General features: G+C 34.1%; 4 protein-coding genes across 11 annotated transcripts; 2 read left to right on the top strand and 2 right to left on the bottom strand.

Annotated features, from left to right (window-relative positions):
* The first annotated feature begins 17730 nt into the window (after nucleotides 1-17730).
* Nucleotides 17731-19582, top strand: LOC112287191 (peroxiredoxin Q, chloroplastic). Its single transcript, XM_024529953.3, has 3 exons — nucleotides 17731-18051; nucleotides 18718-18945; nucleotides 19060-19582. The coding sequence occupies exons 1-3, from the start codon at nucleotides 17836-17838 to the stop codon at nucleotides 19273-19275; spliced, it is 660 nt and encodes a 219-aa protein (XP_024385721.1). The 5' UTR covers nucleotides 17731-17835; the 3' UTR covers nucleotides 19276-19582.
* A 725-nt stretch (nucleotides 19583-20307) lies between these two features.
* LOC112287786 (mannose-P-dolichol utilization defect 1 protein homolog 1) lies at nucleotides 20308-23962 on the bottom strand. The gene is made up of 2 exons (XM_024531188.1): nucleotides 23836-23962; nucleotides 20308-20564 (listed from the first exon to the last, which is right to left on the bottom strand). Exons 1-2 carry the CDS (start codon nucleotides 23960-23962, stop codon nucleotides 20308-20310), a joined length of 384 nt encoding a protein of 127 aa, XP_024386956.1.
* Nucleotides 23741-27560, bottom strand: LOC112288102 (uncharacterized). Of its 4 annotated transcripts, none has more exons than XM_024531959.3 (8): nucleotides 27249-27560; nucleotides 26238-26707; nucleotides 25941-26117; nucleotides 25615-25695; nucleotides 25251-25414; nucleotides 25007-25143; nucleotides 24798-24913; nucleotides 23741-24244 (listed from the first exon to the last, which is right to left on the bottom strand). In XM_024531959.3, exons 2-8 carry the CDS (start codon nucleotides 26448-26450, stop codon nucleotides 23999-24001), a joined length of 1134 nt encoding a protein of 377 aa, XP_024387727.1. In that variant the 5' UTR covers nucleotides 26451-26707; nucleotides 27249-27560; the 3' UTR covers nucleotides 23741-23998. The 4 variants fall into 4 exon arrangements, with proteins under 4 accessions (XP_024387727.1, XP_024387728.1, XP_024387726.1 ...); XM_024531960.3 differs by having other exon boundaries at nucleotides 25941-26057; nucleotides 26238-26419; nucleotides 27249-27466; XM_024531958.3 differs by having other exon boundaries at nucleotides 26238-26419; nucleotides 27249-27465.
* A 1234-nt stretch (nucleotides 27561-28794) lies between these two features.
* Nucleotides 28795-42670, top strand: LOC112287512 (transcription initiation factor TFIID subunit 1). Of its 5 annotated transcripts, none has more exons than XM_024530556.3 (22): nucleotides 28795-29657; nucleotides 29968-30030; nucleotides 30324-30381; nucleotides 30829-31098; nucleotides 31694-31842; nucleotides 31966-32140; nucleotides 32536-33353; nucleotides 33667-33983; nucleotides 34470-34675; nucleotides 34779-35016; nucleotides 35454-35793; nucleotides 36077-36289; nucleotides 36500-36589; nucleotides 36721-36927; nucleotides 37185-37391; nucleotides 37577-38048; nucleotides 38212-38307; nucleotides 38514-38629; nucleotides 38877-39020; nucleotides 39504-39578; nucleotides 40268-41617; nucleotides 41877-42670. In XM_024530556.3, exons 1-22 carry the CDS (start codon nucleotides 29460-29462, stop codon nucleotides 42288-42290), a joined length of 6216 nt encoding a protein of 2071 aa, XP_024386324.1. In that variant the 5' UTR covers nucleotides 28795-29459; the 3' UTR covers nucleotides 42291-42670. The 5 variants fall into 5 exon arrangements, with proteins under 5 accessions (XP_024386324.1, XP_024386326.1, XP_024386327.1 ...); XM_024530558.3 differs by having other exon boundaries at nucleotides 29325-29657; nucleotides 30327-30381; XM_024530559.3 differs by having other exon boundaries at nucleotides 29325-29657; nucleotides 31700-31842.
* Nucleotides 42671-72089: the final 29419 nt, after the last annotated feature.

Raw genomic sequence — 72089 nt, 5'->3', positions numbered from 1 at the left:
AATTTTATCTTTATTTATGGTTTATTTGTTGCTATTTTTAGATTTATAATTACTTTTCATGATTTGAAGAAATTCAAGTTCTTCATCAATTTTTACTATTATAATAGATTGTTTTATTATTACTACAATCTTATTTATAATTTCAGCAATTCTTTTCTAGATTGAAACATTCATCTATTCTTATAATTTTATAAGAATCATATATATATATATATACATATATATATATATATAGCTCTGATATCATGTTGGAAGCATTATTATCTATTAATATAATCAATATTACACAATATATTGTGTATACAAAAATAACACCAAGAGTGACACCAAGAGTGACAACTCTAAGTAAAAGGCCAATATTTAGTAGATAGTATTTTATATAAGAGACTAGTGTACTATATGGAATAATTATTCCAATAAAAATAACCTACTTTTTTCAAGTGCTTCACATATTATTATGAGCAAAATTCAATGAGTTATCTATCATTATCAAAAGCGCCTTAAGCATTTTAACCATCCGACAATTTTTTTTTGATTTGGGAAAATTTTAAAACTCTAGCCACCTTTTAATTTTTTGGTTTATAGAATAAGCATAGAAATCAGACTTTTGGATTTAACAATCCATTAACAATGTCAAAAAAAGATCATTGTGGCTTCTTTTTTTTCTTTTTTCTTTTTTTTTTTTTTTTTTTAAAGAAGATTTTTTGCAACTAATTCCAAGATAAGCTTCTACTGCAACTTTGTAATTGCTAATCAAAATATGAAAAACTTCAAATTTGTTCTAACAATATGTCCTTGAAACAAGTTTTCAATAATTCAATCACAAGAGATTCCATCTACTGTCATATTATAAATATTTATAATATGTAAAAATTAATTAGAACATATAATATATTCATAAGTCTTGGTGTATGTTAGAATGGTTAATTTATTAATTTAAAGAGAGAGGATATAAGAAACTTTATTTTAAATTTTATCTTTATTGATTATGACATTTAAAACAAATATAGGACCAAAATATTTAGTTTGAAGCCTTGAGAGGAGATTAGAGTCTAAAGATGAAAATCTTAACTAGTAAGAGGCTTATTGGGAGGGATGAAAGCAAGACATAGTTGGATAAAGGCAAGGAATGGAGATCTTCATTCCTATTGGTCAAAGGCCATGCCTAATGGGTTTCAAGGAGGCTGCCTGAGGCCTTATTAGGGATTAGGATTTTTCTTTTGAGGTCATTTGAGCTTTGGAGGCTATGGTCAACAAGTTTAGGTTTTTGGATATGGATTGGGTGCAAAGTTTTTGTGATTTGGAGTTTTTATTAGGGAGTTATTGGCACTCAAAGTTAAGGTATCAATTCGTATCTACTATCACTCTTTGGGGCATAATATACATTTACAAAGAGCAACAAAAGATCAGCAACTAAGATTAGAGAGAGTACTTTCTTGACTATATTTTCCATATATTCTTTGATGAATTTGGAATTTGAATAAAGAAGTTATAGAGAGTTGAAGTCAGCACATTCAAATCAAAGGTATTAAGTAAGTGATTTTATTCATAGTAATAGTTGGAGCCATATCTTCAGTTTTTGGATGAATTTTTGGCTCAAATCTTTTGGAGAAGGTAGATTATTATGTTAAAAAGCTATAAATATAAATTTTGTAGTATTTAAGTGCCTAATTTGTGAGATATGAAGAAAATTGCATACAAGTGTATAAAAACTAGGATTTGAAGCTACTATTAGGATTTTGGTAATATCTTAAGATCTGAAACAAATTTGTGATTGAAATTTTTTGTGGTAGTTAAAAATACATCAGTTTTTGATATAAAATTTGAGTGTGTTTGAACGGTCCGATTGGAAGATATGAATTGTTGAAGTTTGGGAATAATACCCCATAAGGATACATAAGAATTTAGAGTTTTATTATCATATTTTTGGTATTTTTGGGAACTTAAGACTTATATATTTGATTTAATTTTTCCTAAAAATGTTAGAATATATATATATATATATATATATATACAAACTTGGTCTTTCTTATTTCAAGACTTGATTAAGTAATTAGTGGCAATTAAGAGTCCAATGCTTTCTTGAGGCAAATTCTCTCTACCCTGATACTACCTCAAATGGTAACTATTCTTTACATACTTCCTAGCTCTATAAATCTAGCAAGCTAATTTACTCTTTGAAATGATCTAAGATTATCTCCGCAAATCTAATCAGCTAAATCCAACCTATATAATATAACAAGGAATATAAGTCTATAGATTGACAATAACACTCTAAAATACCTAATTAATAAATCCAATTTGAATAATTAAATAGAAAAATGAATATTATTATTTCAAAAATATTTAATTTTTAATATTTTTTTAATAAATTTTCCAATAAATTTTATTTTCAATTAAAAATAAATATAAATAAAAATAAAAATATTAATAACTTCCAATAGTAAATTTTTATAAAAATTTATTTTAGATAATTCATTACATGTAAATTGATTTGTCTATTGAAAATATGTGAATATCCTCTAATACCTTTTTATTAATATCTATCATTTTTATTTTAATCCTAAAAAAAATGTATTTAATTTGATGGATTATAAATATGTTCCTTATTAAATTATATACAAAATTATATTATTTATTTCAATATTTATTCTATTTCTAGGAAATTCAAATTAAAAAATAAAATTTATAATTTTGAATGTTTGATTGATCATAAAGAAGAAGAGATATTATATATTTATTTATGATAGAATATCTAAAAATAAAATATAATAATATATTAAGAATATTTAGATTTTTTAATGTAAACATTGTTTTAAAATTTTATGACTCAAAATAATTAGTTAGTGATTGAGACTTTTATTTTTGAATAAAAATATTAAGCAATTAATTGCTAAATTCTTATTAATAAATACAAAAATCTTTGCCTATATTATCCAAAAATATAGGATATTGAATGATATTTACCAATAATTTTATATAAAATAATATATAAAAATATTAGATGATATAGAATAAACTTAGCTTATTATTTTATATAAAATAATATATAAAAATATTGGATGATATATGCCAAGTTTAGTCATTGATTGTATGTAATAATTTTTTTTATTAGTTTATATAAAATATAGGCCAATTATGAAAAATTATTCTTAAAATTATTTTAGATTATAATATCATTTAATATAATAAAAATTATTTTATATTTTGAACCTATTAAAGAGTATTTAAAATAATTACTATCTTTATAAGTACTTTTACATTAGCCAAATTTTAATTTTAATAGCCACAATTCATATTTATAAAAGGCTAAAAATCTAATTAACATCTAAAAAAATTAATTCAAAAAAATATCAAAGACATCTAACTCTTTAATTATATTTTCTAATCAATTGAGCTTATATTAAAGAATTTACTTGAATTATAGTATTTATTACTTACTTCATTAAATAAGACATTATTTTTAAATGGACTTTTGACACTATCAAATAATAGTATACAAATACTTTACTTATCATCCATGTTCTTATGGACTTCAAGATCTATGTCCAAAAAATTGCATTAGTCATTTGTTTTGGTGCCAAAATAGTTGGAAACCTTATCAACAATTACAATCAATATATTTTTCATGCTTCTTATCTTTTATTATTAATAAAAAAAATTATATAACCACCAAAATAATAGCCTTAGCTATGGTTTATGCAATCCAATAATTTTAATATTACTTATTCAAAAATTATTTTATCTACTAAATTTATCACATGGTATTAATATATTTATTTAATAAAATATAATCACTTAAAAAAATAATCTAATAGATACTATTATTCTTGGAGTTTGATTAAGAATCGTTTATAAACTTAATAAATATCACAATACTATTTTATATACTTAAGAAATCTACATCTATCCAATTTAGATAATAACTTGCATAATAAAAATTTATTTTCTTTAAAATCAAACTACCTAATTTTTATTTTAGATTATCTTTATGAGGAAATATTTCTACCTAATATGCCATAGAAAAACCAAAAATATATTGCATATTATGTAATCTTGTCTTTCTTACAAAATAATTCTTTATCTAAAAAAAATAAAATATTTTCAAAAAAAATCTTTAATTTTAAGTAATGAGTTAAAAATATTTTTTTTTAAATTAATTAATGATGTAGCCACTTTTAGAAATAAATTACTTTATACAAGAATCTTACTACTAGATAATGGTGGCTTATGATATATATATATATATATATATATATATATATATATATATATATATATATATTTGTATATTGTAAATATCTTGCAATAACTATCAATATTTGGAAAACCTTTCTATAATTTTTTTTATTGAACTTCTCACTTTTTTCTCTATTGAATTATTTTTTATTTAAAAATTAAATTTTATTGGATTCTTACCAAAAACTAATCTAAAATTACTAAAAATACCTCTCGGTTGTAATAGATCATATAACAAAATCAACAAAAGCCAAAAGTCCTTTCAAATAATATGGTCTAATAAACTACTCAAATTTTACACACATTCTTATCGATTTGGTGATTTAGACTATTGTGGACATTTGTTTTTTTTTTTTTTCTATATAAATTGAAGTCTATATTATCCATAGAAAAATATTCAAGCTAAATCAATAAAAAACAATTATCATTTATATTCTTCAAATAATGGTAACTAAAAAGTCTACTAGATAGATATTAATATCTTTGCAATTATTTCTTTATATATAAAATAACTTTCCAAATCTTACTAAGCTATATTCTATTCAAACTTATATATAAATTTATTTCATTAATTTTTATTAAAATTTTACTTCTAAGAATACAATCAACTACTTCTCTTTTAGACTCATTTACTTGTATTTTTGCAATATAACTTAAAGATTTAGAGCTCTTAGACAAAAAAATAGCTTTGCATCTAAGAAAATTTAAGTATCTAATAACAAAAAAATTATACTTCAAAGTCTCAATCTAATTCTATGTTATACTTAATTATATATTATTGTTATTGAAAAATATAAATTTTTATACTAAAAAAATTAATTTAAATTATTTGATTATTTTTAATTTAATATATGCTATTTAATAATAGCAACTTATTGATAACCATTTAATATTTTAACTTAAATCCTACTACTATCAATAGTAATAAAATCAAACCATTTTGCTTCTTAAATAAGTTCTTTGTGACATTAGAAAGTCATAATGCTACCATTAATGACAAGCTTTAGTTCAAATTGAAAATAATGATTTCAATCATTTTTATTCATCTAAAGACAGTTTCTACTTTGATGTTTGTTGCTTTTCAATAGCCATAATTACTTTCTACTTTGAAGTTCATGAACACATCATTTTTATTCATTATAGCAATCAACATTAAAAATTTGTCTTTTTATTTCCATCAACCTTAGCCTAATATATGAGACACCATTTTGCAATCTAAAACACATCTAAATTTTTTGTGTTTTAATTCTTTTTATGTTATTGTTTCTTCTTTTTTATCTTTTTTTGCATATTTTCTATTTTCTACCATTACCACCATTGCATTATAAAAATTACATTGATAATATCCAATCACAAGTCTAATACTATAGTATTTTGTTTAAAATATGTTAAAGATCTTTAACTTAGATGCATATTATAGACTTTTCTACTCAATTATCTATTATCTTTGGCAAAGCAAGCAAAGTATTGCATAACAAAGGCCATTTACATCATTAAATTAGATCTTACTAGCTTTATTGAGTTTTAAAAAAATAATAAAATGTATCTAGAATTATTCTTAATTAAGAAATTTTCCAATATCATAGTTATTTTAAAAAGTTATTTTTTTAGAAGTATCAAAAAAAAATCTATACTATCTAATCTAATTTTAATTATGTTCTTTATCTCAAATAGTACGATATATTAATTTAATGGATAAATTTAAAAATTATGTTAAATTCTAACACATATTTAAAAATGGCTAAAATGTTATACAAAACTTATTAAAAGATCAAATCTTCAAATAAGCCTATGTCTAGATATTCAACTTTAAATAAAATTTTAACTATAAGAATAAAAAAATTTAATATCTTATCTATATTAAATTATTCCAATCATATTTTTTTAATTAGGCATATTTTTCTATTTATATATATAAATATATATATTGTAACAATTAAAAAGTTATTAGTGGCTTATAAATTTTTTGAGTTAGTTTTTTTCTTCTAATTAGATTTAGCTAATATTTCTATAGGTTTGAGCATACAAAAGTAGATTGCCAAATAAAAAAGTTAATACAAACAAAAGTATTTAATAATTGGTTTAGACTAACAGATAATATTAAGGCTTGAGACTTGTAATTAAGTCAAATTAATATCAATTATAAGTTATAACTTTTAAGCCTTATAAAACTTAACACTTCTACAAATTATTATCCTAAATTAGATTTAAGTCAATTGGTATTAATGACTAATTTAGATAACACAATTTTCTTCTTCTTATTTTTGTATGAATTAGAAGTAATAATTAATTCAATTAGAAGAATCATTCCTATTAATTTCTTGTGATAAATTTTTATTTTTTTAATTTTTTAATCATATACTATTTATTTTAAAATAATATAGAAATTAAATATCAAATAAAAAATCCAATATTTGTTGTAAATATAATTTTTTAAAATATAACAAACTTATAAAATTATAAGGTATTGTCAAGGACATGAATCTTGAAGAAAGGAAATCTTCAATACACTTTTATGTCACTAAAGAAAACTAGAAATTCACTTAAAAGGTGATGTAATATTAAACTAGAATAGCTATTGTCAAAAACAAGAAGACTAGAAAGTCTTGAAACAAGACTAAGGACTAGAAAGGAATTGACAAGAGTGAAGAAGGTTTCAATCTTGCCTCCATATATACTCTTAACTAGGAGCTACATGGCAATGTCCTATAACACCTCCAAAATGTGTTGACTTTACAAAACATGTATCTTAACTTGCAAGGCAAGTTTTCTATATATATGCAAGCTCAACATGTGATTAACTTATTGACTAAGTTTCTAACCTACCAATCAACTACAAATATATGTAAAGTCAAACAATGTCTATGAAGCTTTTAAAAAGCTTTTCTAAAAGGTCTTATGAAATTAACCTATTTTTATCTACTTTTACCTATTTCTATCTAATTATATAATTATTTACTAGAATACATACGTATGTCCATGATATTACCACCTCTTCTAGAGACGAGTTCTATGAGGAGTGGTCTTCACATGTTGAGGAAATCCAAGATGCGGCGAATAGTATTTGCCACATACTCCAATCGTTGTTCTCTTTGAAGATAGTTGATAGGTCCTCTCAGCCATCGATAGTGTTCCATACCAGGGTGAAAAGACCACCTTATTATTTGGTCATTGTTGAGGCCTTTGTAACTTCCTTCAAATAAAACATTTGAAACACTATCAAGAATTGTTCCTACCTCTAATAAAATCACCAAACTTTGGAAGTCTCTTCTAAGGTTGTGATACCAAATATATTCTTTCTTATCATTTATTTAAGAAAGGACATGTCATTTGTGAGGATCTTCATCTCAATTTTGTTGTCTTATAAATTGTGACAATCACAATATCTTGTCTAATAAGTCCGCAAATGAAAGCTCTTGAGTTGAATCTACTAGTTGTTGATTCTCCATCTCTTTAACTACATACAAGCTATAAAGAAGAATAAAAAATAGAATGTTATCTTTTTTTGGTCTTATTTCTTTTATAGTAAAGACTTGTTATTCTTCATCTTAGTTTTGATGGAAGTTGTTGATGAAAGGCTTCAACTTTCTTTAATGTATTCGTAAGATTCTTTGATGGCTCCCATGTGTATTCACTAATATCATATCCATGCCAATGAACAAGATATTCCAACCTATTTTGGTGTTGCCTTAAGTCTAAGACTTCTTCCACCTCAAACTCTTGATTATTATCTACTTCTATAAGAGGAGGTGGCATTTGTCTTCTTCTCGAGATATTCACTATCTTATACGCCTCAAGAAAGGATATGCTTTTGTATTGCATGGTTTTTTGTTCGGGAATACACTAGGTACCTAGTTGTAGGGAGTTTAATTTTAACTTATTAGCCAAGCTTCAATAAGTTATTTAACCTTAAAAGTAGAAGACAAATAAATACTACAATATCGAAAAGATATTGTACTAATAAATCCTTTTATATTTAAGAAGGTTTCATATCTCTTGATCCAACTGTTCAGATTTTGGCAAATTCATGGATATTGTAGAATTAATCCTTAAGCTTTATGTTACAAAAATTCAACTATAAATTTGCTACCGATCGTCTGGCATCTTAAAAATCCTAGTAGGTGTTCTAAAACCCTAATTCACAAGCACCTAAATACTATTTTCTTCATATCTCACAAACTCAAAATCCAAATGCCACAAAACTTATATATAGAGTTTGATTACATGAAAACACATATTCTTAGAAAGTTTTAGCCAAAATCTTATCAAATTACACAAGATATAGCTCAAAACAAAACCACTAGCAATTTGGATCACTTACTACCTTTAGATTTACAAGCACAGACTTCTGTCACGGACCAAAAATACAAACAAGAAATCTAAACAAGAAGTTCAAGAAGAAATGACAAGAACTAGATTATCAGATGAGTACAAGAGTAACGCCAGGAGAATTGAGCTAGAGCTTCAAGAGATGCGTTGTCGAGACTGAAGAACTCTTCAGCCTCGACTCCTATATATACTACTGGCCTATGGTTCTAAGGAAGCGCATCAAGAAGCTTCCCAAGAACTATGAAGCTTCTCGAGCAACTACCCAAGAGCTAGGAAGCTTCTCAAGTAACTTCCTAGAATCTACTAGAATATTCTAAGAATCTTTTAGAGCCTTCTAAGGGAATCTTTAGGGAATCTTCAAAGAATCTTTAGGGAATCTTTAAAGAATATTCTAAGAGAATATTCAATGAATCTTCTGGAAGTTTCTAGAGACTTCTTTCTAGAAGGTTCTAGAAACTTGTCTCTAGAAAGGTCTAAGGACTATGTCCCTAACATCACCTCCTCCTTTAGCTTCGAGGTCTCCGAGAAGCAATGTTATCGTCAGTCAATACCAACGCAAGAAAATGAAGATCTGTCGCATAACCTCTGCTATGAACTCCAATTGTTGTTCACGAGGCAAGTGATTCAATGGTCCTTGAAGCCAACGGTAGTGGCCCACGCCTTCAACTTCTGACCAAGCATGAACCTCCGTGTCTTCATTGTGAAATTGTCCTGCAAACACTCCTTCTGGCTAACCATTGTAGGCAGGCTCGACCTCAAATACAATCACCAGCGATCTGTTGCTCGGAATCCTTCGACGTCGTCGTGGTGCAGGCGGTTCTTCATCTCGCGGTCGTCTTCGTGAGCTAGTTGCTTGAGATGACATGACAAGTGTAGTATCTTGGCTATCCATATTCAAAGGCTAAAACAATAAGAACAAACTTGGACTACTAACAAAGTTCTACGCTATCTTGGAGAGGATGACTACATCAACTATGGATTTTGGTGGTGCTCTCTCCTCTTTTCTGTTTTTTGGATGAGCAAGCTTCAGTAAGAAGCTATCGTCGAACCGGCTTGGGTTTCTCAGGATATCGTCGATGAAACTCCTGTACCTTTTACGGCACATTCACAAGATTTTCGACTGGCTCCCATGTTCGTTCATTAATATCGTAACCGCTCCAATGCACAAAGTATTCTAATTTATCCCGTCTTTGCCGTGAATCCAGGACCTTTTCCACCTCGTATTCTTCGTGGTTCTCTATTTCTATGCTAGGTGGTGGACATTGTACTCTTCCAGGAAAAGACGATTCTCGATAAGGCTCCAACAAAGAAACATGAAAGACAGGATGTACCTTCATAGTAGCTGGTAACTCCAGACGATACGCTACAAGATTGATCTACTTCTGGATAACAAATGGTCCCAATCTCCAATAGTCCAATTTGTCACATGGCCGCTTGGTCTTAATATTTCGTCGAAGCAGCCAAACTTTGTCTCCAATCGTGAATTTAGGTGCCTGATTTCGAAATTTGTCCGCGGACGCCTTGTAAGATTCTTGGGCAGTTTGCAATTGAAGCTTCAATGTAGTTTGAAGCTGCGAAAGCTCCTTCACCAATCCTTCAGCTGCCGGATTATTAATCGTTGACGAACTCCATAAGTCAAGCTTCGGATGGTATCCATAATTGGAAAAGAATGGCGTTTGTTGAGTTGACGCATGAAGGGTGTTGTTATATGCGAACTCGGCTAGCGGTAGATATGCGGCCCAATCATCTTGTTGATAGTTGATGGTGCAACGTAAATATTGCTCTAAAACTTGATTCACCCGTTCTGTTTGGCCGTCCGTTTGAGGATGAAATGTCGAAGAAAGCTTGATATCCACCTTCAATATTTCAAAAAGAGATTTCCAAAACTTTGACACAAACTGGGTTCCTCGATCCGATACGATATCAACTCGTAGACCATGATATCGATACACACTATTAAGAAAGAGTCTTGCTGTGTCTTCGCTTGATGATGTCTTCTTGCAAGGGACAAAATGCGCCATCTTTGTAAGCCAGTCTACGACAACAAAAATACTGTCAAATGAATTCGATGGTGGTAGATCCGTAATAAAGTCCATGGAAACCGAAGACCATGGTCGGCGCGGAATAGGCAATGGCTGTAGAAGTCCATAAGGCCGATGTCGAGGGCTTTTGGATCTTGAACAAATGTCACAAGATACAACAAAATCTTTCACATCCTTCCACATTTGAGGCCACCAGAAATCGCGGGAAATAAGTTCCAAGGTCTTATTGAATCCAAAATGTCCCGCAGCTGAAAAGTCATGACGAGATTGAAGAACTCGGAGTCGTGTTGGCCTTTTTGGGATATACAACCACTCTTCGAAATATACTAGATCTCCTTCCATCTTGAATTCATCATCACTAGCATGTTGCTTGATATCAAGGGCTAGAGAATCTTCAATGGTTGGGGCCCGTACCTGGTCGAGGAAGTCAACATCAATTGGTACAACAGCTGCGTTGAGCCAAAATTTCTCTGGCTTCAACAATATCGTGCACTGTTGATCAAATGCTGTATCTCCAGCCTTTGGCGTGAGATATGATCTCCTTGATAATGCATCGGACAACCCTTGTTGCTTCCCAGGCCGATAAGTAATAACAAAGTCGAACCTGGATAGCAACATACTCCACCGAGCTTGACGCCGATTCAAACCCGAGCCGACATAAAATACTCCAAATTCTTGTGATCTGTATATACGGTCACTGGATGTATAGTTCCTTCGAGAAAGTGGCGCCACTCTTGGAAAGAATCTACTATAGCAAGGAGTTCCTTATCGTGGATCTCATAGTTGATCTCAGCAGCAGAGAATTTTCGAGAATAGAACGCAACTGGATGGAGCTTCTCATCTACGCCCATCTGTGAAAGTACAGCTCCCAAAGCAAAATCCGAAGCATCTGTCTCCAAATAAAAGGCCTTTGTAAAGTCCGGATGTACCAAGATTGGAGCTGTAGTAAATACCATCTTCAAATCTTGAAATGCTTTTTCTGCGATAGGTCCCCATTCGAGCTTGTCTTTGCACGTTAACCGAGTGAGGGGGGCAGCAACTTGAGAATAATTCTTGATGAAGATCCGATAGTAGTTAGTAAATCCAAGAAAATATTGTACGTCCCTAACCGTCTTCGGAACTTCCCAAGACATGATTGCTTCCACCTTCTTTGGATCCATCTTCAAGCCTTCCGTAGTCGCGATGAATCCCAAAAACTCCATCTCAGTTTGGTGAAATAAGCACTTCTCCAATTTGGCATAGAGTCCTCGCTCCCGTAATTTTTTGAGTACCAGACGAACGTGCTTCTCATGTTCTTCCTCATTTTTAGAAAATATCAAAATATCATCTAGATAGATGACAACAAAATCGTCTAGATGCTCTGGAAAGATGTCATTCATCATGTGTTGAAAGACCGTTGGAGCATTAGTAAGACCAAATGGCATGACATTGTATTCAAAATGGCCATACCTTGTTCGGAAAGCTGTCTTCCATTCATCTCCTTCCTTGATTCGTACAAGGTTGTAAACTCCCCTTAGGTCAATCTTTGTAAAGATCCTTGCACGCCCAAGTTGTTCTAGAAGACCAGAGATCAAAGGCAGTGGGTAGCGATTCTTTTTTGTCACCTTATTGAGACCTCGATAGTCCATGCACATCCGTAGTGAGCCATCCTTCTTCTTCACAAATAAGATTGGTGCCCCAGCTGGCGACTTCGAATGACGGATGAAGTTCTTGGCTAGATTCTTGTCAATGTACTTCCGCAACTCAGTCAACTCCATCTGCGACAAATTGTAGATTGGTCCAAAAGGTGGTTGTGCTCCTTCTTACAATTCAATGGCATAGTCATAGGGTCGATGCTCTGGCAGCATATCAGCATTCTTCTTTTCAAAGACATCTTTGAATTCTTCATACTGCTTTGGAATAACCAAAGTCGGAGTTGCATCTTCTCGAGTCGGAGTTGCGAAGATGACAAGAGGTGTATTTTGCTTGGCTTCCTTCATGAAAGCCCTTGCACCTATAAACAAGGATTTGTTTCTAGATATTGTCTTGGCAGATTCCACCTTCAAGGAGTTTGTTGGAAATGTCACTTTCCGCAACTTTCAATCTATCAATGGATTATATCTATCAAGCCAAGATAGTCCCAAAATGATAGGACATGAAGGGGTCTTGATAACATTAAACACAATATTGCTCTCATGGTTTTCAAGACGTAGCTTCAATGGTTTAGTTTCATGGATAACATTGCCCAAAGACAATGGTCGTCCGTCTATGACTTCTACATGGACAGGCTTAAGTTTCTTTACAAGAGAAATATTGTGAAGCTTGGCAAACTCTTCATCTATAAAGCAAGCGGATGCACCTGAGTCTAATAAAGCATCGACTTGTAGTTCTTGAATACTCAGATGTAAAGGTACCATAAAACAATCTGAAGGTTGAGCTGAGAGAAAGGGACCTTGATTAATTTTGGATGTTGAGATGTCCAGTCGCACGGTCCCTATTGTGGCTGGGCGTCCTTGTTTTCCTGCATGCTTGTACTCCTGAGTCTTGTTGTTTGAGGCTTCTGTTTCTTCCGACAATCTACAGCTTTATGGCCCACTTCTCCGCAATATAAACACAAGTTTTGTTCAAACCGTCGCTTCCTTTCCTCAGTTGTGAGGGGTTTGAAACGTACTGCATCAATTTGCATGGGTTCAGGATCTGTGGAGTGATTCTCTGGACCTTTTGAAAATGTAACAAATGCTCCATCGTTTCTCCAGCCTGATCGTCTTTCTTGTCGTAACTCAAAGAGGCGGTTGTCACAAATAATTGCTTGAGATATAAGTTCTTCTAAAGTATCCGCGTTAGGCATGGTGATCAATAAGTTCTTGACATCATCTCTCAGTCCATATCGAAATCGTGTCATGAATGCCTTATCATTCTAATCAAGATCACATGTAAGCTGTTGAAATTCTGCAGCATAGATTGCAGCAGAACGTGATCCTTGTCGCAGATTTTGTATCTTTCTTTCAGCCACTCTTTCTCGATCGCTATCTCCAAACTCAGCAGTAAGTCTCTCTATGAAAGCCTCTAGGTCGTACAATATTGGAGAATCCTTCTCCAATAGTGGAGCAAGCCAAGAGCGAGCATTTCTTGATAGAAGAGTACCTATGAAAGCAACCTGGGTAAATCCATTCGGATAACGAGAAGGGTATAGGCGTAGGTAAAGCCGTACTTGTTGCACAAAACTTCAGAAGTTGGCTCTTGTTCCATCAAACTTATCTGGCATACTCGCTTTTGGTTCTTTCGTACTAATCCTTGAAGTATCTATAGGGGTCGTATGTGACACATGTCTTGCTTCTCTCAGTCGAATAATTTCTTGTTGTAGGCTATGAATTTCGCGTCTAGCTTCTTCGGTCACTAGATCAATTTGAGGTTCTTTACTTAGATTGCAAAGAAATGCAATCTCCTTTCGTACACTATTCATAAGAGCTTGAAGATTTGTAAGAGTTGCCACTCTATTGTCTACTTGTGGAGATGCACTGTCTATGACCTGGTCTACTTCCATATTTAGAAAATAGATGGATTAAAATTTTGAGAGAAGAAGAAATTGCTAAGTCTCTTGGAAAAAATTGTAGCACTACTTGTCACTAAAATCTACTCGGAGAAGATAAAAGAAAAAAAACACTAAACAATTTCAGTTTTAGAGGAGGGTAATCCGCAACCTCTAAAAATGCCTCAATGCTTTCGAGAAGAGGGGTAATCCGCACTCTATCAAGAAGGCAAAGCTCTAAAATCGATGTTAACAGTCTTTTCTACTAGCTATGCTAAACAAAAAGAAGGAATTGATATCAGTCCAAGAGAGGGTAATCCGCAACCCTTAGAACGCTCAAGTATCTCCAAGGAAAGGGGTAGTCCACTCTCTGCCTCAAAGAACTAAGCTCTCATATTGTGATTGAGAAAATATCAGTTTAGAGGAAGGTAATCCGCAACCCCTAAAGCGCTAGAATACCTTCAAAAAGAGGGGTAATCCGCTCTCAAACAAGAAGGATTCAGCTCTGATATTAAGATAAAGGCAGTCTCGATAAACTGTTACGGACCAAAAATACAAACAAGAAATCTAAACAAGAAGTTCAAGAAGAAATGACAAGAACTAGATTATCAGATGAGTACAAGAGTAACGCCAGGAGAATTGAGCTAGAGCTTCAAGAAATGCGTTGTCGAGACTGAAGAACTCTTCAGCCTCGACTCCTATATATACTACTGGCCTATGGTTCTAAGGAAGCGCACCAAGAAGCTTCCCAAGAACTATGAAGCTTCTCGAGCAACTACCCAAGAGCTAGGAAGCTTCTCAAGTAACTTCCTAGAATCTACTAGAATATTCTAAGAATCTTCTAGAGCCTTCTAAGGAAATCTTTAGAGAATCTTCAAAGAATCTTTAGGGAATCTTTAAAGAATATTCTAAGAGAATATTCAAGGAATCTTCTGGAAGTTTCTAGAGACTTCTTTCTAGAAGGTTCTAGAAACTTGTCTCTAGAAAGGTCTAAGGACTATGTCCGTAACAACTTCAACCTCCAATATCTTCTTCACCCAAATTTTTAATTCTAATGATTTAAAAATTAATATTTAGTTTTTAAAATAAATATATATATTAGCTTTCTATTCATATGTATTATTTAAAATAAAAAAATAAAAAAATAAAAATATTAATCAATAGATAGAAGAAGTATAAAAAAAATCTTGTATCTTTTTAATTATTTATATAGAAAATAAGATTTTTAGTTGAATAAAGTGGATTTTAATATTTTAAAAAATCATAAAGATAGAAAAAAAAGTAGCTTTAAATTGATATCAGTATTATAAAAATATTTATTATATTTTTAGAATATATTTAAAATTAATTTAGAATATTTTAGAAGAAATTTAGAATAATTTTTAAGACTTTGGTAAAAATAAATTTTACCACTTTAGAAAGCCATTATGAATAATTATAGCAAGATTTGAAGATCATATATGATTTTTAGGCTAATTGGATGTTTTTAAATACCATAACAAAGTTGAAAATACAAAATAGGTAGTTTACTAATAGATATTAGGAAGACCAGCAACTAGTGTAGTCCTTATTCAAAGGGAGGTATATAAGTCTTATATAGATTGTAACACCTTGAATGTAGGTAGGAGGATATGACTAATGCTTCATAGCTTCTTTAAAATATCCTTACATAGTATTTGTGAGACTTGGTGAGGCTTGAATTCTTGATCTTTGAAGAAAATTATTCTTAAAATAAACCATATATATTTAATTTTTATTATTTATATTTTATCTTTCATTTATTATAAATTACTCATAGTAACTTAAATTTACATATTTTTTATGTCATTTCAAAGATAAAAAAATGATTATTTCATAATTTATTTTTTATTTTTTTATTTTTTATTAGATGAAAATCCATTAAAAAAATTATAATTAGTTTTGTAATGTGTAATTGCTTGATTACATTTTTCTCAATTCTTTTTTATTTTCTCTTTTTTTTATATTTTTTATTCTCAATTCACACCACCAATTATAAGTAACTATTAATTAAAGCCATCTTGCAATCTAGGTTGAAGAATGAATTTGACCTTTACACATTTAAAGCAAGTCAAAATATTTTGATATATCTGAAATTTGGATATTAGAAATAGATTAGGTTACGATAAGACAATAATTAGTTGCAAAAGAAAAATTGATTAGCTACTAAAATTAATTAGAAGAAAAATTAATATATAATAAAAGTATATTAAAAAAAACTTTTTATTATTATTATTGTTATTATATTGAATTAAAATCTATTTTGGATTACTTGTCCAACATAATGTCTCTACTTTGTTTTAAAGTATCTTGATCTATTATGTTTTGATTAAAGTTGAAGTATATAAAATCTGACTTAAAATTATAGTTTACAAAAAATTCTTCTTAATGTAGATTTTTCTTATAATCCATTAATTTTAGTAACATTTGCATTGAACTATTATTGCAAAATTATGATTTAAGAAGAGACATAATAATCTAGCAACATTTGAAAATGATCACAAAGTCTCAATCAAACTTGCAATGAAGTTTAGCTAAGCTCTAAACTATTAGTCTATAGATGAATATGTATCAAGAATACCAAAGTCTAGACAAAAGAGTTTATTTTGAAGAAGTTTCAAAATCTAGATTATAAATAATAAATTTTTTATCTATTTTTTTCTTAATCTAGTACATTAGTAATCCAAATAATTATATTGATGTGATATTCCTCTAATCAACAAAATAACTAAGCTTAACATTTGCATATTCTACATGAATACATAAACCCTTACATCTAATTGTTCAACTAAAAAAAAAAAACAGCCCTTGGTACTAGAAATGTCAATTTTGCAAAAGCATTAAGACTTTAGGTTAATATTGAAAAAAGTTATGATGTTTTACACACACACACACACAGATATATATATATATATATATATGTATATATATATATACATATACATATCTTAAATAGAACAACTCAAGGGGGATAAACCAATGGGATAAACTAAAAGAGACAAAAACCATCTCTAATTGGCTACATATCATTGTTTTCATCAAAAGTGAAGCAAAAATGAAGCAATGGTTGAGTTATGCAGTGATGTACAAGGCCTTAACAACACATATGATTCACTTCTACCTCAAAAAAGGTGTTTTGATGTTTCCATCAAAAACAACATATTTTCCATGACAAAGGCACAAGTTCAACTAGTGTGTGTGTATATATATATATATATATATATGACATAAGGAAATATCAGAAAATGATATAAGTGAACCAAAAATGAAAAAAACAACAATGGTTGGGGCAGATTCAACCCGAAATAAGACCACGCTCATGAAGAGAAGGGTGCTGGTAATGCTGATGCTGAGCCCAGGACCTCCTGGGCGTACAACAGGATACCTGCGAGAACACCTTCCAACAACATTCAGTGGCCTCCGTCCCCCCTGCCCAAGTTACAAGGAGTCGGCAGATTGGTGGAAAGTCGGACGGTCAGATGTGACCTATTGTGGCCCATCCTCGTACACATATTGGCCAGCGAGGTTGCGAGCGACGTCATCCGTAATCTATACTGCCATCTCTCAGCAACTCTTTCTTCATTCCCGTGACGCGCTGGATGAGGCTCAAGTGCCGAATTGTGCACGGTCTCTTGCAATTCAATTGTTGAGGATTGAAATTTGAGTTTGAGTAGCGGCAGCAGAAAACTGATCGCAGATATGGCGACTTCAGCTTCCTGCTCATTGGCAATCGCTGCCGCTGGCGCTGCAAACACCTCCCAACCAACTCGCAACCATGGCACCGCTAGACCTGTCGCTAGTGCTACTTTCGTGAACTCCGAGCTCTTTTCTTCCAAGGCTGGTTTAAGCGCACGCGTGGCTGGAGCCTCGTTCCATGTCAAGTCCCGCCACACCTCACCCCTCACCATCTGCAAGGTATGTATTGTCCTTCTCAATCAGCAGGGTCACACTTTGGATAATCGTCTATGTAGTCGGGATACTTACGGTAAAATGATGTATAGGCATAGTTTCTCGACTCAGCCACATCTTCTTAGACCACGTTGCACGCATCGCTGGTGCAGTAGTGCGCGTTGCAAATAAATAGACGACAGCCAGCTTTCAGTGGATTTTTGAGTTTCTAATTGGCGGATGTAGCTGTTCCTCCGTCGGTGATTGCAATTAGCTAATGCAGCCGCTCTCATGCAGGTTGTTGCCTCTACCCATTAGTGGAAAGGTTTCTCGTCCCATTTCTTTCCTTCGTGACAGGCGACGCCTACACTCCTGGCTCTGGTCGAAATTCACATTGTCTTCTACGCACCGTCGATGCTCTTGAACTACATTTTCCAAAAATTATAGCATCTTGTTGTGTTGGTTACGGATGTTCTGTCAGGATGTAGCAACGGGATTTGAGTAACAGTGTGATACTTTTATCTCTCCGCTTGAGTTTGAGGATTTCAGCTTCAACGTTCACTAGTTAAGAAATCCTTTCCCGAAAAATATTGACGCTGGATGGCGTCATAGCAACTTGTGATGTCCTGTCTTTTCCATGAAGCTGTGCAAATAGGGTTATTCTCAGTGAAACTGAATTAATGTCCAATGCAGATTTCGAAGGGGGATATTGTGCCTCCAGTCGGACTCAAAGATGAGGAAGGCAAATTGGTGAATCTAGACAAGTTCAGGGGCAAGCCCCTGGTGCTGTACTTCTACCCTGCCGATGAGAGTCCCGCCTGCACCAGGCAGGCATGTTCATTTCGCGACTCGTACGAAAAGTTCAAGAAGGCAGGTGCTGAGGTTGTTGGAGTGAGTGGTGACACTCCCGAATCCCACAAGGTCAGTCTACTTCGTTACCATCTTAAGATCTATATTCGCTTAATATGAACGGTGTCGCCAGGATGAGGTAATATTACCTTTGTTGATGGAATTCATGTTTAACATGGTGTGCAGGCATTTAAAGCAAAATATAGACTTCCATTCACTTTGCTCAGTGACGACGGCAACAAGCTGCGCAAGGACTGGGGTGTGCCAAGTGACCTCTTCGGAGCCCTAGCTGGTCGTCAGACTTACGTCATTGATAAGGACGGCAAAGTGCAATTTATCTTCAACAATCAGTTTGAGCCAGAAAAGCACATTGCTGAGACTTTGAATTTCCTGAAAGGTTAGGTGGACGTTTAGTAATGTACTATTGAATATGCGGCCAGTCGATCATCGAATTGTACTAGGATGTTGAGGCTTAGTTGCAATTTTGCAGGTCCGTTCCACAGATGTACTGTGACTAGTAGTGTACTGGTGGAATGTGGCCGTAAGCACATCTGTAACATGCTCATGGTCAGCTGTTAGCCTCCCACTTAGTCACCTTGAGGTTACCACTAGGAGTAGCGAGCACTTACAGTAACATGCTGTAGTATGATTTATTTCCCACTCATGTACTGATCTTTATGTTCTCAAATGTACTAGTAAGTTTTGTTCATCCTGGTGGAGATGTATTTCTATCATTGTAAGATATCTTCATAGCCCTCTAGTATCGTTAATTTGGTTCGAAGTCACCCCCCCCCCCCCTCCTGCTGAAGGAACCAGCAGGATTTGGCATGGGTTCCCAATGTCTCTCCGATGAAAGTGGATTGAGCATTGCTTCATCCAGTGAAACGCATGATGCCTTCTAAATCTAATAAGTCTCACTTCAGACACTAGCTTGAAAGGCATCAGGAAAAGTGAAAATGGCACCATTGCAATCAGAGTACTAATCAGCCAAGGCCAACCTTATTTGCAAGGAAAATTGCTAACATTCCTAAAAATGAAAAACCCTAAGTCAGAACATTCCTTTCACAATTCTGTACAAATATCTCTGCCAACCACCACGAGGATTTCCGGGATAAACTACACTGTTCCACACGCAATTCGTCGCCACAATAGATTACAACGATGAATCTCATACCTTGACTGCGTCACCGAAGACTAATCTAGAAACAGCACTCTGCGCGATCTGAATCAGAATTTTATGCTGTGCCCATTGTGAGCATAACATAATGTGCGACACTATCACCAATCCCTAGCATTATTAATGAAGCATCCACTTAACCAACATCGGTCTTGTAAATTAATCTTGGCTCGAATGGGTGGACGCATTTAAAAAAAAATACAGATACTACTTCGTGGAGCCCATTTTACCTTTGAAGACAAGCACTGAGATTAGCATCAGTCCGCCTTGGCATCGCTCACCAACTTCTCGTGCGGAGGCTCTGGAGTTGAGCCATAAGTCACAACTTGAGCACACACCACGCCATTCGTCAACAGAACGAGAACACTTCCGACTGCCAAGTCAAACGGCGCATTCTCCTGAATGCTCGTAAATGTCCGAACTCCACATTCAGAAAATGTCATGAAGTTCGTCAAAAAACTCAACTGCCCCGTATGTTTGGTCTTCCAGTTCTGATGGATTTGTGGGAGCCTTGCTGCGAAGAAAATTGGATTTGAATAGTAAATCAATGCACTTAAATGAAAAAACTGATACATAAATTATACTTGGACTTAGTTTGATTGGTATATTCTACATTTTTGTATTTTTTTATGATACACAAGTATAGAAATTTTAGCAAAAATATTTATATGATGGTATTGTCAAATTGTTTAGAACCATGAATTAAGATGTACATTATAAGCTTATTTACTAACTTTTTTTTTCTTTTTTTTTCTTTTTTTTTTTTTTGCTTAAGATACTTATTTTATTTTTTTATTTTTTTTATTTTTATTTACAAGATTGGTTAAAAACTATGCTTCATTTTGTAGCATATAATTGATTTGTAATCATTTTTATAAGAGACTTAATAGACAACTTATAGCCAATGATTCTATAAATTCTATTTCAAATCTACTTGACAACAATAATCATGACTATAAGCACATGTACGTATAATGTAGTGGTCTACAATTTAATGAAATTAGTTAATATTTCAATATCTTGTAACTTTTTGGACAATCTAATTGTTGTTTGGAAGTTGAAATTATTTTAAATGTATAATATCCATCTTAAACTTTGTATTCTAAATACTACACTTGTATTTTTAAATCACAAATGGCTTCTTAACTATTTTTTGGTTTATAGACCAAAATTAAACTCCTTAGAATAATAATTTTTCATGATTATAATTATTTATTTAAACTTTTTGATTTTTTAGATATAATAAAATAAATAATATTTCAAATTTTATGAATAATTTCATATATATTTAAAAGATTTTATGTTAAATAAACTTGGTAATATTTAAAGATTTTTAGTTCTGTCTAAAGGCTCAAAGCTCATAGAAATTGCTCTTGGTTAGTTGATAAAATCAAATTTCCAAGCACTAGAGTGAATGAAATTTTAATTTAGTGATTTAGCTACAAGAAGCTCAAATGTGATACAAAATTCACATAAATTATCATCAAGATCTAATGAAAGTTTGAAGTAGAGGAATAAACAAAGACTCTTTAAATCTTTCTCTCTTGCTATATATATATATATATATATATATATGTATACAAAAATTAGTTATTTAAAGAATTGGACTAATTTCTTTAAAATCCATATATAAATATCTACTAAAAATATATGTTATCTTTTTTAAAATTTTTGATTTAGGATACAAATATATCTTTTTTTATTCTTTATTCAAAAAATCCATCATATTTAAAGTATTTTAAGCTACAATTATCTACTACCATTTTTAATTATAATGAGTAAAATTAAATAAAAAATTAAAGAAATTACTTTTAGTTTTTAAATTAAAAATAACAAAGAATATTTTATTATCTCAAAAATGAAATTTTATATTTTTAAATTTATTAGGTAGAGTATTTTTAAATATAAGGGAATTGTTCATATACATTATTTGTAATTTTATATTTATAAGGGTCAATATTATAAAAATATTAAATACTAAATTTTTGATTTTTTTCAAAACTATAATAAAATATATATATATATATATATGTATATATATATATATATGTATATATATATATATATATATAGATATACCTTTCTTAAATTCTCACAAGCTTCTTGAATCTTCTAACATATCCTAAAGAAGAAAAAATTATTGTATCCATTGTTATTGATATCTACAAATTATTTTACTATATAAAATTTATATTATCTAATAATTTAGTTATCTAAAAAAAATTAGAAATGATAGTAATAATTCAATGTATTTATACTTATATGACAAAAAGATAGAAAAATAAAAATAATTTTTTTATATAAAAAAATTTAAAATAATGTCATAGTTACTACTTAAAAAATAGATGTTCATTAAAGAATGTCTTTTTATAATTATTATATCTAATTTCAAAAATATTATAGGTATACCACTATAAAAATATTTAGAAATAATTTTCTATATAAAATGCACCAAGAACCCTAAATTTTGAGGCTTTGTGGTCTTCTTATTATGCAACTTATAAACCTCATCAATGAACAAAGAAAACTTGAAGTTTGTAAAGTATTGGTTGATTCAATTTTTTTCAATTTTAAATTTTGAGAATAGAATACTAAAAAATAATTTTTATTTAAGAATTTTCCCAAGTCAAAGTTCAAGTCATAATCTAAGAAGAAACGTGGATTTAATAGTTTAATATAAAATATAGCAAATTTTTTATTTAAAAAAAATTAGTCCAAATATTATAAGAAGATTTTTTTTTTTATATGACACGAATAGAGTTGTTCCTTGAATTTTTTGTTGGATCCATTTGAAGAGGCAGTTTTAGAAAAACTTAAGAATCCATATCAAAAATTGCTTCAAAGAACTATTATTAATAATAGAAATAAAATCAGCATTTTATACTTTTCATAATTCTTTGAATCAAGATATGAGTTGACATATTTAGACTTGTAATAAATATTGATTTTTTCTATTTCATGGCCTTAATGCTATATCTAAAAGCAAATGCTCCTAAGAGAAAGCTTTTTTCACCAAATGATAGACCTTGGTAAGGCTTTTGAACCATGGCCTTAAAAAATGTGATTCTGCTTACAAAGACTCCCTAATACTCTTCTGAATCAACTAAAATTTCATGATATGAACGTCTTTAAAAACCTATTAACACCACTGGCCAAGTTGACCACTTTTGCATGGTTTGAAGTCTGATGTTTGTGCGTTTCACCCCAGTAAGTGCTCTAATTACTCATGAAAATGTGTATTTTGCACAGTGGTGCTCCTTCATGGCTCCTAGACGAATTGAATACGATGCGAAAAATTGAGTAGAGTGAGGCCGATAACACTTGAAGCGTGCTCAGCCGTTGAGCTCACTATCTTGTGTCACAGAACAGAAACATGATAGTACTAAAAAAAATTAAAAACATTAAGTTCTTGAGGATGAAAGTTTTTAACTCCAAAATTATTACGGGTACCAATCAACAGAACAAAACTTCTAAAGATATCCATTTAAATTCTATTCTTGTTTAGAATTGATTCTAGCATTGTATCTGATTTTGCTAGCAGAAATCATTGCGGTACATTGTTTTTATTTGAGGTAATGAGCAGTCAAGACTAGGGAACAGGAAGAAGCTCAGGTAGCATTAGCAAAGATTTTGTATCTTTGCTAAATCAACTATCGATTTATGTCGATTATTGCCTCATTTTCTTGCATATAGACAATCTTAAATTATGAGTTTGGCATTTTCCTCGTAAATTTTCAAATTTGAAGAATAACTTAGGCGTTTAGCTCCTTAGATTTTACACTAACTGCGGTTTTCCTCCTGCATCAATGCTGCCCGTTCATGGCCCAATATGGGGGCATGAAGTTCGTCCAACCTAATCACTCCAACCAAATTCCTCAGCCTGAATAAGAGCTGCACTTTATCAAGATTCATTCAACCGGTTTGCCAATTCATACCACTTAGGATTGACTAAAGTTTAGACATTCCCTTTGTTCTACTCATAGACCTTCCGACTTTAACCCCTGAAGCGCGGCCAATATGTTCACAAATAAATTTCCCAGTTTCCTCTACTTGAGCTAGATCAACACCTGTCTTGATTCCAAGACCCTCTAGTAGATAAAGTACTTCTTCGGTAGCAACGTTGCCTGTAGCACCTTTAGCATAGGGACAGCCACCCAAGCCTGCTACTGAGGAATCCACCACATTGATACCCATCTGCCACGTTGCCAAGATTGCAATCTTTCCATGAGAAAACCACTCTAGCTAATGCTGAAATAGCTGTATAATCACTGTGCTTGGTTGCCCCATTTTGCAGTAAGAAAATGAATCATTGTAACAAAAGAATAATAGATTTTGAGTTTTTTCACGTCAGAGGCACGCTGACAGATACAATTCTAATATTTTAGGAGACAACATGCACTAGATATAGAAAGAAGGGGTGTTAACGCCTCCACACATACCATCATATTGCTATTGATGGAAACTGTTCATAACGATTGTTAACTGGTTAGTGATTGTGATTACATCCATTCTAAGAAGGATCCTAAACCCTGAACCCAAAATCCGCAGCCCCAGCAGAATTCGTATGGTTGAGTTCAGTGTCCTCCAAGAAAGATTAACTATTTATCATCATACGCAGAGAGACCCTCTACTGCTCCATAGCTTTTGTGCGAAGTTTCATTATCACAGTAACTTAGGGAGGTTAGTTGTGCAGGAGAATGACAGCCAGGCTACCCCATATTTCATGCAAGACAGTGAAGATTCATACCTGAAGAGCAACAACTATGTTGACTAGGGCTTGTCCATAGGTATTGTGAAAATGCACTCCCAATTTGGATGCAGGAACTTCTTGCATCACTGCCTGAAGCATCCGCCTCACCGTTCCTATACATGACAACCCAAGGTTTGTGCTATGTACATTCTGGAGGATAAGAAAATACTTGCAATTAAGCTTTAACTAGTTGGTCGAAAGATTACCAGGGTTGCCAATTCCAATTGTGTCACCCAATGAAATTTCATAGCAGCCCAACTGCAAAAGCTCCTTCGCCACATGGGCTACTTTGTCGGGAGAAATAGGACCTTCAATCGGGCAACCCACAACGCACGAAACATACCTGTAAAAGCTCAGGAAGTTACCGACACAATCAAATTACAATAAAACACAGTCCTCATCAGCATCAAGACCACTCCATAGGTAGTGGTTTACAATTATATCCCATACCCTCGTACAGAAATATTTTGCTTCTTGGCTGCATCGCACACTTCTCGAAAACGATTGATGCTTTCCTCGACGGTGCAGTTAGTATTGGCTTTGGCAAATGACTCCGAAGCAGCAGCAAAAATTGCCACCTCCCGTGCCCCCGCCTCAATTGCTGCCTTGAAACCCTGCGTTAACACATGTGCAGATCACTACCTGTTTGCACCTGGTTTGCTGTAGCTAAGTCTACAACAACACACAACTGGCGGTTTATTGATTGTGTGAATCAAAGAAGCTACAAATGTGCGTGATTGGAAGCTTGAGTATCCCTTGTGAAAGCATGTGCTCGAAGTGAATCACTGCAGCTTCCAAACAAGATATCTTGTACCTTTAAGTTCGGTACCAAAACAGGCAATCTGGTTTGTTCCAAATTCCGGACACCAGCCATCACATCCTTAGCATCTGCTAACTGCCATGAGAATCAGCACGCACGATCAGCAGTCGCACAACTAACGCATTTTTAGGGTGAAGGAATTTTTGGTGAGCCAATTCTGATGTCCAGGGGCAAGAAAAAAATCATTTGAAGCCATATGAGTAACGTAATCCACGCAAACCATATCTTCGGTCCTTTTCTAGCAAAAGATCTCAGGTCTGTTCACAGTTGCCTTAAGCTGTTCCGAAAGAATGCAATGATAAGTCGCATCTTTCACATACCTGAGGCACCCACTTGGGTGATACAAAGCTTGTGGCCTCGACAACAGGTAGACCAGCGGCAACAAGGCGTTGAATGAGCTGAATCTTCACAGAAGTAAGAATAATCCCCTTTTCATTCTGCAACCCGTCCCGAGGCCCCACTTCTACAATTTTCACATACTTCGGAAGACTTGATACCTGCAGCGATCCAAGACTAAAGAATTCTGAAAATAGAAATTGCTCATTAACAGAACATAGTTAACTGAACTATTATTGCGAAGAGAATCGATTAAGGATCACAAGCCCATCAACCCTAACCTTCGCATTGGAGAACTGTGCGCCCGTGTCTGACTCGTAACTCTTAGTGAAAGTTGTTAGAAAGCGTCGAGAATTGCTGGAGAATGCGTTGGAGACATCTAATTCAGATGAATTAAAAGCATTTTTTGTCAAATCCCCACCTCTAGCCATCCTCCAGCATTTGACTGTTTTCAAAAAGTTACCTGCATAACAGCACTTGACCCTTGATCCCATTAACGTTAATTTTTCTCGCTCTATACAAATATTACGTCCCCAGCTCTGTGGTATTCCTAGGTTAAAAGTACCACCAGAGTCAACGTGTTATTTTCCTTGTCGTCTGTGAGATTCTCCAGTTCTGAATGTCGTAAAACGGTTTCAGGAAGGTAATTCGAATTTGTCTCTATATGATCTTCCTCGTACATGACTCTCTTGAAGAATATGGATTATCTCAATTAACTCCCAAAAACTTCTGAACTTCTCATGAACCCGTCCTGGAGAACATAGCACTGCGTAAGCTTCATTTCAACCAGTAACAGCAATTCCTAAGTTAAGAATCTGACAATTGGGTTGCAGCGAGTTGAATCGGCTCCGCTGTCAAGACAATCAGAATTCCTCTCAAGCTATCTGTTTGATCTACACAATTCATTGCAAAAGTCCATTCTGCAGCGGCACTTATAGTGTTAGTGATTCTTTGCTCCCGCCATGCCCTCTTCTGCTCTTCAATACACAATAACGCCGATACTCATTATGCACTCCTCACCTTGTTGCTCATTCACGATAGCTATGACACACAGCGTAAGTAAACCATCCGAGCGTGATACGTTGTGCTCACGTTGTACGCATATCCCGACGGAATACAAAATGTACTAAGAATTAAAGTGAGGATCTCCGTTTAGACGAAGTGCGAAGAGGCTCTAAGGCCTATCGACGTCATCTAAATACAAAAAAACAGTAAACCAACAAATCTATCTTGTGCAACAAGCCAAGGCTCAAAGTTCCAAGTTCCCTAATGGAGCTAAAGATGCAACTCACAATTCTCAGGAACTTTGTGCTGCAGCACACTCTTTCCACAAACCCGCTCCGAGTCGATATACACCCATAGCACCATAAACCCGCCTCCAGTTGCGAGATAAAGAATAACTCAACTTCCGATTAATTGCAGCACCGATCGCAACTCCACACACTGCGGCTCCGCATCCCTGACTCAAGCACCCCCAAACAGACTCAAGATTGAAAAGAACCGAGTCACTTTGGATGAAATCGGTTGTTGCAAGTTTCATGGCAGTTCCACATCAGCCATCGTGATCTGTGACTTGACAAAGTGCCGATGACGCAGTTGTCGCTTCAAAATGGATGTGGATTCCTAACACTTGGCGGTTCTGAAATACGAGTCCAGGGTTTCTGGTTGGTCTTCCGACTATTATTATTATTATCATCATCATCTACAGAATTCAACTTTTCTGGGTGCTTGTCCACTAAATTTTTCTAGTTTAGCCTTTCATTCGTCCCGCCTCCATCTTATCATAATCACGTGTTTGTAAATCACGTGTTTAGAAATTAAACTCTAATTTGAAAATCAATATTTGTGAATGTCGTAAATAATTTATTACTTCATTTTAACTTTTTTCCTGAAGAAATTCTGGAAACCGCTTGGCAGGAATATTGTCCCAGATACAATATATTTTTTACAAAGACACAATTCTGTCGGTGAGAAGTTAAAAGAGATATCATGCGTGGGATTATGGTACAATGGGCGCATAGCCACAAAGACTAAAAAAACAATTGATGAAGATGGGCAATGTAGCAGTGCAAAAGACTTGCGTTGCAAAATTGATGTAGTCCCGTAGAGCTTCTAGAGAATACTCCTGAAATGGTGAGCCTAGAACTTCCGGCAAATCTTCGCGGATAACAAAATCTCTTTGAAAAGTTGTTTTTTTCAACATATTCTACTGCACATGCTCTGATGAAGAACGCCGATCTCATGTTTCAATAAAAACTAATCAATGAATAATCAATTGAGTATGTGTGTTTACTTGTTGAGGGGGTTGAAGGGGGGTGGCAAGCCTAAACCAGAAATAATTAGGCCCATCTTGGTTAATGAGAGTCATTCTTTTACAGTCCCACATTGTAGCAGGTTTGAATTCAAATTCAGGTATTCTCGTATGTTCAAGTTTCCAGCGTGGGTAAATGCGGGGTTTCCTTGCAGCCTCATGAGAAAGCCAGACAGTGAAAAGTGAGACGAACCCCACATCGGGCTGCCTGATGCTGTCACCGCGGGTTCCGTCTGACCTGCGTGGAATGCAATTACGTGGGTCTGTTATTTATGAGAAGAGTTTTGAAGTTCCAGGGTTGTGCGGTGTGGGTGTCACGGTAAAGTATCGTCTGGGTGTAAAATCTGCACCCCATCGTTACTTTCTCGAGGCTTTTCGCTGGGTCGCTCACGCGTCGGTGCTTCAGGCCTGTTGGCGTTTACCAAACACCACGTGTGCGAGCGAGGTTACAAGCTGCAACCACAGTAACGATTACTGAATGGGTTTTAGAGGAACTTGACGAGCGACAGGGTTTAATTCCTGGTGATGGCGTGACAGGAAATTGAAAATTGTCGGCGACTTTGCGTTGCTTTAAATTGCAAAAATGTGATGAAACTTGGAGCTCCGGAAAGTTGACGTGGGGTTTTTTCGAGGTTCTATCGAGGTTTCAAGGCATTTCGAAGGCTATCCAGTGTTGATTGCGGAGCTTTGTTTCTTTGAGCTCGGTTTGGTTTGGTCCAGGATTTGGGGTGTTGTGGAAGGAGTTAGGGTTAGGGTTTGGGTTCAAGGAGACGGACAAGTTTGTGGAAGGACAGTGAGCTATAGGTGTTTGATGTTGGCGCTATGAAATCATTGATGGTGAAGAGATGGGGCTGGCAGAAATCGAAATTATCTGGTTCGATGAATGAATTAAAATTGAACGGTTTATGCTGTAGTCGTCCATTGCGATATTGACGCCGACATCAGCGAACTCCCTTGAGATTTCCGTCGCTAGCCATTTCGCTTTGGGACATGAACTCAGAGCCATTGATGTGGATTCGGAGTGTGGACAGATTGACGGCTAAGAAGCTCAAATTTTATTTTTATTTTATTTTTATTTGGCTTCGCTCGATCCTTTAAAATCCCATCTGCAACCTTCCGAGGCATGATCGTGTTACTGATAGTGCATGAATGACGTGATACCCGAGCCCCACGCGAAATTTAATCTCATGGTATGAATATTAATGCAGCTGTAGGTCTTGAAGTTGGGACCCTTATGGGTGATATATTCAAAGAGAACAGTGAAAGGGACTACGATGAGGAAGAGGAAGATGGAGATGGAGATGGAGAGGGAAGGGGTGAGCAGATGCTGGGGTTTATGTTTGGCAATGTGGACGACTCGGGCGGCCTTGACGAAGAGTACCTCGATCAGGTTGTTACGAATTTTTTAACCATGTACAATGACGCTATTTCTTCTCTTTGCACTGTCTGAAATCGTGATATTTTAAATACCTTAAATTATAACGGTGCTACGATATTACACAGAAGGCCTTGTGACCTACCCAACCATCATGCTTTTCTTGTTAAGTTTTGGCCATAGTCCTCATATTTGGTGAAAGTGTTCTATTTTGGGTCGTGAAAGGCTTAATGTTTGTTAAGTGTAGCCATTGACAATATTTTCGTTTTCTGACTCGGCTTCTGCATATTCGTGGTCCTGATCACAAACATCTGCATTTTTATAGGACGCAAAGGAGCATTTGTCAGCATTGGCACACCAGTTAGGACCATCATTATTTGATATTGAAGTAAGTTTTCTGTGATTCATGGTCCTGTCCCTATAATTGCTCTCCTGACTGTTTGTTGCAGCTGTCTGGAGCTAGATTCAGACGTCATCTTTTGGCAGAGATGTTTTATTTTATTTTATTTTATTTTCTTTTATTTTGATCATCTCTCAATGAGGTGCATTTGGACGAGCGCAAAATCTAGTTTGATATTTGAAAAAGTATGGTCTTAATGCTGTTTACCCTGGACGCTGCCGGAGACTTCCAGTTGAAGCATTTGCTGTTATGTCACACTTCGATCGTTATTGGGTGTGCAGCAGCTTTGTGCCAAGAGGAAAAGACTGACAGATGCCAGTGCGGCTGATGAGCATGAAGGTATGGTCTGATAGAGTGGAACTAGTCGAGTTTTATTTATGATGCTTGGATTTCATTTATTTAAAGCTGATGATGAAAGCGTAATGTTTAAGACATTTTTTTAAAATATTTTATTTTGTTTTATTTTGTGCTCTACGGAATGTTTAAGTCCCAAATGTGGTTTTTCAATATTGAAACTAAGATGGTACCCTACCCCAAATTTGGTATTAGATTTATACATGGTCCGTTAGCGATTCTCCAATTTTTTGGATCTCAAATTTGTAGCCAAAAGTCTTGTTTAAATAATCCTCCAACAGTGTGCTCGGCCTTTTGGTCTACCAAATTCGATTCGTGGTTTTGACCTAGTGACCTGTTTGTTCTTACGGTGTTCAATCCTGCAGTGCCTATCTTCTGGATTCTGAAGGTGTATTTGGAGTTGGTTGCTGATGAGTTGTCATTTTTTCGCAGATTATGATCAGAAAGCGGTAGATGCAGTGGACTATGAGGACATACAGGAGCAGTACGAGGGTCCCGAAGTCCAACTTGCCCCGCAGGATATGCAGTTTTATGCTGAATCTGCATTGGCTAGATCCGTTAAGCTGGTTGAAGAGGATAATTATGACGAGGATGAGGACTTTGATTCTGAACAACCTACGGAAGCCAAGGTGGAAGACTGGGATTTTGATTCCGAGCAGCCTGATGGGTCCAAGATGGAATCGCCTGTCAAAATTGCTCCAGGCATGATTCTAAACTCATTGTATTAAATATGTTTGTATTTATGTCCAATGATCAGCTCATATAGGACGCTTGGTTCAAAAGTTCAATTTTGATTATGCCAAAATTGAGATGACCGTGAAGAGCCTAATCATGCTGTTTTTAATGTATCTTCATGCACCGATGGCCTTTTCAAATTCAAAATAGAATTAAAAAGAAATCTTTTCCTGATATTTGTGCTATAAGAAACGAAATGTTGAACTGTTGCTTTTAATTGTCAACTATGATGTTCTCTTCACGTTTTTTTGTACATTTTAGGAACAAAGCATCGATGTGAAATGAAAATCTGCCAAAATTTACGACCCTTACGTCGATTTTAGGTCTTATGCCTTGGGCAGGCGAGCTTGTTTGAAATAAAAGTTTTCATCATAGGCTTTATGTATATGAGAGAAAGAGAGAGAGAGAGAGAGAGAGAGAGAGAGAGAGAGAGAGAGAGAGAATCGTGCAGCTAACGCTACCTTGCTGTCGTTGTGCATATTTTGCTGATTTCATAGACGTTTTCCACTCGGTTTTTCTGCATGTGCCTGCGCTCTGATTCCTTTTATTTGTAATGATTCAGAAACAGACGATGAGGCACTTTTGACACAAGAAGATGAAGAGGAAGTCCCTGTGGCACAGGAACAGTGTCGAACAAGTGCAGTAGATATGATGGCTTCCGATGATGAGGACGAGAAAGAAGAGGACTGGGACCAAATTTTGGGGTCTCAGGTAATACCTTAGATTGTTTACATGTTTGGTTTTGTTTGGCTGTGATTCTCTATGGTTTCCATCTTTTCAAAGACGTGGTATTTTAATTTTCTTAGTAGTGGTTGTTTTTCTTTAATTTTACAGGAAACGACCTCGTCGTCAAGGGAGCAAGAAGATGAGGCTGCAAAAATTTCTCTTCCTGTTCTTTGTCAAGAGGGCGGAAAAACTGTGCTTAGATTCTCTGAGCTTTTTGGAGTGCGAGAACCTTATTGGGTCATTGGTCATCGTAAAGGGCGGCAGAAACGAGTTCACAGCAGAGGTCAGTCTTGTAGTTCCTACGATTCGGTTTTGTGTTTTGCCTGTTAGATTCTCTAGGAGTGTTGGCTAGGATTTTCATTTGCTAATGTAACTTAGGAGTATTGCTAGTAAGAGTATGCTCATTAAGGTGTTTACGCTGCATCTGATCATCTCAGTTATAGTATCGGTTCTTGTCCTCAAGACACATGTTTGGAGATTTTCAGTAGATGCGAGATCTAACGAACCTAGTTTTTGAAGCGCAAATTTCTTATCTGTAACCAATGGAAGATAAGGTGCTACAAATACATAGAGTATTTGGGCCACTTTGGCCTCACCTTACATTCTGAAGTTACTTACAGGGTAATTTACCTCGATCTGAGTGGATGGAGAAGCTGATCCTGTGACTCAATTGGACAGAGAAACGAGAGCGACTAGAAGAGGATCTGGAAGCTATGGAGGATGATGAAGAGGCAGTACTCAAGAGGTGTTCTCAACAACCTGTAATTGCTGCTGATTCGTCAACTGCAGAAGGAAGCCTGGGAAGCAGTTCTGAAGATTTCGATATCGGCAACAGATCAGAGGAGGATGGCAATCAGACAGCGCTTTTCATTTCACATAGTCGGCGTGATAGGACAAAACAGAAAAAGCTTGTGTTTACTGCCTCAGAACCCATGAAAGGAGACGAAGATTCGTATGAAGAAGATATTGCAGAGTGTAGGAGACAAATACCTGATGCAAACTTCGATCTTATTCATCAAGTGGAATGGGAAGATGATATAATTTGGGATACCTCGGATGTTAGTAGACGGGGCGCATCCATATCCGATCATCGTTCCACTTGTCATTTGGTTGAGGTCGACAGAGATACTGAGCAAAGTCACCTGTCTGATGTCGACCTTCAATGTCTTGTAAAAGAGCAATGTGATACGAGGTTGAGTGATTGTTCTGATTGGCGAAGGCCTTATGTGGTAGAACCATTATGCCAGAAATGTAGGGATATAGAAGATGAGGACGAACTTACTATGCCTGCAAAAACCGTGCGGCATCCACAAATGCTCAGACTTGAGACTCTGCGCTTTCACAGAGAGCCTGGAGAAGAATCGAGGTCTGCATTGTTGAGGCGTATTAATAACACGACTCTTGAAGTGAAGGAGAAGAATCAGGAGCTTACACGTGGAAGTTGGCTTGGTAGTATTTTCTGGGGAGAGCCAGAGTCCGGCCTACCAAGGTCAAAGGTGTCTTTCTGTCCTCTGACTTCGCCAAAAGGCTTATTGATATTGGAACAGTGTGTTGGGATTGCGGTTTATCATCACTTCGCCTAGATGATTCGGGTCACACATGATCTATATTTGTATTGATATCAATCGCTCTCTTTTTTTTTTTTTTTTTTTTTTTTTTTTGTAATTTTATTATTATTGTTATTTTCATTTATAACTGTTCGTTGATATTAGAGTTATCCACATCTTTTACGTCTATCTGGTATTAGGTTCTGAGCAATGTCGGGTTTTAGGTTTTTATTTAATCAATTAATCAATGTTTGTGATTCAGGTAATTTTTGATTTAATGGATTCACAAATGGTATTCGAGACAACTGAAGCCAATGATGGCCAATCCATATGTTTACACGCCGCAGCAGTTGTGCTTACTGCGGTGGGAAAAGATGGGGTTTCTGATGGTGCAGAGGAAGCGGTTAATACTTCTTTGCCTTTGACTAGATTCAACATTAGCAATGACAAATATTACACAAACAAAAAGACCCATCAACAACAGAAGTCAAATGCTAAGAAGCGGGCTATCCATGGAGTCAAAGTGATGCATTCACTCCCAGCTATCAAACTTCAAAGCATGAAGCCTAAGCTATCCAAGTGGGTTCTTTTACTTGTCTGTAGCTACATGTTACTCTCGTGTAGCTATATGCAATTTATGGTGCTTCTTTCTACTGTACTGTTTGAACAGGATTTCATTTATCCTACATTTCTCAGACCTTGGTGATTTAATGGAATTGACGACATGTTCTTTGCGGAACTTACCATATTTACGTGTATCCTTTATTCGTCTCGTTATGTTTTCTTGAATGTAGGTTATGTACCAAATGCAGTCCTGCTAAGACTTCTTTAGAGTGCTGATTGTAACAATCCTACGTGTTGTCTCTCTATGGAGGAGCGAGAGATGTATGACAGTCAATAATAATAGTGGCGTTTAGGATGCATTATTAATCATGAAGTAGACATTGTGAATGTATTTTGTAAGCATTTGTTTGATCTCCTCGTCTTTTTGTTTTAGTGAAAGAAGAAGTTTAAAAAATTCAGTAAACTGATTTTTTAAACTGCTATTATGTTCAAACTTGGCAGTAAGGATCTAGCAAATTTTCATCGTCCCAAGGCGGTGTGGTATCCTCATCACAACGAGGTTGCTGCAAAGGAACAGGGAAAGCTTGCTGCTAGAGGTTCCATGAAAGTCATCGTGAAAACACTAGGCGGGAAAGGGAGCAAGCTCACTGTTGATGCCTCGGAGACTTTGGATGTACTCAAGGCAAAAACTGCAAAGAAGCTGGGAGGTGAACATTCTTTCCTGTCCATTTTCCTGATTGCGAACTCTTATAAGTTGAAATCATAAATATTCTGCCTCTTGGATTATTAAACTTGTGTGATTGGCGATAGATCTGATACCCTTCGAAAAGATGAAGGTATTTTATTCAGGGAAGGAGTTGGTAGATGGGTATACCTTCGCTCAACAGCAAGTTCCACCAAATTCGGTGTTGCATCTGGTGCGGACCAAAATTTATCCTTGGCCGAAAGCACAGCGCCTGCCAGGCGAGAACAAGCCCTTACGACCACCAGGAGCCTTCAAGAAGAAATCAGAGCTTTCAGTAAAGGATGGTCATGTTGCTCTAATGGAGTATGCATATTTCTCTTCTTTTCCTTTTAATAGTCAACTTTCGTAGCTTTTTTTGAATTTTGGTACATGCATACCTTTTTATCTTGCTGTTGTAGAAGACTACTTCATTTTGAAGTTTTTTTGGTTGTAGACTTCTAGATGTATTAGGTTCTGCCTCTAGAACTTAGCATATAAGTGTTCCAATGAAGGTTTCCAGATTATACCTAATTTTTGGTGATGCCAGGCTAACAGAGTTGGTGAACCATGAACTTATCATGGACCTGCGTGTACATTTGACGTAGTGCTCACAGATTATTCGTTTCATTCAAGCACGGCTGTTTTGGTCCACGTTGATTGGATTTGGTTTAAAATTTTTGCACCCATTTGGTGTCTACGTGGCATCGATACAATAATACTTGTTCGACATTTTCATGGGTACATTTGTGAATGTGGTATAGGTATTGTGAAGAAAGGCCTCTGCTTCTTGGAAATGTGGGTATGGGAGGCCGTCTCTTCACTTATTATCGTAAGCGATCTTCAACAGATGCCACTGCTGCGACCCTCCGTGCTGAGCGGGGGCCTTGGGTTGGCATCACTTTACCTCTAGAGCCAACGGAAGATTCTCCATTTCTCGGTGACATCAGACCTGGTGAAACTCAATCTAGTCTTGAAACAAACATGTATAGGGCACCTATTTTTCCACATAAAGTGGCTACCACTGATTTCCTGCTCGTTCGTTCTCCGAAAGGGAAATTGTCTCTCAGACGGATTGACAGCATCCACGTTGTTGGACAGCAGGTCTCTTCCACTTCTCCACTTTCATGTTTTGTAATTATCCTGAATAGGGATTTAGTATTCTTATTTTGAGTAGTGTTTCGAACTGTCGTGAGTATCTCATGGCTAAGTGATGGTGTCATATACATTTTGAAATATTTCAAATTTTTAATTTTTATATGCCTGGGCTAGTTTTGCACCTTTTAATGCTTAATCACATACATTTTTGGGTTATTATTATTATTATTTTAAAATCTGATTTTTATCAATTTTTATTCTGACACTTACAGGCCTTTGTTGATACCAGGAGCCTCACATGGAGGTGTTGACCCCTACTTCGAAGTCAGTGCAGAATCACGTAGGTAACCGGTTATTGGTATATTTGTACCGTGAGTTTCGTGAGAAGGAGAAACCCGGTGTCATTACGCCACATGTACGGGCCGATGATGTCACGTCACAATTCCCCTCTCTTACTGAAGGCTTCATCCGGAAACGGTTAAAACATTGTGCTGATCTTCAGGTTAACATTCCTCTCCTTTAGTAGGCTAAGGGTAATTAGTTTGTATTAATTATTGTTAATCTGTATTTTCGACTAAAAATCTGAATGCCAACCTTCTGTGACTTCTAGTGTATGTTTACATCTGCTTCGCTGTTGTATCCCAGCTCCTTCTGAAATGATTTTATGTTGACGTTGATGATTTTGACGTTGGTTTTAGTGGCAATTGATTAGAAAGTTGGAGGGGAGATGTGCTGGATGATGCGGCGAAATTTTAGGATTCCTTCTGAGGAAGAAATGAGGCGTTTGGTGACACCAGAGAATGTACGATTTCTGTTCTGGATTTGGCTGAGCTTTATTGTAGGAGCTTCGGTTTTGCTGGTTAGGAGCTGGCGTAGAGGTCGTATAATTGTGTTTAAATCCTGAAGTTAGAGCATTTTCTATTTTGCCTTCAGGTATGTACATACGAAAGCATGCAAGCTGGGCTTCATCACCTAAAACGGATGGGTGTACATAAATTAACACAGCCGTCGGGATTAGCTGCTGCCATGAACCAGCTTCCGGATGAGGCGATAACTCTAGCTGCCGCATCACACATTGAGAGGGAACTGCAAATTACTCCATGGAATCTGAGTTCAAATTTTGTTGCCGCTACAATGCAGGTGATTGAATTTAGTCTCTGTGAGTTTTCTTTATTTCTGTATGGCTTTAAGTCTGTGTAGCCAGTAGGCATCTAACATCATGCAGCTTTCAGGTTATAATCGCAATAAGTAAATCAGACTTTTTCTTGCTTTGTAAAAGCGACATCCATCATCCACCTCAGCTCAGGCACCTATTTTACTATCCTGAGAATTTAGTAGTCTTTCGGTTAATATGGTATTCTGGTCTAAGGTATTAAGATTTAAATATTTCTCTTCAGGGACGGGGGAGCCTAGAGCGCCTTGAGATTGTGGGAGCCGGTGATCCATCTGGCCGAGGGCTGGGTTTCAGCTACCTACGCGTGGCAACCAAACCTCCTAACGCTGGTGCTCTGGTAGAGAAGAAAGCAGCAGCTGCAAGAGGTGGAGGAGCTGTTACCGGCACTGACGCTGATCTTCGTCGTCTTAGCATGGAAGCTGCACGAGAGGTTCTGATGCTTCTACTTGATTTGAAACTTCCTGCTGCTAAGAGTTCTTTTTGTTTGTTTGTTTGTTTTTTTGTTTTTTTGTTTTTTGTTTTTTGTTTTTTTTGTTTTTTGTTTTGTTTTTTTTTCCTGCAGCTCACAATAGCTCTTTTCACTAATGTTTGAAATTTGCAAATCGTGTCGCATAGGTTCTCTTGAAGTTCAAAGTTCCAGAAGAAATTATAGACAAGTTAACTCGGTGGCATCGAATTGCTATGGTTCGTAAACTTTCGAGTGAACAAGCTGCTACAGGCGTAAAGCTCGGCGCGGCTACTCTAAATAAATTCGCTCGAGGGCAGCGGATGTCTTTTCTTCAGCTTCAACAGCAAACTCGAGAGAAATGCCAAGATATCTGGGATAGACAAGCTCAAAGCCTCGTGATGGCTGACGGTGATGATTCCGAAAGTGATGGAGAAGCTGGTGGGGACCTTGATTCTTTTGCTGGTGACTTGGAAAATCTTTTAGAAGCCGAAGAGGGAGATGACGGTGGGGGTAAGAAAGGAAAGCGAGAAGGAATGGGAGGTCTTGGGGCTCGGCGTCGCAAACAGATTGCCCAACAAGAGGAAGATATTGAAGATGAAGAGGCAGAGGCAGCAGAGCTCCGGAGAATGCTCCGTGCAGGTATTAACTGTTCCACAATTTACCAAGCTAAAATTTGTTTGGCAGTGTAGAGAAAACGGCTTTGGTCAGGTTGCAGTGAAGTAGTATATTTGTTGGTATTCGGAATAGTTGAATTTGTGTATGCTAGGATCTTAATTAATCAGTTTTTTTTACTGCTGTACAGACGATGAAGCTGAGGAGGAACAAAAGAAAAAGAAAAGTGTTCCTGTGAGCATGGAAAAAAAGGAACTGGAAGCTGTTGAAACACCTCCTGATTTAGGTGGGATTCTTTTCTAGTTGTGTCATAGTGTCACTTTATGAATAATCTGATCTTTCAAGTCGTCTTTGGAAGAGTGGCGATTGCACACCTTCGTCGTGATTGTAAGCTTTATATCAGTTTCGTGTTAACTGTAATTAATGTTTAATTGCCACGTGTACTGATTCTTCCAATGCAAACATGAGATTTGTAAACTGACGTTGCTGTAGGCGGTGAAGGGCAAGCTGGCAAAAAGAAGAAGAAAATCATCAAGCGCATCATTCGTACCAGAAAGGTTGATGGGACCTATACCTCGAAAGAAGTTATCATCACTGACCCTAAAGAGGTAGGGGCATCTCTTTATCAATATTTGTATGTTCCTACCTCAATTTTGTTGATTCTGTTAATTGTTGCGAGTCTCCTTCTGCATCTTGCAGATCTTCTTTTTCTTCGTTTTCTTCTACATCCTCTCATATATTTTGTTTCCTGGATAAGTAGAGTATTTTTTCCAGAAACTTTAAAATCTTGGGTTTCTTGTCCTCTTCCTTCACAGGTTTTCACTTTAGTTCCTATGTTGCGCATTGTGGCTGTAGGTGGCACTTTATCTTGCGAAGAAGAACGCGAACAAGGTAGTAAACCAAGTTGTAGGAGTTGAAAAAGTCGGTGCTGCCAAGAAGAGCACAGGAAAGCCGCCTCCAGTCAGCAAAAAATTGAAGAGTGGAGCGCCTGTAAAAGAGGTACATATGCTCAATTAAAGTATAGTGTCGAATTTCTTTGGTAATGGTATCATTCTACTTAGAGTAGGATAAGATGAGAGGGTTTATGATATCTGGTAGGTCATATTTCTAAGTGTTTTGAGCTCTGCCACTGATATTATCATTATCAAGGTGCGGCTTAGCAATGCTGCTGACTTCATGATGATCTAGATTAGATATTTTCGGAAGTGCAGATTTTCATCACCATTCCTTGATATTTGGTGGGTTTTCAAATAATTCCTTTTCTCGTTCTTTAGTCGATTGTAAGGGCAATTACAAAATGCCAGCCGTGTTCTTGCATGCTTTTACCTAACGGTACATTATACCACTCGTTGTTCAAGCTATCAGGAAGGAACTCATCATCCGAGCTTTATTATCTGATAGTTGAGGACAACATTTTTTTTATTTGCTATGGCTGATCGTGCAGTTTGAGAGGTTTCTTAGCATTCCGTCTGGATGTGACAGATGTCAGCTAAGGGCAAGGTAACTGGGAAATGTGGGCGAGATGCGTTATCGCTGGTTTGTGGGGCTTGTGGTCAGGTGGGACACTGCTCTTTCTTCACTGTTTGGTACTCTCATACTAAATGATTTTTGCAGTTAAGGATTTTTAATTGTCAACAAGTAAGGAATTTCGCGGACCTTTTTTGCTGCCTCGCTTGACTAATTTGGTCTATTTGGGATGGGCTTAACTTTCGTTTCTTCTAAGTTGAGTAGGTCAAGTATTTTTTACTCTTCCAAGAATCGAATATGAGTTCATTGTGTTCACAATGTGTACGTCTTTAACGCTAGCTATTGAAGTTCGCTAAGAATTGTCGTTGAAATAAATTTTAGTTGGTTCATTTGGTTTATGTATCTAGAACCTGCTATCTCCTTGTTTCTTTTTGGGCCCAGGTTAATCGACCTCATTTACCAATTATCAAACCCACATTATGAGCTCAAATAAGCTTCTTTTTCAATCTTTCAATAAAATATTTTAAGTGTTTGTGAATCTAGCTTTTATTATCAGTGTTTATTAATTTTTATTCGTAACAAATTCATTTTATAAAAACTTTATTTTACACGTAAATGTTTTCTCTCGAATCTGCAACATTTTCCACATGCTCACGACTGGGGGATGTGATGATTATAGAATGATTATTAAAATATTGATAATTACTGAAAGATTGAGCTGTTAGCTTTTACTGAAAGATTTCATACAAGCCGTTTACTCTGGTAACTTATTGTTGCAGCTTGGTCACATGCGAACAAACAAAAAGTGTCCTCTATACAATGAAGAAGGTGAGCCTGTTGCTTGGCAAGACTCGGGAGCAGCTGCTGATGGTTTGCTAGAACGGCAAGGGACAAAGATTACTTTCAAGAGAAAGCCTGTTCCAATTAAAAAGATGGAGGGATTAGATTCACCAAATTCAGCACAGGTTCCTGTGGTTAAGCCACCATTACCGAAGAAAGACATCCCTTCACCAGTGCCTTTACTGAAGACCCCTTCCCTGAGGATGAAAATCAAGCTTATATCAGGAGTCAGTCAAAATCCTGATAACTCTCCTGTACCTGTGTCTAAACCTGTTCGAGAGAAAGTTGAGAAGTTGTCTGGAGTCCATGCAAACGGTGCTGGTGAAAGTGGGGTCGATCAACCTGCGCGGCCTCCTCTTCTCAAGCTTAAGTTGTCTAACCAGAGAAGGAAAGAGCATGGTTTGAAGCGATTGAAACTGGATCAGGACGTAAAGACGAGAAAAGAAAGCGAAACGACACGGGAGTCAGAGAGAAAAGAGCGTGAAGAGTATGAGGGGAGGATGGAGCGAGGAGATTATCAGAAAGCCATAGATGAGGAAATGGAGAAAGATGAAAGAGAGAAGGAAGTGAGAGAGCGGGTGAAGGACGAGAGAGAGAGGGGAAGAGAGGAAAGAGGTGTGAGGGAGTCCAAAAGACGAGGCACTATAGTTCACACAAACGGATCAGAAACTAACAGAGGTATGGAGGCTGAGGTCAAGTTCAAGCCATTCAAGAAGAAGAAGATTTTACGTGGGAGAGTCGATCCCGAGTTGATGAAGAGAAGGGAAAGGGAGAGAGAGCAAGCGGAACGCATGGAGAGAGAAAAGCAGGAGGCTGAAGAATATCAACGTGCACTTCGAGAGGAATTGAAGAGAGAACAACAGGAACTCGAGCAAAAAGAAGCGAGGGAGAGAGTAGAGCTAGAAGAGAGACAGCGGAAAGAGAAAGAAAAAAATGATCGAGACCGTCATAGTCAGCATATGAAGGAAAAGGAAAAACGACAACGAGAGCGGGAAGCGAAGTTACGCGAAGCTGCTGAGCTAGAAGCCCGTAAGGCACAGGAAGAAAGAGAGAGACAGGTGGGAGAAGAAATGCGACAACAGCAACGCGATCGAGAGAAGATCAGGGAGAAGAGTCTGAAGTTTAAACATATGAAGGAGCACACAAGGGTTGCGTCTGTTTCTTTATCCAGTCTCTCGAAGAGAGATCGTGGGAAAGGGATCAAGAGACGACCTGAAGTGCCCCCTTCTTACCATCCGAGTCCAGACTGCGGGAATGCTCCGAAGCGACTGCGTAAGAAAGGTGGCGAGGTGAGCTTCGCTACTCACTGAAATAGCTTTGCTGTTTACAGTGTTTTTTCTTAAGGATCATGTTTGTATCAAATTGTTCATTTGCCTGCTTTCGTCTGAACTTTTGTTGACAAAATGTGCACTATTATTCCTGTGTAATGAGCGCTTTTGGTCGCAAAAGTGAGACTTACGCAACTTCTGGAATTTTGTTTATTTTCTTTGATTTACATACGTGCTCACTGCTTGTTTTCTTCCCACTTGTGGTGGGGGGCGCTGTCAGGTTGAGCTGTGCAATATTTTAGAAGGAGTTGTTGAGAAACTGAAGAATGCGGATTGCTCTTATTTGTTTCTGAAGCCAGTGCCTAAGAAAGAGGCCCCTGATTACCTCCATTATGTGAAGCGCCCAATGGATCTGTCAACAATCCGGGAAAGAGTTCGGAAGCTCAAGTATAAGAGCCGGGAAGATTTTCGTAAGGATGTTCAACAAATTGCCGAAAATGCTCATCTTTACAATGATGGTAGGAATCCAGGTATCCCTCCTTTGGCCGACAGGCTGCTCGCGCTCTGTGATGTTGAGTTGGATGCAAGAGATCAAGACCTTGACGAAGCAGAAGTAGGCATTGAGCCCTTGGATGACGACTCGAAGGGGAACTCTCCGAGACTTGACCGTCGTCGAAGTGTCCGCACGATTTAGTATGTTTCAAGCTTTTGTTGGCGGGGTTTTGGAGCATGATGCATCGATAACGAACAATCGTCCTCTGAAGGCTGCGCATAGCCTCGTGACAAGGTCAATTCCTCGAATCTGTGAGGCCGTTTGGCTCCCAGGTTTCGTTCTGTAATTTGAAAACGCGGAACTCTATTCAAAGCTGGAGAAAGAAAACTTCATTCTTCTGTGCATATTGTGACATTATGTAGGTTTTGAAAGTAGCAACAGTCTCGTGGAAGTTTATCAAGTTTGCAAAAACAGCTTCACGACTCTTTTTTATTCGCATGTGCCTTCGCGTCCGAAAAGGAATGGTCATGCTCGTTCTTGTACTGTTTCATTATTTGAATAAACTTCACAATTGTTTCCAACTTTCTTGCATGTTGGACATCATGTCATATGTGTCCCGTCTTGAGCTTTCCTCTGGCTTCTCTGTTTAGGCTCCAACAGAATATTTTGAACACCTTGTACGGCTGTGGATTCTGAAACTTTATGTGGTTTCAGTTAAGCAGCTTGTAAATGTTAGACCTCCTCGTCCATCTTCATGATGTTGGGTTTCATCCAGTCTACCTTTGAACACCTCCATCTGCAACATTTCTAGAGCTAACATTTCGAGTTTTAAATGTTCCTCCATTGTCATTGGACTTTCCATCAACCTCAGTAAAGACCACGAATAAGAACTGCTGTGATGCAATTGACTTGTTTCATGTCGTGGATTATTTCCAAATCAGAATCTCGCCGACCTATCATGAGAACTGCCGTGTTTCAGCCTATGCCAACGTGTGGTTTGCATTGACTGAACGACCTGTTTCTTCCACACTGATAAGCATATTTGCATGAGATGATCTTCCTGGCTCTGGCATTCTAATTTGTCCAATTTCCTAGTCCATGGCGTGAGAGGATAAGTGTACAAGCAATCATTTCCAGAAACTGTGGAATCTTCACTTCGCAAGCTTACGGAAATTCAAGACTTGTTCAACTTCAAGACGCTCCGTATTGTCGTTCCAACAGGTCAATCTCTCAATTCACTTAATCTGCTGCCAAGAATATCAGTTCGCCAAGCTTTTCAACATTCACATATCCAATACGTCATGGCCACCTCTAAGCAGTCACCTATTGGGAAGAATTGCTTTATCTCACCAGCCCAGTTCAGTACAGAGCACCACTAAATACATTCACACACTACAACCCTTACAACTCTGTCCACAAAACTAGACCTAGTAAAACATCTGACGCCACAAATGTCTAATAAAAAGAGAAAATTGAAACAACAAAAGCGAGCATCAACAAAGAGGGAAGCTTGATTGATGGGTGCAATATCAAATTGATCCATGGGCAGATAAACTTGACAAACGTAGACCATCAAAGTCAATCTTAAGTGTCTATCTATCCTTTGTATCCACTCTTGTAGCCCTTGAAACTTGGCTTTTGTTGTTCCTACTGAAACAATGTCCTAAAAATAGCATTTTAGTATGTTGCATAATTGGAATATCTATGTTCATTGAGATTCAGTACTTCTTTGCAATATACAATAATATCTTTGTATCTTTGTCTCAAGTATTCATAAACAAAATTCTTTAGATTTTTAAGCTTAATGAGAAACTAATCAAACATTAATATTTTTTAACTTTTGAAACTTAATAACAACATACATACAAAGTTCTATTATATTTTTTTTATATATTTTCTATTTATAAAATATGTAACTACTAAATTAAATTAAAACTATGGATAAACAATATAATATTAAAGCATTGTGCAATTCTTCTTTTTGCTTTATTTCTTTAAATGTATCACATAATTAAAAACAATTCTAAATAGTTCATAGATTTATTTTTATAATAATATGTCAAATTCTAATAACATGACTTTGCATTTATTAATGGTTTCTACAAATAACTAAATTTAAAATACCTTATAGATAATAAAACCAATGTTGAAGTGAATTCACAACTACAAAAATTATTTGTTGTAAATTTCTAATTAATCTTAATTGCTCAAAAAAATTCAAATAAAAAAGAAGAACATAAAGTCTATTATCTATACCTATTTGTGATAATGTTGTATGTCATGCAATACTTACTAAATCTATTTCTACAATAAATAGCTTAAAAAAATCTAAATAATATACAATAAGAATTTATCAAATATTTTTTAAACTTAAAAAAATAATTCTACATCTTTAAGTTTAATTTGTCTTTATAAGTTAAATGTATAAGTAAAATAATTATTTAAGAGAATTTCTTGACAAAAAAATATTAGAACTTAAAAAAATTTCAAAAACATCGAATGTCTTCTATTGTTTTTAAAAGATGTTTAATCTTAGATATAGATATATATATATATATATATATAGATATAAAATTCATGTATGGATTTGTTATTTGATATTTTGAAGTATTTGTGTTCACTTATATTCTTGTAATAAAAAATTAAATCGACTCCTGCCATTGAAAACACAAGTGCCAACGAGGTCATGTGAGGTTTTGGCGGATTGCAGTGCCAGGCACTCCAGGGAAATGTTGGCGTGCAAGTCAGCCAGGTAGCAGAGTGCAGAGCATGAACGCACAGTGATCGCGCAATGTCAATGCACTTGAATACGCATGGGCGTCAGGCTGCGTGTTCGCTTGGTGGGTTACACCAGGACGTTTAGGGAGAGTAGGAGATGGACGTAGGGGTTGTGATACTAAAAGTCTTTGTGAGGGGAGAGCCAAGCAACAGCATGATAATGAACCACGTTGTAGCACGTGATCCCCTTCGAAATTTTTTATGAGTCACAAGATTTAATGGCCGCATGCATGGATCCTCATATCAGTGCTCGCAAGGTCCACGCGAAGTCGCTGAGGGAATCTTCCGGCATTGAATGGACTGTTTGAGGGAGGGCGAGGGTGCAACGAGTTGCTCCAAAGTAAGCGGAGAGTGGAAGCGGATGGTGACCAGCCGTGGTTTCGCCATGATAGTAGCAAGTTGGCGTTGAACACGCATGCATAGGTGAGATTGCAAGGCGAGGTGGATGGGTCACAGTTTCTCCAAAGAAGGTGCTCACTTAGAAAAGTGAAAGGCTGCGGCCAGTTTGGGGAGGGTGTTGTGCAAAACCGCTAAGCAGCATTTGGACATCAAGGCAACACAAGAGCGCGGATTTTTGTGATCCGCCAGGTAGTCTCTTGCAAACATGAAGCTTGGAAGGGCATGGTTAGTCGTTTGGAGGGCACGGTTGGTGGGTAAGAGTAGTGTCGCGATGCAAACGTGCGGCACATTGGCGGCGGCGGCGGATTGAGAAGTTGTCTGCATCCATTGTAGTTTAGATGGTTAGGATGCTTGGCTCTCGCTCGAGCGACCCGGGTGTGAGTCTCGGCACCGGATCCTCGCAAGCGACAAAATTGACTACATACCCTTTTTCTTGTCTTTCAGGTCTGTCCTTGTCATTGTTGCAATCTTCTCCGACAAGAACAGAAGCCAAAGAGTGACACCTGCAGATAGAAAAAAATGCCCTTCAAACTCTCCAGTTTCCAGGACCATCACCACCTCACTTGACTGTGACTCTCACCAGTGCCAAAGTCATGAGACTAATTCTTTGACTTAGAATGAAATACAATAAGCATCCAAGGAGGTGCCCATTCCAAACTTGTCCACAAACCCAACATCCACAAACCACCCATTAACAATACAAAACTCTCACTCAATTTTCTATTGGTGTATGCTTCCACATGATTCACCATCAATGCCTTCATGATTCACCATCACATGATTCACCACCAAATTAGACATTGTCTTTGCACACATCACAATAAATCTTCCATTATATGATGTTAAAACTAGGTTGGTGGTTTTTGGCAATTTATCTTCCATAGCAAGATGCCTAGTGCATTTCCAAGTTAAAATATACAACATATTTTGTGAATTCAATGTACAAAAACTTAGAATAGAAGGTTTTTCTTTTTCTTTGCTTCTTTGAATTATAGAAAAAGAAGGCAATTTTTTTGAAGTTGGAGCCATAGATGGTGCTTCAATTTGAGGTTTAAGTGGTTTTTTAGTGAAGCTACAAGTAGAGGTACTACTAGAGGGCAAGGTATGTATTTTGATCCTAACTCTATAAGTTTGTTTAAAGTATTTTCTTTATTTATGCAATAGCAATAGGTTAAAGATTGTAAAGATGGTATAGCAAATATAATTTTACAAGTGGTTGTAGAAAAGTTTGATTTATTAATTCAAAGAGAATGATTTAAACAAAAACTAAGATATTATGTAAAAGAATTGGAATTGAATTATATTTTAGAAAAGAAGATGGTTCAATTATTCGAATTGGCTATTGCTCTAAAGGTAAATAAATCATGTGAAGTCCATTTTATGATATTTTGGAGGTTCAAAGAAAAAATATTTTCAAGTATTAAAGATTAAATATAATTTTATAGAAGATAGTTACTACATGTCATGGACATACTTATTTATTATGATATTTATCTATATGATTAAATAGAAGTAAGTAAAAGTAGATTTATTTCATAATGTTTTTTAAAGAAGCTTCCTAGAAGCTTTATAATTGTTGTTTTCTCTTTAAACAAATAATCTTGTTTTCTAACACTGATTTTTTCCTTAAAGAGAGTAAATTATCCCTCTTTATAGAAATTTTTGTTTAATATTAGAGGTTATGGATTACCTTCTTCTAATTTAATCTTTTGAATTTGTTTGAGTTGTTTATGGAAGGAAAGATAATGGATGCTATTCTTAATAGAAGTCAAAATAGATTTGCAACTATTGCAAATCTTCATGAACTTATTAATACTCCAAGAGTAGAAATCTCACATATTTTGAACATAAATCATGAAAGTACTATTCCTATATCTATGGAAGAAAAAAGTCTATGTCAAAAAGATGTGTAATTGAAGGAAATAAGTAGATCAACCTTACAACCAAATCCATGAAGTTTTGTTTCCAAAAATATGACAAGAACAAGGATTAGTATGCCTAAGAAGTTTGATGGAACAAAATCAAAATTTTAAGGATTTTTGTAATAAGTCAAGCTCTATTAAACATTGCATCTCTTCCAATATCTTGATGGATTTAATCAAGTCAGATTCATAGGTGCACTTCTATTAAGAAGTGATCTCTTTTGATTTCTATCTTTAATAGACAAAAATTTTCGACTCCTTTATGATTTGAATTCATTCCTAAAAGTGTTTATGGCTACATTCAAAAAAAGTGATTAAGAAAGAGTAGTAGAGACCAAGCTCTTATCTTTATGACAAGAATCATAGTCAACTACCATATATGCTTTTGAATTTTAAAACCTTATTTATGACATGGAATAGAATGAAAAAGCCTTTATCAATCAAATTTGATATGGATTGAAGAATAATGTCAAAGATTTGTTATTGACAAAGGCAAAATCTTTGACATTATTCTTCAAAGGCAAAATCTTTAATATAATTTATTACTCAAGCCATTGCATGTAACAATCAATTATTTGGAAGATGTCAAGAATAAAGACTTGGTTGCAGAAGAATAAGTCAAATAATGATGGTAGCTTTGAAGTTTTAAGAAACTTATTTATCAAAGCTAGAACCAATGCAAATTGATACAATACATTTTAAATTTCTCATGGAGTAGGAAAAGACTTGATGATGTTAAGAAGGCTTGTGCTTATATAGTGGAGAAGCTGAACACAGTGTTCAACATTGTCCAAACAAACAATGCAACCATAAAATGAAAAGCATGGTTTCCAAAGAAGATGATGTATTGATAAACGAGTTTTTTCAAATACAATACTAACATTGTGGCTAAAATCTTACATAACTCCTAGTAAAGGTTCTATTCTCTCCTCAAATCTCTCAACTTGTTTTCCAGTAGATGTGTATTTTGAACCAAAAAATCACAAAATCTTAGCTTTGTTAGACACAAGAGCCTTAGCTTGTTTTATGGAAGAAGATTTTATCAAAAAATAAGAGATGTTGTTGGTTAAAAAAACTAAATTCATACATGTAAAGGTCATAAATGGTCGTTTGCCATCTTTTGGAGATGTTACACATGAAATTATTCTTTTAGATGTAACAATTAAAGATCATAATAATATAATAATATTTCATATAATAAGATCTCCATTTAATTTGGTTATTTTAAGATTATTTCGGTTAAAAAAATATAATCCTCAAATAGATTGAATATCTTGTAATCTTAAAAAATTTTGGTAGTTTAATCCAAAATCCCATTAATTAAGTAAAAATACAGAAGTCTAATACATCTAAATCTTTATTGGTAAGTATAAAAAATTTCATGGATATTGCAAAAGAAGGGTCATCTTTTGCTATATATGCCATGCCTATTTTTTATAGTAAAAAGACGTCAAATAATATTCCTAGCCAATATTAAGATTTCCAAGATATTTTTGAAAAGAAAAATATAGATATTCTTCTAGAGTATCATCTTTATGATTGTTCCATTGATCTTCAAGAAAGAGCTCAACCACTATTTGGACCAGTTTATAGCCTATCACAAAATGAGTTACTTGCATTCAAGGAGTACATTGATAAAAACTTGGCTAAGAGTTTTACACATCATTTTAAATCTCCAACTAAGGCTCCTATCTTATTTATAAAGAAAAAATATGGATCTCTATGGATATTTGTTGACTATCAAGGATTTAATAAGATCACCATCAAGAATAGGTATCCTCTACTTTTGATTTCAAAACTTCTTGAACAAATGAATCAAATAAAAATCTATACAAAAAAAGATCTACAAGGAGCATATAATCTGATAAGTATTAAAAAAAAGAGATAAATAAAAAACTACATTTTGAACTAGGTATACACATTTTGAATATAATTTTATGTCCTTTAGACTCATGAATGCACCAGTTACTTTTTAACATCTAATAAATGATGTTTTTCATGATTTTTTTGATGATTTTATCATCTATTATTTGAATGACATCTTAATCTATTCTAAAAAGATAGAAGAGCATGAAGTTCATGTTCATCATGTGTTACAAAAACTTAGAAATACAAGATTATATACAAAGTTAAAAAAGTGTGTATTCTATATTACTCAAGTTGACTTTCTAAGATATATCATTTCTAATGAAAGACTAATAATAGATCCAAAGAAGGTCCAAACTATCATAGATTAGAAGATTCCAAAAATAATAAGAGACATACAATGTTTTTTTGGCTTTGCTATTTATTATCGGATCTTCATTAAGAATTTTTTCCAAGTTGCAGCTCTACTTACATGTTTGATGTCTAAAGACGAACTTGAGTGGAATAAAGAAGCCAAAATATTATTTAATACTCTAAAAAAAGAATTTACTCTTATATCAATTTTATATTGTGTTGAATTCTTCAAGATATTTTATATAGAAAAAAATGTATTAGACTTTATCTTAGATGTGGTATTATCAGAAATGAGAGCAGATAACAAAATCCATCTAATAGCTTTTCATTCCAAAAAAATTTCAGCAGTTAAGATTAATTATGAAATCCACAACAAAGAGCTCCTTGTAATTGTAGATTTATTTTAAGAATGGCATCATTATTTAAAAAGCGCCTTGAGTCCAATCACTATATATATAAATTACAAGAACCTTAAGCATTTCATATCAAAATGTGTTTTGAATTGTCACCAAGCTTATTGGAGTATGTCTTTATTAAGATTTAATTTCAAGTTCACTTATCGATCCAAAAAAAAACTAGATTTATTGAATACCTTTCTAGACATTCTTATCTTGCACCAAAAGAAGGAGATGCATCTTTTGATCATCAAAGAAAGATTTTCTTGAAGCCAGAGCATTTTTACCTTCAAGCAATACAATCAACATTGACTGTTGATTCAATTGTTGTCAAGTGAATTCAATCAAGTATGTTCTTTGATCCTCTTGTTTATGATATTAAGAATAATTCTTCTAAATCTCATGATACTTTCAAGTTTGAGTTCAAGAACAACCTACTCTATTTTGAAGGATGATTTTATATTCTAGAAGGCAGAGCATAATTATGTATTCTTTAAGCTCATGATGATTTTTCAATAGCCCAACATTTTGGATACAATAAGACTTTAGAGCTAACATCAAGAACGTTTTAGTGGCTTCAAATGTGGAAGGTAGTCAAAGACTTTATATAATCATATGATATTTATTCAAGATCCAAAACTCCTCGCCATTGACCTTATGGACTTCTTCAACCATTACCTTTTTCAGAACAACCATGATCTTTTATTTCTATAGATTTTACTATGGATCTTCCAGTCTCAAATTTGTATGATTTTATATTTGTAGTAGTAGATTGTTTTACCTACATGGCACATTTTATATCATGTACAAAATCTATCACAAGTGAAGAAACTAATCTTTTTCTTAACAATATCTATCGCTAGGACAAATTACCTAAAGATATTATATTAAATAGGGAGATTCAATTTATATCAAGATTTTGGAGAACCCTTTTTAAGATTCTAAAGAAGGATATAAAACTCTCTTCAGCTTTTTATCCTCACAGTGATGTGCAATCATAACAATTAAATCAAGTTTTGGAGTAATATTTGAGGTGTACCATCTATTATCATTAAAATGATTGTACAACTCTTTTGCTTTTGGAAAAGTTTGCATACAATAATTCAATACATTCTTCTACTCAATAAATACTTTTTTTTTGCCAACCATAACTTGATACTTTTGACTTTCAAAACTTGATAATTTTGTAGTAGAAGATTTGGCAAATCATTTGTTAGAGCTCTACATAATAATAAAGATGCAGTCAAAGGGAGCTTAAAAATAACAAAAGATCAGTATAGATGCCTATCGTAAGGAACAACTACAATTCAATATAGGTGACAAGATATGATTATTTCATCGTAGTATCAAGATTACTTTTCTTTGTGATAAGTTGGACTATTGTAAGCTTTGACCTTTTCTTATTTGTAAACAAGTAAATCTTGTTGCTTATTGATTACATCTACTGGAGTCTATGAACATCCATTTTGTATTTCATGTGTCTCTTCTTGAGCCATATAAGATAGTGAATATCTTGAGAAGAAGACAAATGCCACTTCCTCTTATAGAAATAGATAATAATGAAGAATTTGAGATAGAAGAAGTCTTAGATTTAAAGTAGCACTAAAATAGGTTAGAATATTTTATTCATTGGCATAGATATGATATTAGTGAATGCACATGGAAGCCAACAAAGAGTCTTACAAATAAAACAAAGGAAGTTGAAGTTTTTTTACAATGACATCTATGAAAACGAAGATAAAAAATAACAAATCTTTGCTATAAAAGAAATAAGATCTAAAAAAGATAGTATTTTATCTTCTATTCTTGTTTGATACAAAAGCAATAGAGAACCAAAAACCAACAAATTCAACTCAAGAGCTATTACTTAGTGACTTATTGGACAAAATATTGTGATTGCTACAACTTTCAAGACAATATAATTAAGATGAAGATCGTCAAGAATAATATGTCCTTCCTCAAATAGATAGTAAGATACAACATGTTTAGTATGACAATCTTAGAAGTATTTTTTATTTTTGATGATTTAATTAAAGGTTGAAATGACCCTTAATGGTATTTCAAATATTTTATTTGAAGGAAGTTACAAAGGCGTCAACAATGATCAAATAATAAGATGGTCTTTTTGCTTTGATATGGGACACTATCAATGGCTAAGAGGACCTATCAACTACCTTTGAAGAGAATAAATATTAGAGTATGGGACAAATATAATTTGCCACATCTTGGATTTTATTAACACATGATGAGCACTCCTCATAGAACTCATTTCTAGAAGGAGGGAGTAATATCACGAACATACATATTTACTATGATATTTATCTATATGATAAAGTAGAAATAAATAAAAGTAAATTTATTTCATAATATTTTTTAGAAAAGCTTCATAGAAACTTCATAGTTTCTATTTTGACTTTACATATCTTTGTAGTTGATTGGTAGGATAGAACTTGATCAATAAGTTAATAATGTGTTGATAGCTTTCAAAATAAGCTTACTATATGGTGTATATATAAAAAACTTGTCTTGCAAGTTAAGATATGTGTCTTGTAAAGTCAACACGTTTTGGAGGTCCTATAAGATATCACCACCTAGCTCCTAATGAAGAGTATATATGGAAGCAAGAATGAAGCCTTCTTCATTCTTATCAATGTTTGTCTTGTCTTTAGTCTTGTTTCAAGACTTTCTAGTCTTATTGTCTTTGTCAATAGTCATTCTAGTTTAATAACACGTCATCTTTGAGTAACTTTCTACTTCTTTTGAATGATACAAGAGTGTATTAAGGATTTCTTTCTTTGAAATTCATGTCCTTGAAACTATATTATAAAGATGTCATTTTTTAAGTAGAGTTAAAAGCCTAAGAAGGATCTTTAAGCAAATAATTTATAAATTGTAAACCTTGAAGAAAAGAGTCAACCATCAAGAATATCTATGAGACAAAAATCAAGACTAATAGAAGGTATAGTGCATAGGTGCATATAATGTGATAGCATAGATCATTCAAAAAGAAGAGTGTGATGATTTTATAGAAGTGCTATGTAAAGGAGTTATTTTTTTCAAAGATTGTATAATATACTTAAAAGAAAGTAAAAAAAAATTAGAGATAAATTGTGGTGAGGAAGGAATAAAGATATTTATAAGAGATGCTTATAAAAAGCATGTGGTTTCAAGTAATGATGCATCAACATATTGTATGGGAACAAATTCAAGTAAATGTTTTAATATAAATCCTGAATTTCTAAAAGAATCTAGTTTTTTATAGTCAAAAGCAATGAATTATGTTAAAAAATAAAAATTTATGAGAAATGATATAATATGATTTGGCAATAATATTTTACAAATTACTAGATGGAATAATCTAATATATGGATTATCTATGCATGAATATATTACAAGAAATTATTATAAAACATTAAAAAAAGAAGAATATGAAAATATTAAAAGATTATTAAAAAAGACTTGAAGATGAGAAAAAGCACAAAAAACAACCATATGCATGAAAAGATGATAGAAAATATTTCTACAAAAGAAAAAGAATTCACTTACTTATAAATTAAAATTAGATATTGACTTTTCTATAAATTTGAAGAAGATATTAGAAGAATAGATTTTACATGGAAAGATTGAATTTATGATTGATAAAATTTTAAGAATTAAAAAGAATGAATTTTATAAACTTATTATCTTTACTTGCTCCTTTAGTGCAATTACTCTCTTTGGAGCCTAGTGAGGCACAGAATTGACTCACTGATGTATTTTAGTACGAAAAGTGCACTTATGGTGCTTGAAGTCACTAGTGTAGGGAATTAATGTAGGAATTTGGAGACAAACATCAAAAATTAGGATGTCAATGCAAGAAAGGGTCTCTAGTAGGAGTTCTTTGAAAAAACATTTAAAAATAAATAGTGCCCTTTTATTTTGATAATGTGGATTTATGATGCTTTTTATAGTAGATTTTTTCCATTAAAAGTTAATTAAATTAAAATCTAAATGTAAACCTGATTTGGTCAGTTCAAAAAAAATTAGAAGGGAATAGAAAGAAGAAAAAAAAAGGGGGAAAGAAAGAAAGAAGGAAGGAAATAGAGAATGAGGAGGAGAAGGAAAAAAGGGGGAAAAAATGGAAGTAGAGAGAAGGGGACAATGATCACCTGGGCGAGAGGCTGCTGTGATCTGCAGCAGCCACTAGCCGATAGGGGTCCGGCCGCCGTGGACCCTCTCTCTCTCGTTTTTTCAGTCTCACGGGCTTGGAAGCTCCGTGTAATTTGATGTTGCAATTAGAGGCTCAGTTAGCTTAGGGCATTGTTACAGCATTGTGTGTTGCGGCGGCGTTGGATTTTACAAGCTCCCGTGCTCTCTCTTTCATGTTTTTTTCCCTGGTACTGCGTTGCTGAGCTCCGAAAAAACAATTCGTGGCTTCCTTTGGTGTTTTGTTCCTGCTCCTGAGTGAGAGGCTGCGGTGCGACGCTCTCTTGCAGAAGCGAGTTTTGCTAGGATGCGGCTCTGCAAGTGGGGGAGCAGTGCGGCTACTTCTTGTTTTTCTCTGTCTATATAATTTTCGGAGGTTCCTTGTTGTAGTAACGATTCTGTGGCGTAGAACGACTGCGACTAGCTGCGTGTGAGCGGCGTGGTGGTTTTGAATTCTAGCGACGTCGACGGTGGAGCTGCTGAACCAAAGAAGTAGACTAGCCTAGAATAATCGGGAAGGTCGGATTGATTTTTGGGAGAGAAGAACGCGAACATCACAATTTTTATGTCTGGACGGCCCTTGCATGTTCAGTGTCATTCATCCTTTTTTTTTTGAATCTATCTCAAAAGTTGGTAATGAGTTCTGTATTGCTGATTGTTGATATTTGATTGTATGTTGGTTCATGACCAAGTTGGTTACTTGCGGTGGGAGCATTGAGACTGATAGGCAACCTTTTGGTGGGTGTCCTTTTTGGTCTGCACCGCATCTTTGAGGATTCTTTACTGTGGATTTTAGGCACATCTTGATGATTATTAACTTCAAGACAACAACAATATAGCAAGTATAACCATCAGGATCATAGTTGCATCTTATTAGCAGGACATTTAGATTGCTGGATGACACAAGCCTTTTGATACTTACGACGTGTGTTCTCAAGAACCTCGATAGACACTAGTAGGGAGCTGGTTGTTACAAACCCAAGTGGTCTCCGCGTGATCAGAAGCAAGCAAGGGTCAAACTGATCCAGTGGTTCATCATCTGGATACTGCAAAGAAAATTAATTGAAGCAGGCTGCTGGCGCTTCCTGATAACAACTTAGGTGGCTAGAAGTGTAATTGTGCTTAGAATTTAGCATTTAATACAAGACTGGATTTAGGAGGCATAATCATACTAGAGAATCTATTTAATTCAAGGCATCGCCTGCTCCAGCACGATCATAGAAGTTCAATTGTGGCAACTCCGAGCATCTTCTCAACCCTCCTATCACCAGAAATCACAGCAAATTGGAGTCAGCTGAGATCATCAGGAAAGCTCAAATCTATCCAGAAGGGATTTTTACTCATTCTATCAATAGTGAGTGCACATCCAGTTGGAATTAATTCTGAGACAATCTTGACTGTCATTGGAATTCGTTAGTTAATAAACGTGTGAAAATGCATTGAATCAAGAATGGGTGAATTCAGATTTTTTGGATGAAGTTAGGTTATGTTGGATGGATAATTAAGATTTGGATGAATGCTTATTTATAGATGAGAAGTTATTCATAGATGAAAATTCATTCACGGATGAGGAATTTTTATATATGAAAGTTTAAAATTGGATAATTTTTTATTTGACCATTAAATAAAAATAGAAAATATATATATTATAAAAAATCATAAAAACTAATTTTTTTCTTAAGTGTGTGTGGTTTGGTATTGTTGTGGGGCTTATATTGTGGAGGGTGATTGCTTGAGTGTGAATTTAATTTGTTAAAGAGATTACTTTTTCTTAACAAGAAGTAGGAAGAATTGTTATTTAATCACTTATAAGTTAATTAGTAGTTATGAATTAGATGAAATTACCTATTAGGGTGGTTTATTTTATTTTACAATTGGAATGTTATTAAACTCCGTGGATGTTAAATCAAATGCTAATAAATAATTTTTAGAATATTTAGATAATTAAATTTTTAAAAATTAGAATAAGCTTTCAATTAGTGGAGGTTTATTTTAGTTCACATTTTGGTGTAATTACTAAGCATGAGGAAATTTTAATAGGCTTGGAAGGCAATTAGAAAGATATATTGGTTGAGAATTGTGTGCAAAATTACCAAGTGGAATTCAAACTTGAAATGGCTAAGGAATTGGATTTTTTGGAGCAAAAGATCATCTACAAGGATCATCACTTCCCTTCCTAGTAAATTTTCATGGTAAGGGTCTTTTTCTAGTAGTAGGAAGATTTAATCATTTCCTCTACCTCTTGTACAACTTCTTTTTGTCTTCTAAATTTCTAATGGAGGACCTTTCTTTAATAGTAGGAGGATATAATCATCTCTTCTACCCCTTGTATCTCTTTTATTCATAGGAGTAGTATAAAAAGAACATATTAAGAATCTCAAGAGAGTTCTTCATCAATAAGAAAAGAAAAAGAAATTCAAGAAGAAGAATTAGGTAGAAAAGTTAAATAGAAGAATTTTCAAAAAGAATAGAAAAAAGAGAAAAAGAAGAAAATAAAAGACCAATAAGTTTAAGTTATAATCTATAAAAAATATTTTTTTAACAAAATTTATTAAGGTTTTAATTTATTTTATTCACATAGATTATAGTTTGAAAAAAAAGAATAGAAGAAGAAAGAAGGAGTAGCATTAATAACTGGCAAGTAAGTAAATCCTTGAACTCTTGTCAATTATATCTTTCTTTGAATTTTTAGCAATCCTTTTGATCGCAAGGAGCAAGATTTGGAAGTTGGAAAGTAAAATCTAGGAAGAAGTCATAAAAGAGGTAAACTCTAGATTTTTTTTGCGATCAATGGAGCCTTAGAATCCTTCTTTCCTCCAATCCAAAAACATTTTTTCAATCATTTAATTTGGATCGGTTAGGAAAAAGTCTACATTGGAATTTCTTTAACATATACTTGGTTAGCTAGAGATGCAATCAGGTGAGTCTTTCTTAAATGTGGTGAGATTGTCTTGCAAAAAATATTTTTCGTCTAGTAAAAAATTATTATTAATTATTTTAGTAGATAATTTTTTAAAAATTTTGTTATAAAAAGGTAAAAAAAAAAAAAAAAAAAAAAAAAAAACTTTCTACCATCTCAATATAGAATTCTTTTTCACAACTAGGATTATTTAGAGTCACTCCTATACACAATAAGTTCTATATAACAATTAAAATTGAGAGAGTCTTACTTGAGGTGATATTCAAGAAAGCATTCTTCATTTAATTGTTTCTATTTTATTTTTCTTCCTTGTTGAAAGGTATTTTAAGTGAGTTACAAGTAGAAGAGCCAAAATTTAAATTATCAATGGATTTGGTAGTTCAAGTTGTACTAAGTTGAATGATATATTGATAATCGTGAAGATGCATTATTCTACTATATCTAGGCAAATTAACCTATCTTCATCTATAGAAAATCCTAAAGTAGCTATCAAAAAAATAAATCAAAGCTTAAACAAGTAGAGACTCAACAATTGCATAAACAACCTCCACCTCTAATGTTAAAAGATAATTTTGTTTTAAATCCATTCAAACTAAATCTAAACAAAGACATAAGAGAGAAAGGTTTGAAACTTGACTCTCCAAATTTATTTATAGAGGTAAATCAAAAGAAATTAGGTTCAATACCTCCTTCTCTTCTAATGGAACATGAGAGAGAATCTACACTCATTTCTATATCCATCAATTCCTTGGTTCGATGAAAGAATTTGCCAATAACAATTGCTAAGGATTTACAAGTAGTTCCTATGCTCTAGAACCTCCTTATATTTAAAGAGAGTAGAGACAATGATCCATCAACACATATAAAAATATTCATAGAACTTCTCACGATGTGTTTAATAATCAATATGGATTATTATATTAAATAGTTTTCAAGTATATTGAAAGATAAGGCTTATGAATGATATAGAAATCACTTCTTTTCCCTTCCAAACCTTTAAGAACTGAAACATGCTCATGAGAGCATTTCTAAAAAATTTAAACTAGAAGTGGAGCATAGTAATATCTTTATAGCCCTTTTTTCTTTGAGATAATGAAAAGGGGAAGAAATTACTAAATACATTGGTGATTTGAGCTTGCGGTAATCTAATTTGTGAAAACTTTTCTCATGGATGATATCTCCACTCATATTATCATTTAAAGATTCAATAGTAGAAAATAATTTGGGATATTTTCAAAAAAAGATTAAATAATTTAGAAGAGGCAAAGAAAATGGCTTGATTGATTAAAAACAATGGCAATCACCAAGAAAAAATATATAGTAAAGAAGACCTTAGAATACCTAGTTTTATCCCTATTCATATCAAAAAGATAAGAAATTTTCAAAAGCATTGATATAGAGCTATGAAAAATCAATTTCAACTTATAAATCACTATCCAACGTGCTTAGTATCAAGGACAAGAACATGATAAAAATAAATAAATAAGTAAGACTTCTCTCAAAGAAAGATGAAAAAATAGAAATAACTTGATATGTATATTAAGAAAGAAACTAGAATGGCTATTGCCAAAAGCCAAAAAAACTAAAGACCCTTGAAACTAGACTGGAAGTAAGAAAGGAATTGATAAGAGTGAAAAAGGCTTCACTCTTGTCTCTATATATACTATCTAATTAGGAGTATATGGCGATGTTCTATAGGACCTCCAATATGTATTGACTTTGTAAGACACATGCCTTGACTTACAAGGTAAGTTTTTCTATGTGTGGGCCATATAGTTAGCTTGGTCTTCAAGCTAACAACATGTGTGGTACATGGCTAACTTATTGACCACGTTTCTAATCCAAAAAATCAATTAAAGACACCTATAAAGTCAAAGCAATATTTATTAAGCTTCTAAGAAGCTTTCATAGTAAATACTATAGAATTAACTTATTTTTACCTAATTTTACTTACTTCTACTTATTTATACATGTAATTACTAGCTTACATGTGTATGTCTGTGACACTTAGAGGTTAAACTATCTTTCAACCTTTGTGAATTGATATATCCAAAATATAAGAATAGATAGAAAGATTACTTTAAGAGTGAAATCTTTTAAAGCCAATGAGGGTTTCAAAATGAACTTGCTTAGTAAATAAAGGCTATACAAGAGTAGATGATTGTTTTAATTAAGAGCCAAAATTTGAATCAAGTCCTATTTCCTATAGAAATCTTACAAGCACACTTCAAGGCATTGATACATTCAGTATTGTCAATGAAGGCATATAAGTCAATTTTACTCAAACTAGCAAAGTTATCAACAAAACTAGAGCAGATAATAATTATATGTTCTACCACATATAAATATATATATGATAGGTTCTAATTTTTAACTTCAACCTAAAAAAAATCCCACCAAGTTTTTAAGAACTAATAATTACAATGATAAGATGTGCACCACCTTTGAGAAAAAAAAAAAAAAAACACTCACTCTGTAGTTATTGGATAGAAAATAGAATAGTATGTAGAAATTATAAGAAAAACCATCCTACAAATATATGTAGATAACTTAAGGAGGTAATTTTTTAAAATTTTTTACAAAGAAATTATTAATAATAAGCCTAAGACCACTTGAAGGAAATAAGAATTCTAAATTTAAATAATAGCTTAAGACCTCTTAACTTATTTTATAATTATAATAGTAATTATCAAATCCAACATCTTTCTTCATATTTAAATACACAAAGAAGGTTTATTTCATTAAATACTATCCAATCTCAATATGGCCAACAAAACAAGGGAAAAAATTCACAAGATGTAAAGTATTTAGAAATACCATCCCATGAACAAGGTTCTCAAACCATTAGAAACCACCTATCATTGTTTCACACAAATTACATCTCTCATGAAGAAGTTTCTAGTAGGGATAAATGACTTCATAATATATTAGTCTTTGCAATTATAATAAGATCTAGATATACTAGACTTTTCCTTCTTACCTCAATAGAGAGTAAAAATAACTCAAAAGACTTCTCTCAATTCTTTGATTTTAATAAAGCTATAAAAAAGGAAATTAATAATATGACGAAGTAAAAAAAAAATGCCTCCAAATTTTGAATTCACTCCTATTCAATAACCTAAGATAGCAAAGAAAGAAATCTATATGGAAGAATTTTCTTCTAAGGAAGAATAAAAAGGTCTTCAGATCCTTGAACTTGAATGTCGTGCTTGACTTTTCTTAAAATTTGAAAAATAAAGAGAGTCCTATGATTTATGGAGGAACTTAAATAATTTTAATACTAACATTATTATTACTCAATTGTCCAAAGTTTTTTCAATCATGAAAAAAAAACTTTAAAATTAGCTTGCCTATTAAAAGACATCAAAGATTTAAGGCAAAAATCCAAGCTCAAGTATAAAATATTTATGGAGCACGGAAAAGAAAGGCCATTGAATTAGAAGTTTCTATATTAGATAAAATTATCTCATATATAATTGTAAATAGAAGTAGTAAATTGAATAACATATGAGTAAGAACTATGGAAAAATTAAGCCTTAGCATTATTAGTCCTTTTTCATATATGATTAATATGGCTAATCAAAGTCAAGATACCATCTTAGACCAAATTAGTATATATAAGGTGATAATGGGAGGTCAAAAGTATTTCCTCACCTTCCATGTTATTCATATGTATCTAAATAAGAACTCTTATTCCTTATTTTTACGTAGATCCTAGTTGAAGGCATCTAAGAAATTTTTTTATTGAGGTAGTAAAAACTTCTATATCATTTATCGCCCTCTAAAAAATCTAACAAAGATATTCATTCAACTCCAAAACTTGGCATTAGAAATAATCTCTATTAATTCTTTTAAGAATAAAATTCACATTCCTTGACCTAAGCAAGAATTAGAAAAGAAGGTGAGATTTGCTAATTTAAGATAAAATGAATTAGCTCAATCAATGATAGTCTTATCTATCTCACTGAGTTGTATGGAATTCGAACTATATAATTGGAAGGATGAAAAAGAATTCATCCAATGGCTATCTAAACACCCTATTGCAAATGCAGATGATATAAAGAATTTCAATTTTATAGATAATTTTGCTACTTGGCAAAATCATAAATTAAAGGTAGATTTAGCAAGCTTAGTTAATGACATGAAAATCAAAGATGTATTTGGGATGAACTTTGATGGCTTTCAAAGTCAAGAATTAGAGGACATAATTGAAGAAATTAATCTTAATCTTCTATTACAATTTAATCAAATTTCTAATTATCTTATAGTTGAAAATAATGTAACTATCTACCTACAAATATCAAATGATTAGTATAGATCATCTTTTAAGCAATCTCATGTACATAACCTTGATTATAAATTGATAGATGTGGCTCTGAAAAATGAAGATCCAAAAACCATCAAAGTAAAAACTTAATTAAAAAATGACGAGTTGACAAGTTGTAAGTCATTAATTATAGAATATAGAGATGTTCTTTTTTGGTCTTATAAAGATCTTAAGAACATAACTCCAAAAGTAGCCCAATGTAGAATTCCTTTCTTTTTCAATATAATTCTTATCAAACAAAAAATAAATAAACAAATAAATTCTAATCTTCAATTAATTGTCAACATAGAATAAGAAAAATTCTTCCAAGCTAGGTTTATTCAACTTGTAGAGATTATAGATTGTTTAAATGATATTAACAAAATTAAGCAGATTCTAAGAAGTAAATGCTTAAGATAAGACAAGAAATAGAATTATTTGTTAGTCTTATCTTCATCTCAATTTATTTTCCTTCACCAAATAATATTAGAAACTCTAAGAATAAAAGAAGAGTACAAAAAATAAAATAAAATAAAATAAAATAAATCCTTATATATAATAAGATTAGTTATATAGATATTAATTAACTAAGGATTGTAGAAATATTGGTCTGGTGATAGATTGTTAATTAGATGTTTTAGATTTGAATTTGATTGGAAAAATAGACTATCTTAATGAACAAGTATTAATGTTGAAAATACCAACATTGAACATCCAATAGATATATAGGTCTTGCAAGGCTTGATATCTTAGTCTTTTCAAATTCAAAGGACTCTAAAATATTGTCTTTTGAATTTTTTTGTTGTTTTTTTTTCTTTAAAATCTTAATTAAGATAGATTATATTTTTTTTTGTCTTTTTTAGTATAGTCCTATAGACCAAAAAAAATTTTAATTTTTTATATTAAGTAAAAATAAATCACTTAGTCTAGTCTAACAAAAAATTGATAATTCCAAAGCCAAATTATTTCTCAATCAATAGATTTTAGATAGTCAATTTTAGATGCTTTTTTTTTGTAAGTCGTCTCAAATAGTTGCAATGTGTGAGTGACCAAAATGACTCACATATTGTATTTGAACTTTGATAATACAATTAAGATACCAAGTACAAATATTTAGGTAAATAATTAGGTTAGAAAAGCTGAATATAAGCAAAATAGTATTAAGAAAAAAAACATAGCTAGTATAGAAAATCTAGTATAAATTCTTAGATTGAAAGCATCTTAAAGAGAATCAATTGGATATCTTTTAGTATCTCTAAAATATCTAAAAATAATCTAATTAATTTAAGATTCTAATATTTTATAATAATATATGATTATAATATGATGTTATATACAATCAAATATAGTACTTAGATAAGTTGATATATAATAAAATATAATTGTATATGGATTATATAAATATCCATGGAATCAAGTACTTGCTACCAATAGGGTAGTGATAAGCTAGATACCAATATCCAATTATTAAGCCAGCCATTGCACGCCTTTGAAGTGCTGATAGGAATTCGGCTCAAGTCTGAGATTTTTTTTCTGTCTCTTCCTCTTCTTTCTTTCTCTTCTTCTCTATTTTTTTAAATGTTATGTTCTATGGAAGTTTCAAGATATCAAGTGATTACACGTATAGGTTTTTTTCCTTCTTTCTTTAGACTACAGAGGTTCTTTTTATTGAGGTAAAAGATAAAGATGAATAGATAATAGTTAAAGTAGAATAAGTTACCTCGTAAAGGATATTACCTTAGGTAAGTTGCTAATGGTCAAAGGCTTGACTCTTGGCATATAGAAAAAGTATCCTATGGACATAGGATGCAGTCAAGGACAAAGAATCAAAGTCAAGAGGATAAACTGTGTCCTAGGGAATATCCAAAAGAACTAGGTAAGAGTAATTAGTATATGGCATAGGATACCCTCGTGGTATGTAAGATGCCATAGGATCCTAGGATCCTTGGATACCCTCGTGGTATGAGCCAAAGGATCCAAGGAGCATATGTGTAAAAGTCAAATGGTGGAAGAAGTCTTTTTAGGGCAGCAACCACCACCTATAAGTAACGAGAGTTGGAAGAGAGAACCATCTCATTTCACACTTCTCTTATGTGCAACCTTGCTGATTTCTACTTACTTGTGTTATGCTTATAGTGTTCTTTTTCTCAATAGGTTATGGGCCCATACACTCTTTGTTGTGCTATTCAAATAAGTTGAAGTCATTTTCTCTTTGTTGCTTTTGTGTGGATTAGATCTTATTGTATTTGTTGATATTAGGTTTGTTGGTATAAGGAGGCTATTGGTATTAAGCTTGTACATCTCTAACATTGCTTTAAGGGTTCTTATCTCTTTGCTTTATGAGGTTAAGACTTTGTAGAAAGACCTTGATAGTGTCTTTTGAGTTGGTGAAGTTTCTTCATTATTCTTGAGTGTTTTGATGAGAAAGTGATTAAGACGAGTGATTGTGAGTTCCATGAGGGTACAATTACTTGTATAAAGCTTCACAAGTTGAGTTGAAAGTGTTTTCAGTGAGATACCACTCTTTTGTTCATAACAAGGCATTCTGAGATTCTGTTAGTACAAACTTCGTTTGGTGATTTTAAGCTTTTAGAGACTCCTTCTCTCAATATTTTTTGATACACTCCTCTTTAGACATGGCTTCTAGTGAGGGTGAAGGTTTGAGAGTAATTGAGAAGTTTAGAAGCAACAATTTCTACCATTGGAAGATCAAAATGGAGCTTTTGTTGGCGTCTTTGGACCTTTTGGATATTATAGATGAGAGTGAAGACCCTCTAAGCATAGATGCAAGCCCTAAGGACCACAAGGACTTCAAAAGATGTGAAAAGAAGGCTTTTGGCATCATTGCCACCAATTTGGATGAAGCCAACTTTTCTCACATTATCCATTGCAAAGGACTAGCGGAAGCATGGAAGACACTTTGCAACATATATGAGAGCAAGAACTTGTCCAACATCTTCTTCACAAGAAGGAAATTCTTCACTTGTAAGATGGAAGAAGGTGAAGACCTCATGGCAAATATTAATAAGATAAAGGCCCTTGCAAATCAACTAGCAATTGTTGACAAGCCTTTAGAGGATGGTGATATTGTCATGATTCTACTCAGGAGTCTTTCCGAGTCCTACAACTACCTCATTGTGGCATTGGAATCTTTGAGGTTGAAGGAGCATACAATGGACTATGTGACATCAAGACTTGCACATGAAGTAACTAAAAGGAAAGAGAAGGAGCATCAAAGTGAAGATTCAGCTCTCTTCTCAAGACAAGGCAAAGGTACCTATTCCAACCAACGTGACAATGTGAGAAGCAATGCAAGAACTTGCTTCATTTGTGGAAAACCGGGTCATTTTGCACGAAATTGCTACAAGGCCAAGAAAGGAGATAGAAAAAATGCTAACAATGCATGTGATGAAGTTGGTAGAGATGATTATGCATTCATGGCAAGTGAAGGCACGTCTATGGCTGCCATGTCCAAATGGATCATTGATTCGGGTGCTACCAAGCACATGACTCCATACAAGTGTTCATTTTATACTTATGAGACTATTCCAACAACAAAAGTATGGTTAGGAGATAATGGCATGGTGCAAGCCATTGGAATTGGCTCCATTGTGGTGGAGATTGTTGTGAAGAATCAAATGAAGAAGATCAGATTAAAAGAAGTGTTACATGTGCCAAAGATGAAGAAGAACCTTCTTTCGGTGAGTAAACTTATTTCTCATGGTTGTAAGGTGCAATTTGATATGAATGGATGCTTTGTGAAGACAATGGATGGAGATAATCTTTTGAAAGACTTTAGAGATGGCAATCTCTACTTCATCAATTGTAAGAAGGTGAATGGAGTTGAAGTGGTGGCATTTGCTGAATTTCCACAAGATCAAGACAAGTTTGGCATTTGGCATCGACGCCTTCGTTATTTGAATGCCAAAAGTATGAAGGAGCTCCAATCCATGGTTAGTGGCTTAGATCTTGGTCAATCATGCACAAATCTTACTTGTGAAGGTTGTATTCAAGGCAAACAACAAAGAGCTTCATTTCCAAGTGGAGTTGCAACACGTGCAACCAAATTGTTGGAGATTGTGCATTCTGATGTTTGTGGACCTATGAGGACACCATCAATGGCAGGATCAAGGTACTTTGTTACATTTATTGATGACTTTTCAAGGAAGGTGTGGATTTTCATCCTTAAATCCAAGAGTGAATGCTTTTCAAAGTTTAAGGAATTTAAGGCACTTGTGGAGAACCAATGTGAGTGCAAGATCAAGATGTTGTGTACAGACAATGGAGGTGAGTATTTGTTAAAGCATTTTGATGAGTATTTGAAGATTCATGGTATTGCAAGATAAACTTCCACTCCCTATACTCGACAACAAAATGAAGTTGCTGAAAGAGCAAATCGAATTATTGTGGAGATGGCAAGGAGTATGATTCATGCTCAAAACCTTGGGCATGAATTTTGGGCGGAAGCTGTGGTGAATGCAATGTATACAAAGAATAGGTGTCCTATAAATGCACTTACATCAATGACTCCACAAGAAGCTTGGAGTGGGAGGAAACCTTGTGTTTCACACATGAGGACTTTTGGATGCATTGCTTATGCAAAGGTACCAGATTGTATGCGGTCCAAATTTGATGCAAAAGGTACAAAATGTGTGTTTCTTGGATATTGTGAAGGTACCAAGGCATATAGGCTAATGTGTTTGGATACCAAGAAGATCATCAAAAGTCGTGATGTTGAATTTATGGAGCATAAAAGTGCTTGTGAGCACTTGGAGATGTATCCAAGTAGGAGTAATGGTGTGTTTGTGGACACATCTTCAATTTCAGGAACGAAAGAAGAAGAAAAAGTAGATGAAGACAATGAAGATAGTGGAGATTTGAATCAACATGAAGAACCAAAGAAGATGGAGAAGAAGAAGAAGAAAGTGTATACAATTGGGATGACAAACAATGAAGAAGTTGAATATGATGATAATGATGAGGAATACCAACCTTTGAGTGAGAAGAGACAAGGTTCAAAAGAAAAGAAGGTTGGAGAGCATCAAGGTGAATCTTCTTCAATTGATAGGAGATATCCTACAAGAGAAAGAAAACAACGTGGTGAATAGTGGAAGGACCATATCTTTCCTCAAGTAAGTGAAGAACATGCCAATGTTGCACTCTTTGCTGATCCATTGAATATATGTGATGCTATGAAGTCTACGAATGCGTTGAAGTGAGAGGAGGCTGTGGAAGAAGAGTACAAATCTCTCATGAGCAATGGAACATGGGAATTGACTCAACTTCCACCAAATCGATCTTCAATTGGTTATAAGTGGGTGTTTAGAACCAAGAGGGATGCAATGGATGATATTGTGAGATATAAGGCAAGGCTAGTTGCCAAAGGATACTCATAAGTTGCTGGTGTTGATTTCAATGAGACATTTGCTCCCGTGGCTAAGTTCACCACCATTAGAACTATTGTGGCAATTGGGGCAGCAATGGACTTGGAGATGCATCAAATGGATGTGAAGACGGCTTTCTTGAATGGAGAGTTGGAAGAAGACATCTACATGGATCAACCTCAAGGATTTGTAGAAGAAGGCAAGCAACATCTTGTTTGTAAGTTGAAGAAATCCTTGTATGGACTCAAGTAATCTCCAAGGGCATGGTATCAAAGAATTGACACATTCTTTGTTAATGAGGGATTCCAAAGAAGTGAGGCTGACCATTCTATATATGTGATACAATCAAAAGAATTCTTGATGATTGTTATCCTTTATGTAGATGATTTAATCATCTTAACCAATACTTTAAAGATGATGGATTGGTTGAAGGTAAAGTTAGAAAAGGAATATGAGATGAGTGATTTGAGAGAGCTTCACTATTGTTTAAGAGTGGAATTTATAAGAGATCATGCTAACAAGACCATCATAATGAGCCAAAGGAAGTACATTGAAGGAGTGTTGAAACGATTCAACATGGAGGATTGCAAGCCTATTGGAACACCTTTGGAGTCCAATTTGAAGTTGATGAAGTTCACGGTGTCGTGTTGTGACACGACTATATGGTGAAAATATGACAAAAAAATGATATTTTAATTAATATTCTATTATCATGGTTCAACAAGCATTCAATATATTTTACAAGGCTTTTATAAAATCCTCTAATCCTATTTTCTTCACTTAATAGCTAGTAGATAAAAACTAGTTAGTAATTTTACCTTCTAGGCTGTAGTAACTTTTTTATTGCCTTAGAAAGGCCATAAAATGGTAAAGAAAGGATAAAAAGGATAATTTATTAGCATGGTTGATACTAGGGTTAAGTTGAGGGTAGGATCGGGCTATAAAACCACTAGGATAGATTAGATTGATATCCGGGGGTCGGCCGGATATGAGACAGGGTCGAAATCCGACCTCCAGCCACTAAAACGGCCGCCTAGGGCAAAATACGGGGGTTTTTTCAGATCGGGTTTTTGGATCGAAGAGCTAGCTTCAAGCTCTTTTCAAGGTTACTAGTTTGGTTTCATTAGGGTTTGTGAGGGGAGAGCAATTGCTGCTCGAAGTCAGTGTTTATTTTGGTGTTTTGGATTTTATATAAAACATTGATGGTTTGTATTCTCAATCGGTTTGTGCAAGTCGTGTAGCATCTATGGGTCAAAATTTGGTATTGTCTGGATAGTTGGGTGTGCTAAGTGTATACAAAAAATTTTGTTAATCTAACGATGCAATCAAGAGATATCTGGGTATTAGTACAAAAGATTGTCAAAAGTTGGTAGTCTAGGGTTGGATAGGGTTTCTGTAATATCTGAAGATCTACTAATTGGATCGACGTAATTTTTGGCTTAGTAATAGAAGATTTGGAGATCAAGCGGCTATTCAATTTTGAGCTGGAGTTAACAGTTGACAAAGGAGAAATCACTTCTGGAGTTTCTACATCAAATTTCAAGGTTGCAGCGGAGTGGCATCAATGCGGTTTTGGGCGTTTTCTTGCAATCTGTAAGTTGGGTTGGGCTGAAATTTTGTGAGCATATAGAAGGCTTATACTGGTATTTGGGTGCAAAATTTCACACTAAGTGGACGATTGGATCAAAAGTTACAGCTTGTCAAAGCTCACTAGCTAAGGTTAGGGCTTGTTAAGAAAAACAAAAACAACTTAATTATAAAAGAAATAAAGCAATTGGAATATTGTATGGTTAAAATGACTATGAGGAGTGTTTTTAAATACTTAGAAATTGATATTTCAATTATATTCTTCATACATGGGTAAAATCTATTAGGATTTCTTTGTTATTTGCAAAAACAACTATACCTTCCACAGCTAGATACCTAGTGTATTTCCGAACAAGACAACACGTAATACGACAATGGATGAAGAGTTTGCACAAGTTGAAGGCCAAATGCAAGGTGTTCCATACAAGGCAGCAGTTGGGTCACTCATGTATGCAATGGTTGGCACAAGGGTGGATCTTGCTTATGCGATGAGTGTCGTAAGTCAACACATGTCAAAAGCAGGACCAATTCATTGGGCAACCATCAAGAGGATCATGAGGTACTTGAAAGGCACTTTGGACTTCAAATTGTGCCTTGGAGGTGAAAGTATTGCTTTGCATGGTTATTGTGATGCGGATTGGGCTGGAGATGGAAATGATAGGCAGTCAACAACGGGCTATGTATTCTTTGTTGGAGTGGGAGCAATTTCATGGAATTGCAAGAGGCAACCCACAATTGCAAGGTCCACAATAGAGGTGGAGTACGTGGCAGCAAGCTAGGGTGAAATGGAAGCCACATGGTTAAGGCAAGTTTTGGAGGACATTGATTTTGTGCAATTGGAAGCAACTCCATTGAATTGTGACAATCAAAGATGCCTTGCTTTTGCAAAGAATCCAAAGCATCATTCAAGAACCAAGCACATTGACATTCAACATCACTTTATAAGAGAGAAGATTGAAATGGGAGTGTTTGACTTGAAATATTGTGCAATAGAAGATATGCTTGCTGATTTGTTAACAAAGGCATTGGTCAAAGATAGACATCATATGTTGACAAAGGCATTAGGTTTGAAGGGCTTTGACAATTAGCAAAGTGGGAGTGTTGAGGTAAAAGATAAAGATGAATAGATAATAGTTAAAGTAGAATAAGTTACCTCGTAAAGGATATTACCTTAGGTAAGTTGCTAATGGTCAAAGGCTTGACTCTTGGCATATAAAAAAAGCATCCTATGGATATAGGATGCGGTCAAGGACAAAGAATCAAAGTCAAGAGGATAAACTGTGTCCTAGGGAATATTCAAAAGAACTAGGTAAGAGTAATTAGTATATGGCATAGGATATCCTCGTGGTATGTAAGATGTCATAGAATCCTAGGACAATTAGCAAAGTGGGAGTGTTGAGATAAATAGGTAATAGTAAAAGTATAATAAGTTATCTTGTAGAGAATATTTTCTTAGGTAAGTTGCTAATGGTCAAAGGCAACTAAGGACTAAGTGGCAGCTAGGGTCTAGACAGGCGGCTAAGTTTAATGTCTCGACAGACAGCTAGGTTTAGAGTCTCGAGAGGCAGTTAAGTTTAGGGTCTCGAGTGGCGGCTAGTAATAGATGAATGTGGATGAAGTCTATATATATTGGATGTGAACTCTGATTATAAGTAATGGGTGTTGGAAGTAAGAGACATCTCATTCCACACTTCTCTTATGTGCAACATTGCTGATTTCTACTTACTTGTGTTATGCTTATAGTGTTCTTTTTCTCAATACTTTTTTCTTCTTCTTTTTTGTTGGATTGTGAAGTACAAAATTCTACATTTGATATTTTTTTTTCTTTCTCTTTACTACGGTGTATCAACAATTGTTCTTCTCTTCTTTTTTGTCATATGGTGGAGCTTTGTACATTCTAACGAGTGACAATTAGGTATTATTTTGATTGTTTTTTTTTTTATTGAAGGGTTGCAATAACATCATATTGGCTCAACACAAGTGTTCATCAACTCCGTGCAATAGTGTTGTTAACATTTTGATAAGGCACTATAATTTTCTTATAATTTGATAATTAGATTGTGGCTAGATTATTATTATATCTAGTCCATATTTGAGGCATTACCTATATATTGGGCTCTCAATCAATTGTCTTATTAAATTTTGAACACAAAATTGTAACTTATTCAATGATACATGCTAATTATGAGCCATGCATAAAAAAGTATTATAATCAATGACAACTTGCCTTACAATGGTCCATCTCAATTATTGGATTGTTCATATTAATATAAAATGACTAAGATGTACTATTATAATAATCTGTAGCAACCAAATAACATCAAATTGTAACATCTTTGATTGAATGTACAATCTATAATAGTGTATATTATTAGTTGAAATTAGGATAGACTTTGATCTAGCTTATTAAATAGGATAGAAGCCTCTAGGGATTAATTCCAATTATAAAGACTAGCAATGTAAAAATTGGTGATTCTTATAGATACAACAGATTGAGCCTTGGTTAATTTTTAAATTTGAAGGCTCTAATGTCAATAAGTCTGTAGCCAATGGTTACATAATATAATCACAAAGAGCATTTTGAATTAAGAAGCATCAATGGAAGGAGATATTGGCTATTAAACTCTCCATTAAGAAACCATACCAAGGATTAAATAACTATTCTTTATTTTATTGTAATATCTCTAAACTTAAATTTTTTAGAATTTTGTTTAAAAATTTGAATAAATTCAATAAATATATAGGCTTAATTAATTAATTTTAAAAATTACTTAAGAATGATTTATAAATTAGATTAAACTTACATGAATTAAGTTAATTTTGAATGAATTATTATAGATGAAAACATATTTCATTGAATAAAGAGTCATTTTGAGATGAATATTTATTTATGGATGATAAATCAATTGTGGGAAATAAAAATTTTAAATGAAATTTTAATTTGGAGAATTTTATTTTTTTTATTAAATAGAAAATAAAAATAAAAATAATATTAAAATAAAATAAATTCCTATAAAAAATTATTTTAATTTTGTGTATGGTTTTCATTTGTTAAGTAGCTTGCATTGTGGTTTTAGATTTGTATGTATAAATTTTAACTAGTTAAAAAATTTAAGTTCTTTAATAAGAAGAAAATAGGATTTTTATTTAATTATTTCATAAGTTAATTAGTAATTGTGGACCAAGAGAATTTAATTACTAGACGACTTATTTTGGTTTACAATTAGAAGAATTATTAGAATTATTGCTTATAAATAAAATGCTAATCAGAGGCTATTTCAATTTTTAGATAATCAAATTTTTGTGAATTAAGATAGAATTTTAACTAATAGAGATTTATTTTAGTTCACACAATGATTTATAATTTGAAGAAAAATTTTACTACCATTATTTAGTATCAATTATTTAATTATTTTTATCTTTAAAGAATATATCAAATAAGATTAATAGTTATAAAAAGTTTATTAAATATTTCTATTACAGACTTTAGATGCTCTACATGATTCATAGACAAACAAAGTTGATAAATAATATTTAAGATAAGAACCTCAAAAACATCTAAATTCCCTCTATTAATTCATTCTAATGTCGCTAAATGATTTCAACTTAGATCTTTGAAAAGAACAATATATTTTGTAATATTTATTGATGATTTTTTTTAAAAAAAGCATAAGTATATTTTTCTTGAGTAAGGAATTAAGTATTCATTGAATTTTGAGCTTCTCACAAAAAAATAGAAAAATCATAAATAAAAATTTATATACCTTAAAAACAAACAACGGCTAAGAATATACTCTAAGAAAATTCAACTCATATTGTGTGGAGTATAGAATTAGAAGAAAATTCTCTCAAAAATATACTCCACATCAGAATGGAATTATAGAGCAAAAATATTACACTCTAT

The sequence above is a fragment of the Physcomitrium patens genome, chromosome 10 (assembly GCF_059467195.1).
Source record: "Physcomitrium patens ecotype Gransden chromosome 10, ASM5946719v1, whole genome shotgun sequence".
NCBI classification, from domain to species: Eukaryota; Viridiplantae; Streptophyta; class Bryopsida; order Funariales; family Funariaceae; genus Physcomitrium; species Physcomitrium patens.
The sequence above is the reverse complement of the archived record's forward strand: the minus strand, read 5'-3'. Positions and strand labels throughout refer to the sequence as shown.

Excerpts from the sequence above, each read along its gene's own strand:
- LOC112287191 (XM_024529953.3), top strand. The coding sequence starts at position 17,836 with ATGGCGACTTCAGCTTCCTGCTCATTGGCAATCGCTGCCGCTGGCGCT. Across the intron at positions 18,052-18,717 it reads CACCCCTCACCATCTGCAAG|ATTTCGAAGGGGGATATTGT; the intron begins GTATGTATTGTC and ends TGTCCAATGCAG. Across the intron at positions 18,946-19,059 it reads ACACTCCCGAATCCCACAAG|GCATTTAAAGCAAAATATAG; the intron begins GTCAGTCTACTT and ends CATGGTGTGCAG.
- LOC112287786 (XM_024531188.1), bottom strand. The coding sequence starts at position 23,962 with ATGAATCTTGATAAAGTGCAGCTCTTATTCAGGCTGAGGAATTTGGTT. Across the intron at positions 20,565-23,835 it reads GATGCAGGAGGAAAACCGCA|CAAGGCTCCCACAAATCCAT; the intron begins GTTAGTGTAAAA and ends TTTTCTTCGCAG.
- LOC112288102 (XM_024531958.3), bottom strand. The coding sequence starts at position 27,324 with ATGGTGCTATGGGTGTATATCGACTCGGAGCGGGTTTGTGGAAAGAGT. Across the intron at positions 26,118-26,237 it reads CACAGTTCTCCAATGCGAAG|GTATCAAGTCTTCCGAAGTA; the intron begins GTTAGGGTTGAT and ends GGATCGCTGCAG. Across the intron at positions 25,144-25,250 it reads CAAAATATTTCTGTACGAGG|GTATGTTTCGTGCGTTGTGG; the intron begins GTATGGGATATA and ends GAGCTTTTACAG.
- LOC112287512 (XM_024530556.3), top strand. The coding sequence starts at position 29,460 with ATGAATATTAATGCAGCTGTAGGTCTTGAAGTTGGGACCCTTATGGGT. Across the intron at positions 31,843-31,965 it reads ACCAAATTTTGGGGTCTCAG|GAAACGACCTCGTCGTCAAG; the intron begins GTAATACCTTAG and ends TTAATTTTACAG. Across the intron at positions 38,049-38,211 it reads CCGGAGAATGCTCCGTGCAG|ACGATGAAGCTGAGGAGGAA; the intron begins GTATTAACTGTT and ends ACTGCTGTACAG.